Source organism: Plecotus auritus (genome assembly GCF_963455305.1).
Source record: "Plecotus auritus genome assembly, chromosome: 11".
Taxonomy (NCBI): Eukaryota; Metazoa; Chordata; class Mammalia; order Chiroptera; family Vespertilionidae; genus Plecotus; species Plecotus auritus.
The window spans coordinates 44,969,892-45,041,980 of NC_137777.1; the positions used below are offsets into that span (position 1 = coordinate 44,969,892).

The 72,089-nt window shown below is 43.3% G+C and overlaps 1 protein-coding gene across 4 annotated transcripts; it reads right to left on the minus strand.

The window, feature by feature from the left end:
• Positions 1-30,014: 30,014 nt before the first annotated feature.
• PEX2 (peroxisomal biogenesis factor 2) lies at positions 30,015-44,822 on the minus strand. 4 transcript variants are annotated; one of them, XM_080646767.1, is made up of 4 exons: positions 44,262-44,383; positions 40,038-40,123; positions 32,850-32,950; positions 30,015-31,291 (listed from the first exon to the last, which is right to left on the minus strand). In XM_080646767.1, exon 4 carries the CDS (start codon positions 31,272-31,274, stop codon positions 30,357-30,359), a length of 918 nt encoding a protein of 305 aa, XP_080502893.1. In that variant the 5' UTR covers positions 31,275-31,291; positions 32,850-32,950; positions 40,038-40,123; positions 44,262-44,383; the 3' UTR covers positions 30,015-30,356. The 4 variants fall into 4 exon arrangements, with proteins under 4 accessions (XP_080502893.1, XP_080502894.1, XP_080502891.1 ...); XM_080646768.1 differs by having other exon boundaries at positions 32,834-32,950; positions 44,262-44,370; XM_080646765.1 differs by lacking the exon at positions 40,038-40,123 and having other exon boundaries at positions 44,262-44,822.
• Between the last annotated feature and the right edge of the window lie 27,267 nt (positions 44,823-72,089).

The following is a 72,089-nucleotide window of genomic DNA, read 5'->3' on the forward strand; positions in this document are numbered from 1 at the left end:
TAAATCTTGTCATTATAATTTATATGTTTATAATTTTGCATCCATATATTAAATTCAATTCCCCCTTTGCTCTCTTTCTAACGTTCCAATGATAAGTATCCCAAGTTCAGGTATAAATAAAGCAAGATAGAGGGGCTTGATCATCTCACATGACGTGCAACCAGGTAGGCATCAGCAGGCAGGTAGCACCTCTTTGGGGGTACTGGGAGTCATTAGATTTATTTCAAACTAAGAGGAGATATATCTCTTAAGACTAAGCATTCTTTTACCTGGGTTCAGGGATCAGGTTGGACTCTATGTAGACCATTTTCTTACCATATTCTTAAAATGTTGTGTTTTGTGTTTTTTTTTAATTGATTTTTAGAGAGAGAGGAAGGAAAGGGAGAGGGGGAGAGGGAGAGAGGGAGAGAAACATAGATGTGAGAGTGAAACATCGATTGGCTGCCTCCTGCATGCCCAAGACCAGAGATCGAGCCTGCGACCTGGGCATGTGCCCTGACTGGGAATTGAACCAGCAACCTTTCAGTGTATGGGATGATGCTCAACCAACTGAGCCACACTGGCCAGGGCCTTACATTATTCTTAACTTGCTCAATATTTCTTATGCATATGCAATTCAGACTTGGGTTAATTTAACTATCTGCTTTTATACTATCACTATCCCAAAAAGAGATGTTATATATCCTCTCGCTTTCTCTTACCCCTCCACAGATTCTTACGGTCCAGCTACATTGAAATGCTGACTGTTCCATATTTTTGCCCAGAGCAGATGCACCTCCTTCCTCCTGGAAGTATGCTGGTCTCCAAGCCTGGATACATGCTCACCAGGTGTGTTCTTCCTAATTCGGTGCTTATTACATTGTCTAAGCACATATTTGCCTTTCCCTCTAACTGGACTGTAAGTTAATGTGGCCAGGATCCAAGTCTGTATTACTCATCTTTGTATCCCAGAACTGAATACCTCACTCATAATGAATACGCTATAAATACACATTGAGAAAAAGTGAACACTCATGAACTTAAATCTCCTCATATTCATGAATAAGTGAAAGGGCTAAGAATACAGCATCTTAGTAGAGATGAACAACTTGCATCCTGCTTAAGAGTTTTCTTAATCACTCTGGTCTGACCTATTTTTATCTGTGTACTAGTTAAGTACAAAGTTAAGTAAGGATCAAAGCCAGACGGAGAAGACAATATATTCTTGGGATTTCTTTTAACCTCCCACTAGGAAACTAATAAGCCGAGGCAGGGGCTGTGGTAGGTAGTAAGGAAAAAATAACATATCTTCTGAACAATAGTTCTGCTTAAATATTTCCTTAATAAATGCCACAGCATTTGGGGATTCATTAAAGGGAAGAACGGTTCTCCAAATGTTCACTGTGGCCTCAGCAACAGGAGAGATAATTAAGACATTCTTTGTACGGAACCTAACTTTCTCAGCGGCAGACTAATAGCTACGATTTTCCTAAAAAGGTCTTCCCTAATAAGGTGTAAGCTTTCCTAATCCCCGGTTCAGGCCTGTTTTCTGTCTACGAATAAAAGTAAAATAGTTCTAGAACCCAACCTTAAAGTGCTAAAAATTTAGAATCTTTTCTAAAAAGAGAAGACAGATTGGCTAATAAATATCTTCACTTGCTGCATATTTCCCCTCTACCCATTTCTCACCTCTGCAGGGCTTGACATTTCTAGCAATACGCCTGCATAATGCTTATCTTAAAATCAGGATGCATTTTAAAAAGTTAGATAATTTAGTTTTGGTTTTTTTTTTACATTTTTAAAAATAAATCTTTATTCAGAATATTACAGGTGTTCCTCTTTTTTTTTCCCCCCATAGCTCCCCTCCACCTGATTCCCCACCCCACCCCATGCCCTTACCCCCACCACTGTCTTCATCCATAGGTGTAAGATTTTTGTCCAATCTCTTCCCGCACCCCTCACACTCCCTACCCCCTGAGAATTGTCAGTCCACTCCCTTTCTATGTCCCTGATTCTATTATATTCATCAGTCCATTCTGTTCTTCAGATTTTTTATTCCCTTGATTTTTAGATTCACTTGTTGGTAGGTATGTATTTGATGTCGTTTTGTTATTCATAATTTTTATCTTTACCTTTTTCTTCTTCTTCCTCTTCTTAAAGAATACCCTTCAGCATTTCATGTAATTCTGGTTTGGTGGTGATGAACTCCTTTAGCTTTTTCTTGTCTGTGAAGCTCTTTATCTGACCTTCAACTCTGAATGATAGCTTTGCTGCGTAGAGTAATCTTGGTTGTAGGTTCTTGCTGTTCATCACTTTGAATTATCTCTTGCCACTCCCTTCTGGCCTGCATAGTTTCTGCCGAGAAATCAGCTGACAGTCGTATGGGTGCTCCCTTGTAGGTAACAACCGTTTTTCTCTTGCTGCTTTCAAGATTCTCTCTTTGTCTTTTGCCCTTAGCATTTTAATTATGATGTGTCTTGGTGTGGTCCTCTTTGGATTCCTCTTGTATGGGGTTCTGTGCACTTCCTGAACTTGTAAGTCTATTTCTTTCACCAGGTGGGGGAAGTTTTCTGTCATTATTTCTTCTAATAGGTTTTCAATATTTTGCTCTCTCTCTTCTTCTGGCACCCCAAAAATTCAGATGTTGGTACGCTTGAAGTTATCCCAAAGGCTCCTTACACTATCTTCATATTTTTGGATTCTTTTTTCTTTTTGTTTTTCTGGTTGGATGTTTTTTGTTTCCTCATATTTCAGATCTTTGGTTTGATTCTTGGGGTACGTTGATATACAGTTGAGTTTCTGTATATTCTTTATTTTAGACAGTGTATGCTTAATTTCTGACTGGTCCTTTTCCATTTTTTTAGCATTCTCATTAAGATCCTTAAAGGTCTCACTAAGTTCCTCAGCGGTTTTTAGAAGATTCTTGAGTAACCTTATAAATGTGGTTCTGAACTCTGTGTCGTCCAGTAGTTTGCTTTCCTCCATTTCTTTCATTCCTGACATGTTTCTTTGTCTCCGCATTTTGCTGCTTCCCTGTGTTGATGGAGTGGCTTTGTGTGGTAGGTGACCTATAGGGGCCAGTAGCTCAGCCTCCCCAATCACCTGAGGTGGACGCTCTTGGTACACCTCTTTGTGGGCTGAGTGCAAAATCTTGGTGTGGTTAAGCCTTGATTGCTGTTGGTACACTGGGAGGAATTGACCTCCAGGCCAATTGGCTGTGAGGACCCACTGTGTCTATAATGGAAGAACTGCTGCGCTGGAGACATGCTTATGGTGCAGGACTTGTTTCAGTGGGGCTTTGGTGCTGAGTCTGCCTCTTGAATGTGTCACTTAAGGATGTGAGGAGTTGAAATCTGGTGTCTCACACTGACCACTAGGTACACTGGCTTCTGGATCTCCAATGGGGTGCAGGTCAGCTACTGTCTGAGGCCACCCCAGGAGCTACAGCGAGAACTACAGTTTTCTCCTCTTTGCTTGGGGTTTGGAGGTTTTGGAGCTGTCTGACCCGGGCTGCAAGTTTGCTAGGTTAAACTGCGATAGGGCAGGCCATTCATATGCTAAAGCCACTGCTTGGAGCTTGGGTGGGTTTGTAGGTTGTGCGGGGTGGGGCCTCAGGGCATCACTAGGCTAGGGCGTGGCAAACAGCGATGGCTGCCAGTTAGCCGGCTCTGCATCTCCAACCGTGTCCAAGCATCCCATGCCCCAGTGCAGTAAACAATTATTCCTTCGTGCAGCCCTGCAAGCAAGCCACCCTCACTTTTAGACCCGATGGCAGACAGTCCAGCTTCTCCCCGTAGGAGTTTGGGTCCCCTGCATCTCCCCGGAAACTGGAGTTCAGAGTAATCGGAGCTTGTCTCCCTTTGGGTTGAAAAAAGCAGCGCTCCCAGTCGCCCGCTGCCATCCCAGTTCGCACACCTCTGTACCTCAGCTTTTCAGCGCACTTGTGCACATCTCAATGCTCTTTTCTCTTTCCTTCTAGTTGTAGAACTTCCACTCAGCCAGCTTTCCCGTGGTTCTGGGTGATAGACGTTTTGTCTTTTAGTTGTAGTTTTGAAATTGTTGTGCAAGGCAGCAGTTTAGGTGTTTACCTATGCCGCCATCTTGGATCCTCCAGATAATTTAGTTTTAAAAAATAATTTACCAACTAGTATTTGGGGGGAAAAAAAGGTTTCAGATCAATAGAGTAGATTTAAAAAGTACTAAATACATAACACCTAAAAAAAAAAAAAAATTAGACCCCAGACTTATATAAGGTTCTGTCAATATTGGGAAAATATTATGAATGTATTTGGTTACAACATTATAAGCATCACATGCCTCTATAGAATGTTCTAGGAAGAGAAAACAAAACACAGAGATGCTAAATAATTGGATATGAGAGGTGAAGCACTGCATGATCAATTCACATTTCTCATAGATAATTATCTTCAGATAAAATTTAAAAATGCTTATATACTAACTAGAGGCCCAATGCATGAAATTCCTGCCAGAGTAGGCCTTCCTTCCCCCAGCTGCCGGCACTGGCTTCCCGCTGGCACCCAGGACCCAGGCTTCCCTCGCAGCCCCAGCTTCACCTGGAAGGTCGTCCAGTCTAATTAGCATATTACGCTTTTATTATAGATTTTTAAAAAAGCAAAGTGAAGGAGAACTAATTATGTAAGTAAGTTATGAAATAATTATGTAAGTAAGTTAAGCTTTCATAGAATTTCCACCTATAACATCTAAATTATTGGGCAAAAGCATTTGTTAGGTTGCCTGAAAATTTCCTCAGGTCTTCATTTTGTGCAATTACACCTATATGTCCCCAAAACTATCATGACTAATGTACATTGGGTGTTAAAAATTTACATGACAGCATCAAGAAACCATAGACTATAGCATAGCAAGGTAAGAAGTTATAGATATATTGTTAATTTTGGGGAGATCACCATGTAAAACAAGAGCCTCCTCTCAAAGAATGAGAATTTTTTCTCAAACAAAAGTTTTAGGTGAATTGTACATTAAAATCAAATTTTAAACTTGTCACAAGCACCAAAATATATTGAAATGTTTTGATCAATTTTTAATTTTTAAAAGTATGCATTTGCTTGTGTATATGAATGTGTGAGTAGAAAGATTCACTCAACATTTTATTGTATACTCTGCACCACGCCTTAAGCTAAATGCTATGTTACCACATATACAAAGAACACTAGTAACCAAGAAACTACTGGAAAGATAAAGAATGCTTATTGGGCAGAATGCTTCCCTTTTTTCATCCTAGACCAGCCTTGGGCAAACTACGGCCCGCGGGCCGGATCCGGCTGTTCTATCTGGTTCTCTTGCTCTCCCCTCCGCTCCTTTACTTTGAATTTATATTAGTTCACACAAACACTCCATCCATGCTTTTGTTCCGGCCCTCCGGTCCAGTTTAAGAACCCATTGTGGCCCTCGAGTCAAAAAGTTTGCCCAACCCTGTCTAGACACTACTTTTCAACCTGTGACTTGCACACATATATAGAGAAAAGTACTGTTGATATTTTTTTAAAAAATTGATTCCAGAGAGGAAGGAAGAGGCAGAGAGAGATAGAAACATCAATGATGAGAAAGAATCAATTGATCGGCTGCCTCCTGCACACCCCACACTGAGATCAAGCCCGCAACCTGGGCATATGCCCTTGACTGGGAATCAAACTGTGACCACCTGGTTCATAGGTTGAAGCTCAACCACTGAGCAATACCAGCCAGGCAGAAAGTGCTGTTTTATTAGCATGTATGATTATCTTATGAGATATTTTGCTCAATATTTTTTGCTTTGCTCAAGTTTTCCTTTAATCTCTGTATTGAGATTCATCTCCTGAGGGCCTGCACTGATAGAGACAGTCAGAGAGTCTCAGAAAGGCTGGGCTGGTCCTTTCTAGTCTAGAGCAGCTTGGACTAATAACCTTGTTGTCAAGATGTTTACTGTTTCATGTAGAAAAAAAAAAACAGTGAGCCATTCAAGTCTTATAAAGTGAAATATAAGCAAAATATGAGTGGAAACCTCTAATTATTGTCTAATTTGAGAGCCAGTGATTTAAGGTCAACATTCATGAACTATTAAAATCTCTGTCTATTTTCTTCAGTAGATGTGCTACAGATAATGAAACTAGGATCATTTCTTGACTTTTCCCTTTTTAAAAAAATGTCTTGTAATGAAATAATATTCTAACACACAGTGAGTCCCTGGCCAAAACATTTATAATGCACATTGCATGAGGCCACTGGCCTGCATTTAGGGACCTGAACATATAAGAAGTGTACATCATTAGAGCAAAATACAAAGAAAACAGATTCTCAGAGATTGAATTTTTTAAATCCTCCTGTTTTTGCAAATAAGCACTTATTCACTAGACATAGGCGATTATCAATTTCTGCCAGGGATGTAGTACTAAAGGCTGACTTCATTTGTCAATGATCTGCTTTGGGAACAGAGAACCGTTAAACATGAATACACACAATTTGCATTCCTCCATAAATCTGATCAAGATTCACCAAGGAGAAGAAAAGTTTCAGCCCCACTCCAAAAACATATAATGTTACTCTCAATCTTTGGCATCAACAGAAGATCTTGCAAAGTATTACTCATGTCATTCTGCATTAGAGATTTCAAACATGCATCTCCTTTTGCACATAACTTTGCTACTGGAGGAGGAGTCGGAAAAAAATAAAACCTATATATATAAAAGCCTAAGCAACCATTCGACTATTCTACCATTTGCTATGACGTGCACTGACCATCAGGGGGCAGATGCTCAATGCAGGAGCTGCCCCCTGGTGGTCAGTGTGCTCCCACAGCAGGAGCGCTGCTCAGCTGACCGACGGGCGCCAGGCTCATGGCTGGCGAGCGCAGCTGTGGCGGCACAAGCCTCTCCCACGGACACTCCCCCTGCACGTCCCTCCCCCATCTGGACCAGGACCGGGATTGGGACCAGCATCTGGACTGACTGGGTGCGAGCCTGCAGCCGCTTCTCAGTCATGGGTGCATCGCTATGGCCCTAGGACGGGCACACAGAGATTGCAGTGGAGCGGCAGCGAGCCTACCCTCGGGGGCAGCAGGCGCAGTGGGGCCTGGATGAGTAGGAGCAGCATGGCACCCCGGCACAGGCTTGGGCTCCTCTCCAAGCACCTGCTGCACTACTACATCCCTCGGGGAAGGTTGGACTGCTGGGTTTGGCCCGATCCCCGCAGGCCACGCTGAGGGACCCCACCGGTGCACGAATCCATGCACCGGGCCTCTATTTAGAAATAAAGAAAACATATTAAGGTTAGCATTTGAAAATTGTAAAAGGACACTAAGGTGACAAGAGAATATTTTAATCGGACATTATTCATTTCAAATTATATTCTCCTAGATTTAGCTTGACATGCAGGTAGAGTTCCCATAGTTAGAAAATTTCTATTTATTTGAAAAAAAAAAAGACATAATGGATGTGCATAAACTGACTATTAAACTTAAAACTATTTTGTTATTAAAAATGTTAAAAATGATTACCTTTCAGAGTTATTTTGGAATGGAATTTACCTAAAATAAAGTTTATGACTTCTGGAATATTAATCTTATTAGTTTTTCTTTATGTTTTAGTTTATGATAGTTTCAAATTTTGGCAACAGACACATTAAAAATTGGAACAAAAGACAGTGCCCTTGGTGGTCCTGGATCTGTCTCTCATAATCAAAAGATATTCCAGCACTCACACAGTGAGTCCCTGTCTTGTTTGGATGGAACAAACCCAGGGACGCCCCTTCTTCCAGCCTCCAACCACTCTCCAGCGTCTTATCCAGTCACCACGTTCGGAAACACCTCTGAGACCAGCCAACACTGTTTTGTATTTCTACATTAACTCCTTACTGCTGAACAACCATGAGCTCCCAAGTTCCTCAGAATCATTCCACCAAGAAGGAGGCCCCATCAACTGCCTGGCCAACATGCATTTGTGGGCCTCCCACACCTACCTCTTTCTGGACTTCTATTTCCACGGTGACCATGTGGCCCTGTAGGACGGGGACCATTTCTTCTGAGAGTTGGCCCAGAAGAAGCGCAAGAACACCCAGCATCTCTTAAAGATACAAAGCCAGCACGGTGGCCACATTCTCTTCCAGAAGGTGCGGAAGCCTCCCCAAGATGAGTGGGCAAAACTCAGGACACCATGGAAGCCACCATGGCCTTGGAGGGGACCCTGACCCAGGCCCTTTGGAGCTGCAGGCCTGGGTTCTACCTGCGCAGACCCTCAGCTCCGTGACTTCCTGGAGAGCCACTTCCGGGGAGCAGGTGAAACTCATCAAGAAGATGGGCGACACCTGGCTCACCTCGGCAGGCGGGCCAGCTCCCAGGCTGGGCTGGGCGAGCAGCTCTTCAAAAGGTTCACGCTCAAGCACCACTAGGAGCCTTTGGAGCCCAGAGGCCTTTGAGGGGCCCCTCTGAATCCCATGGTGTCTGGCTTTTGCCTGAGCCTCTCCCCGAAATCCATAGCCATTCTTTTAACCATCCTGAAGTCCACTCCCATGCATTGAACCAAACGGAAACAATAAAGGTTTTTGCAGCAAAAAAAGTTTTTATAAAATTGGAACAGAATACTGCTTTTTTGCTCATGAACAAAACAAAGGGAAAGCTATTACTATGACCTTATCTCCATTCTCCTATGAAGAGAATAAGAAGCCTAGCTTTTCTTTTGGAATTTTTCTAAACAGGAATCCAAGAAGTTCTGAATTAAGCTGAAAAACATTAAAGGAATACAAATGATTCCAAATTTTAAAACCTTTTCCATAGGAAGAAAATAATGACTGTCAAAAAGTCTCCAACATTCAAGCCCCACATCATATCATAAACACAGTCCCCTAGATACTAAGGGATTATAAGTGTAAGTAAGATATGCTCTCTATATGCAAGGAACTTTCTGTGGGGAGACACACAGAACATAAATATGTATAAATGAAAGAATAAAAAATTCCCAGACTCCTTTACAGGTGCATCCCCTCCGTGCCAGCCCCTCCCCTGCCCACACAAACTCACACTGTAAAGATTTTTCTCTGTTGATGTCCTTCAAGGATGGGTCCTTGGCTTTTCTGCTGTATATTTTCTATGAACTCTTTAGGCCAAGCATGAGTCTTCCATTTACATCACACACAGATTTTCTCTTTGATCTTAAGGGAACCTTAAACACAAGTTTCCCCAAACCAAAAGGATCTTGTCTCCCAGATTTGATCTCCTTCCAGGGCTTAGTGTCTTGGTGGGATGGCACCAACGTTCATGCTCAGTCCTGGAACTGACACCTCCTCTTCTCAGCCTCTGTATCAAACCATCACTACATCTGGTAGACTTTATGATCTAAGTATTTCTCAATTCTCTACACTTCTCTTTGTCCCACTGACTCCACCATAACCCGATCCACCATTTACACCTGGACTACTGCAATGGTCTTAGAACTGGGTCATCTGCATCTACTTGTGTTATCTTCAGATAATTCCCCATGCTACAATCAGAAAGTTCTTTACAAACCTGTGTCACTTTGCCTGCTCAAAACTCATCAGAGGTTTTCCATTTCTCTTTGAATAAAGAAAAAATCTGGACACTCCTTATCACAACAGATATCCTCATATCATTTAGATCCTGCTTTTTGCCGAATTATTACTAGTATCTTTTTAAAAAAATTTGTTTACTTATTGATTTTAAAGAGAGAGGGGGAGGGACAGAGCGAGAAACATTGATTTGTTGTTCAACTTCATTACACATTCATTGGTTACTTCTTTATGTGCCCTGACTGGGATTGAACCTGCAACCTTAGCAATGCTCTAACCAACTCAGCTACCCAGCCAGGTGTAATAGTATCTTTTTATAGAAAGGTTAAACTACATGAGAACTGAGATGTGACCAATAGATTCTAAATGACCTTTTAAATAATTGTTGCAATGATATTTTACGAGCAGTGATAAGATTTTAAGGGATTAAGTATAAAATGAGATATAAGAAAGTAAAGTTTGTAAGTAATGAATGTTTTTCTGAAAAATGTAGTGGTGATGGAAGTAAAAGAAATGAACAGCAAAGTTTTTATTAGAATTATGAAACAATCAGACTTGTATCCAATGATGTAGAAAACATGAACGATGCAGGAGAGAGTAGGTAATTGATGGAGAAAGAAGCAGGATACTGGGGAAGTAGCAGGGTCTATCAACTGGGTTAAAAGCGTAGCAGAGTTTGCCAAAAATATAGGGACTGCCATTATAAGTGAGTCTGAAAGGGAGTAAGTGATGGAAATGGAAAGAGCTTGCACCTGGTGATCCTCATTTTTTTCTGTGCTAGGTAGGCATACCTCAGAGATATTGCGGGTTTGGTTTCAGATCATAGCAATAGAGCAAAGATCGCAATAGTGTGTCGCATGCATTTTTTTTGGTTTCCCAGTGCATATAAAAGTTATGTTTAAACTATACTGTAGTCTATTAAGTGTGCAATAGCATTATGCCTAAGTAATGTACATACCTTAATTAAAAATATTTTCTTGCTAAAAAATGCTAACCATCGTCTGAGCCTTCGGCAAGTAGGAATCGTTTTGCTGGTGGAGGGTCCTGCCTTGTTGACGTTGATGGCTGCTGACAGTGGCTGCTGCAGGTTGGGGTGGCTGTGGCACTTTCTCAAAATAAGACAACAGTGAAGTTTGCCACTGTTGACTCTTCCTTTCACAAAGGATTTCTCTGTAGCACGGGTGGTGCTGGTTGGTAACATAGTAACCACAGTAGAACCTCCTTTTTTGTTTTTAGAGAGAGTGGAAGGGAGGCGGAGAGACATAGAGAGAGAAACATCCATGTGAGAGAGACACTTCAATTGGTTGCCTCCCCCCTGTTCCCCGATCAGGACCAGGGATCAAGATTGCAACCGAGGTACATGCCCTTGACTAGAATCAATCCTGGGACCCTTCAGTCCACGGGCTGATGCTCTATCCACTGAGCCAACCGGCTAGGGCAGAACCTCCTTAAGAAGAGAAGCCAATCCTCTCAAACCTTGCCACTGCTTTATCAACTAAATTCATGTGATATTCTAAAGCCTGTACCGTCATTTTAACAGTTTTTCTCGCCATCTTCATCTGGAATCGATTCCATCTCAGGAAACCCCTTTCTTTGCTTGCCCATAAGAAGCAACTCCTCATTCCTTAAAGTTTTATCATGAGTTTGCAGCAATTCAGTCCCATCTTCAGGCTCCACTTATAATTCTAGTTCTCTCATTGTTTCCTCATCTGCAGTTACTTCCTCAAAGTTAGACCTGAGGGTTGGAGTCAAAGGCTTCCAAACTCCTATTAATGTTGATATTTTGACCTCTTCCCATGAATGATGAATGTTCTTAATAGTATCTAGAAAGGTGAATCCTTTCCAGAAGGCTTTCAAATGACTTTGCCCAGATCCATCAGAGGAATCACTAAAGTGGGATTCATCTCCATTGTCACAGGATATTGACAAATAAGAAATGACTGACCTCTTGGCTTCCACTACTTAAATCTAGAAAGGGTCTAGAAATTGCTTAGACTTAACCCTGGACTATAGTCCAGCTCAGACGATAGTCTTAAAAATTAATGAAGAAAAGGGAAGCGGGGGGTGGGGGAGACCCACAACACTGCCTCTGCATCTTTCTTGATGTCATGGCAAAGACGAGTTGCAATCCATCCTGTTTCCATTCTGGTCCTACATGCCCCACTGGTCTGGGAAAATTGCTCCTGACAGGGATGAAAACAAATGGGAACATGCCTGCGTTTTGCTTATAAGCTGGCCAGATCTTTCCCAGAATTTCCTTTTGGCAAAAGCAGCTCTTTCAATTTACATGAAAGTGACTGTGTTTTTCCTTTTCCTCGGACCCTTTTGATTTACATTCTTCCTCATTGACTCACTTCTTCCTGGCGTGTTAAAAATCACTCCTCAAATTCTAGGATGACTGAGAGTCCTTTTTGGCTCTTTGTCAGGCCATGCTTCTTCATGACCACAGTTTCTAATTCCATGCTGTTTCACCCCACAACTGGCCTGAAGAATGGGGCTCCCCCTGGGGTGGTCCCCATGGCCCTGGTCTCTCTGCATGTTGGGGAAGTAAAAGCATATTTATGGCACAAGATTTGGTATGGTCTTTTAGTGCCTAAAATGTTTTATAAGTGTTATTGCTGTTAGATAAATCAAATGTATCAAAGTTTTAGCATACTAGGTAGTAAAATATCATATCTAAGAATAACGAATAAGAATGGGTTGAGCCCTGGCTGGGTGGCTCAGTTGGTTAGAGCATCGTCAGCCTCGTGAGGGCATGTATCTTCTCATTTTGTGTTCTCATGCTAAACTCAGCAGCCATCTGGTAGATTCACGAAAGATATACATTGAATGACTGAACAAGGACAGTAATGTGAATAATCCAGAATAATGTCATGCAATGAATGTATTCTTACTGGGGGGCGGGGGGGGGGGGGGGGGCGGGGAGGAGTTTATATGTGACTTTCCATGAAATGAGATTTACATGAGTCATGAAGAGCCAATATTTACAATTAGATTGCATTTCTTGGGAACACACAGGTTGAGCAGAAAGCCACCCCAAAACCTTGCTGAGCAATTAAGGGGCAACTGGCCTGGGATTAACAACCCTTATCAAAATAATAATAAATTGAAGTCCGTAACAATGCTAGTCTCTTTATAGTCATTCCACTGGAATTAATGGATCTAAGCTGTCATCGTTTAATATTATACTGCCATTGGGAGCTTAGCTCACATCACTAAACTCTTCGTTTGGCGTGTCCAAATACAGTGTGTAGATTTGGTAGGACAGTTTGGCAATTTTAAGGCTTTGATTTTTTTCTTTGTGAAACTCCCGATTCCAGAGTCTGGAAAAAACTAAAAGCTAGAATTGAGCAAAGATTGATTGGAATGGTGGTTTCAGTTTACGCCATCTAATTCTGATGGTTCTTATAACAGGCTATTAATTTATTTGGAACCCTGTAAGGAGAAGATCTTTCAGCTAAAAGATGGAGATCTTTTAATAAATAAAGAAGGTAACACAAAGAGTAAGACAAACAATGTTACCAGTGATCTCGAAAAGACTTATCATGAAAATAATATTATATGTTATTACCAGTATTAGTTTTAATGTAATTTTTACAGCCAATACGGCTTGCTGTGGGTTGCATTCAACCAAAATGACTCATAAATATTTTAAAGACCCATGCTTTGATGACAATCAAATTTAAATAAAGCACTTGTTTTAAAATGGCACATTTAAGCCTTCAGCTACAAGCGTTTCTTTCAGCCAATTACACCAGGGAATACATATGAATTGCTCTTAATTTTATTAATTTATTTATAATGCATCTCATTGTCTGAATCAAAAAATATGATGATGATCAAGCTTTTAAGAAGCCTACTGCTTTGCTCTTTTTTGTTTTGTCATAGTTTAAGAAATTCATATCACACATGATGTGTGACTGCCTACTAAGAATCAGAAAGGTAATTAAAGACTTGTGATGGCAAACATCATGTGCTGGATAGCATAAACCCAATGGATTTAAGTGATTTAACAAAGAACTTCACTTGTTATTTTGTAACAATACATATGATGAAGAGAATCAGATCAGTTTTTCAAAAGAAAACACAACACGCTTATTTATAACTAATTCAATCTATTCATTAGCTGTGTTGTAACTAGCACACTAAGAAAAGTATTGTTAAATAATTAAATGTAGAGGCACTCAATATCACAATATTGTATTGTTTTAATCAAGCTGTCAGCTCCAATAATGGAGATGAAGGTTAAGGATCTGGGACAAAGGAAGCTGAAGGGATTGACAGGGCAGAGATGGTGGAAAAGCAGAGAAGTAAGTGTGCAGAGATGATTCAGTGGTGGAGGCTGAGCTAGTGTTTGGGAATCAAGTCCAAATGGTTGGCAAGAAGTGGGGAAGGGAAGAGAGGAAGTTTATAACTTGAGAGAAATGCCCTTTGGTGATCTACGGACATGGGTTCAAATCTTAGTTCCACTGATTTCTTACAGCATGACCTTAACGGCAGGGATTTTCAACCTTTTCATCTCCTGGCCACATAAACTAATTACTAAATTCTGTGGCACACTAAAAAAATTTTTTTAACGATCTGACAAAAAATAAGTATAATTTGGATTCATTCACACTGGACAGCTATTGCTGTGTTGGCTGCTGTCATTTTTTTATTTGACAATCTAAGGGAAAAGAGGTCAGTGCCCCTGACTGAATAGTCAGGTACTGCATGTTTTACAAATCCTTGTGGCACACCATTTGGCCATCGCTGCCTAGGGTCATAGAAGAGCCAGTTTTCTCGTTTGCAGAGTGGAGACAACAACGCCTGCCTCTTAGGGATGCTGCAGGTGTATCTGCCATCCGGCATCTCTCCAGGAGCTTACATTTTAGTAGATGAGAGAATCTGTGCAAATAGTGACAATCGCATGTGATATATGCAGTGTGTATACAAGGTCCTCTAGTGACAGGAGAATGGGAGTAATGAACTCTGTTTGGGTAGGTGAAGGGGGGGCTGTGCAGAGAAGGGGTCACTCAACACCTCTGTGCCGTTATTGATGATCCGAGGGAGGCACCTGTCTTACTCTTCTTGCGCTGCAATAGCAAATGCCATAGGCTAGGTGGCTCAGACGACATATTTATTTCCATACAGTTCTGGAGGCTACAAGCTGGAGATCAGGGTCCCAGCAGTGGTCAGGCTCTGGTGAGAGCTCTCGCCTGGCTTGCAGACAGCTGCAGCGCTGAGAGAGAACTCTCTGGTGTCTCTTTTCTTCCTTTTATAAGGCCACCGGTCCCATCAGATTAGGAGCCCACCCATAAGACCGCCTTTAGCCTTAATTGCTTCCTAATCTCCCTATCTCCAAATACAGTCATGTTGGGGAGGTGGGGAGGGGAGGGCTTCAACATATGAATTCAGGGGATTGGCACATATAGTTATATCAGCAACTAGTTAGGCAGGTGCCAAGCCGATAAGCCTGAGAGACAATGAGTACAGAATAATATAGAAGACTGCGCACAAGGAGCGAGAAGCTCAGACAAGTAGTCTAGTCCACCAAACCCTCCTAAAATTGAAATTCTTTACACTATGGTAACAATTTTTCTCAGACTAGGAAATATTGCATACTTCCAATATTTTAGCGCAAAGACACTCTCTAAGTGTGCCTACCCGAAGCCTAGTGATGGGGTTCCGTGGGAGAAGAAAGGATGTGGCTCAGTAGCTGAAGAAGTGATGCTGAATGGAAACAGACCACGGTGACACGGAGAGAGCTGCTATCGCATTCAACTCTGCTTCTTCCACGGAGTCTGATACCCTAGGGATGACCAGTCCATGCCAGTTATATTAACTTCCTAGGAAAATTCACATCCAGAAAAACAAGCTTGTGCTTTTGGTCCAATGGTGACAGAAAGTACCTTCTTTTCAAATAAAAAAGAACAGAACATTTCTGCTAAGATTCCAGGAAAGGCAAGGTATTTGTTGAAATATCTAAATGACATATTCTACCAGGTCACACCTGTTGAGCCCAGCGAAGTGTGAGCACAGAGGGCTGTGATGTGCATTTCATGTCCACTTCCTGTGTGTGCACAAGGGGATTTCCCTTCCCTAGATGGGGCCACCTGGCCACAGGCTGCCCAGGGGATGTGGCAGAGGGGATATAAGCCAGGCCCTTAAATGTGCCTCGAGTGGACCTCAAACTCTCTCTGCCCTGCTGCGGTGGCACCCAACTTGGAGCCCACATGGTGCAGTTTCTGAAGTAAGATAGAAGACAGTGACACGGAGAGAGCTGCTATCGCATTCAACTTGCTTACCCAGCCTGAATTGGCTTTGTGTGTGTGGGAAGGAATTTTTGTCTATAGTGTTAAAGCCACTTAGAATACAAGAATAGGTAAGCTCACCCTGACACCTTTCCATGGGAGAGGAAATTTGATTTCTGTTCTGCTTAAATCTATTTTATTTTAGTCTTCTAAAATGCTGGCCCTAACCTATTGAACTGATTTAATGATCCCCAGAGGGCTGTGATCTGTTATTTAGAAAAACCCTTTCAAACCCCAGGAGAGGTTGGATAAGGTAATGGGATGCTTGCCATTAAAACCCGGATTGAACCACATTCATAGACAAGCTATGGTGCAAACTGATCACAGTCAGAAGGTTCCATTGTCTTCCTAGGTGGCCACAATCCTACCCCAACCTTCCCATCGACCGGAACTACGGGAGCCAACTCTAGAGACTTGTCTCTTTCAAAATGAGACAAATCCTATTAAAACAACATAAATATTAATGACTCACTCCATAGGAAGGACAAAGGCAATGAGACAGACCAATTTTGAAATGATTGTGCTTCTTTCCTACTTGGGGGGTGGAGGGGGGTAGCTCAGACTGCCTTACTGGGTTTCATTTTCTTGCACCGTCTTCTTCAATCCCAACTGTCAGCTCACATTCACGGCTCCTGGAGTCGCCTGGCTGTGTTGCAGACCCAGAAGCTATGCCCTGCCCTCTGCTCCTCCATGAGGTTTCAATGATGCTGAATTTGAAGCCAGTTAGGTTGACTTTTTAATGAACTCAAATACTTAAGCTCTCTCTAAGAAAGGGTGTTCACTCCCTAGGTATGTGTCACCGTGTAGCAAAACCTTTCCTCTCTGCAGGCTCTATCCCCAGTGTGGGGCATGCAGGAGGCAGCTGATCAATCATTCTCCCTCATCATTGATGCTTCTATCTCTCCCTCCCTTTCCACTCCTTTCTGAAATCAATAAAAATATATTAAAAAAAAAAAAAACACAAAAAAATCCTTTCCTGCCTGGGTTCCTGATACCCCCAACCATGGAACTGTTTCCTGAAACTTTGAAACTTCTCAAAGAGAATATTGTTCCTCATCCCCTTTTGGTTGTTTTTGATTCTTTGATTTTATTTAAGTAATTAGAGACCTGGTGTATGAAACTCGTGCAGGGGGTGGATGTCCTTCAGCCCAGCCTGCACCCTCTCTAATCAGGGACCCCTCGAGGGATGTCTGACTGCCCGCCGTAAATGGGCAGTCGGACATCCCTCTCACAATCCAGGACTGCTGGCTCCCAACCGCTCACCGGCCTGCCTGCCTGATTGCCCCTAACTGCTTCTTCCTGCCAGCCTGATCACCCCCTAACCACTCATCTGCCAGCCTGATCGATGCCTAACTGCTCCCCTGCCAGCCCGATTGCCCCTAACCGCCCTCCCCTGCAGTCCTGGTCCCCCGCAACGGTCCTCCCCTGCTGACCTGATCACTCACAAGTGCCCTCCCCTGCAGGCCTGGTCCCTCCCAACTGCCCTCCCCTGCTGACCTGATCACCCACAACTGCCCTCCCCAGCTGGCCATCTTGTGGTGGCCATCTTGTGTCCACATGGGGGCGGCCATCTTTGACCACATGGGGGTGGCCATCTTGTGTGTTGGAGTGATGGTCAATTTGCATATTACCTCTTTATTAGATAGGATATGTTGGTCAAAAGAAGGTACTGGGCTTAGAGACAGCAGATCTCCTCCATCACTTCTGAAAACTGTAGGAAGTCGGGGTACCCTTGTGCTTTCTAGGCTTAGATCGACTGAGCACACCCTCCATTCAATGGGTTTCACGTTATTTTAAACCTGAGGGAGATTTGTTTTCTCGTCTCTACTTAACTGTCAGGAGGTGTGATGACAGGGAGTCACATAAGCTTTCCGCTGATAAGAACTCTTCTTGTTCGATTTTTTTCATTAAACCATTGTCATATTTCATAATATATTAGGAGCAAATTTAAAACAGATTCAGACATAACTTCTTCACAGGTGAAAACCCTCTGATGTTTCTTAGTTCGGGGGGAAAATGATTCGTAGATGTTTTTGCGAAGAGAGGTAAAAGCTCTTGTGTGAAGGATCCATATTCTGTGGACTTGCAGCCCAGGAGAGAAATGTTCATGCAGTAAGGAAACATGTAAACAGCACCAAGTGCTAGAGAACAGGAAGAGGAACAGAAAATCAAGGCTCAACTATGATGGTGCCATTTATAAGACAGGGTTTTTGGAGAGTGGAGTGATATCAGACATTTAAAGAAAAACAGACAGCAACCATGGTAAAATTTCAAGTGTCATCCCTACTCCTAGTATCCACCCACCCACCCACCACCCCCCATCTTTTTTTTTTTTTTTTTTTTTTTGCTAATTCTCAGTTGAGGATATTTTTCCCATTGATTTTTAGAGAGAGTGGAAGGGAGAGAGGGGAAGAGAGAGATATACATAGACAGAAACATGGATGTGAGACGGACACATTTATTGGTTGCCTCTGCACGTACCCTGACTGGGACTGGGGATCAAACCTGCAACCCAGGTACCTGCACTTGACAGGGAATTGAACCCAAGACCCTTCAGTCTGGGGGCTAATGCTCTACCACTGAACCAAATTGTCCAGAATTCTGAGTTCCCACTTTGATTGTGAAGTGTGATTACTGTTGAACACCACGAACGCCATGATCTAGACACAACGATAATTAGGTTACTATAGCCACGGTGGCTGCTGAAATTTGGGAAGAATTAGGAATCACGAGAGTTGGAAAGGCGTGTGAGTCATTTGACGTGCACAACCATGGAAGTCCATGAGCTGTGCCAATGAATTAAATATTTTTCCTTTGACACATAAATAGAAACCATTATAGAGGCTTTCCTGCACTGGAAAAGCCCACGGAATTTAAAGTTTAGATAGCAATCTTCATTGTAAAGGATGGATTGGATGGCTGGTCTGGAGGCAAGGAAGTCAGAGATGGCTGTCTAAACTTGGGCAGGGAAGGGGAAATGGAGAGCAGTGGGTAGAATGGGTGTGACACAAAGCCCGTGCCGGCCCCAGGGGTCGGAGTCCACCAGCTGGATGTGAGAGAGGGAGAAGCGGGAAGCAAGAAATGATCCCAAGTTGCTGTGTTGCAGAAGACCAAAGAAATACCAAGCACACTTCCTAGAGAAAGGGAGGGACCTTTTATTACACTAGTGGACTCCGGGAATCATTTCCAAATCAGAGTGAAGAAACATGCAGAGGGCTTCACTTTTTATAACCTTCTGGGGTCTTTGTCTTGCAGATATGGTTCTGCCCCCTTTCATGGGCTTACAGGAAGGCCCCCAGGTGTTGGGGGTCCCCAGGCCACATCTGATGATCTGTCCTGGGGCCAGTGATAATGACCCTTCCCCCACCCCCAGGGCAGTGCATTGTTCACAGTTTTTATGGCCTGACACACCTTGCAAGACCAGTTTCCTCCTCAGCTGTGTCATGGTGACTGCAAGAATCAAGTGAAGAAGTGGGCTGGGCAAAATGATAAGCAGTTCAGTTTTAAATCTGTTGAGTTAAATTTTCAATTTGAGACCCAATTTATGATGATCTTTGAAAACCTGGTGGAAGAGTTCAACTTTGATGCAGTAATTAGACAAGAACTTTAAAGAGCTAAATTGGAGTCATAAAGATGGTGTTAAAGTATAATTCATGGTATATCCATCCATGCATAACTTTTAAGAAGAAAAAATAGATTAAGAAAAATCCATCTTTGAGGAGCTAGTGATATAAGCACAGTGAGAGCAATAGAAAAATTCAGGAAAGGATCAGAGAGGGGAGATTTCACATCTTGTTGTATGAGGAACACAGATCCCAAAACCCACATTATATATATAACTAGAGACCTGGTGCACGACATTTGTGCACTGGAGGGGGGAGTCCCTCAGCCTGGCCTGCACCCTCTCGCAGTCTGGGACCCCTTGGGGGATATCTGCCTGCCCGCTTAGCTGGCAGGCAGACATCCCTCTCGCAGTCTGGGGCTCTCGTAGTCCCGGACCCCTTGCTTCTTACCACCTGCCTGCAGTGGGGGCAGAAGAGGCTCCCGCCACCACACAACCACTGCTGCATTCGCCAGCCGTGAACCGGCTGAGTGGCGCTCTTCCTGTGGGAGCGCACTGACCACTAGGAGGCAGCTCCTGCATTGAGTGTCTGCCCCTTGTGGTCAGTGCTCATCATAGCGACCAGTGGTTCCACCATTCAGTTGATTTGCATATTAACCTTTTATTATCCTATCTAATTAAGAGGGAATATGCTAATTGACCATCATGCCCTCACAAAGATGGCGGCACCCACAGCCAATAAGGAGGGAATATGCTAATTGACTGCCATGCCCTCAAAGATGGCGGCACCCACAGCCACAAGATGGCGGCACCCAGTCCCCTCAGCCCCACCGGGGCGGCAGGCGCACAGCATAGCCAGGCCCGGCCCCAGGCGGGTCCGGCTGCTCTGCACACCTTCCTCCAGAGTCCCCCAGTCACCTCAGCCCCCCAGCCGCCCAGGGCCAGCCCGAGGCACAGGCAAGCCTCGAATGTCAGCTGCCCAGCCACCCAGGACCACCCGAGGCTCAGGTAACCAGGGCCAGCGAGGCTTGTGCCGGCAGTGGCAGCAGCAGAGGTGTGATAGAGCGTCGCCTTCCCATGATCGCCGGGTAGCCTCCCGCCCCTGAGGGTTCCTGGACTATGGGGGACAGGCCGGGCTGAGAGACCACCCCCGACCCCGCTCCAGTGTATGAATTTTCATGCACCGGGCCTCTAGTATAGGATAAGAAGGTGACTTTTCCAGATAATCTAAGTCCTGCAGGTGGGAAGCTTGGTGAGCGAACCTAATGGGCAGTGCCTTTGTGACAATTACAGGACATCTCCTATGAATGGCTGTCCTAGCCCAGGGCCTGTGGCTGGTCCTGCTCCCATTCACCCCTCTGACCCAGCCTCCATCTGCAGTGTGGATGCCCCAGGGCGTGTAAACAGGCCTGGAGACCTTTGAGTAGATAAGAGAAAAGGAAGAAAGCCTTGTTTTGTTAGCACTTTAAGTAGATAAAGGACTCTCTTGAGGAAGGAAGCTAGGACTTTTTCTAAGGGGTTTACAGGGCAGGATTATGACCAGCAGTCAACCATTTCGAAATGGCAGGTAAATGTTTTAAGTAAATAAAACTGCTCAAAAGCATGACTGCCTTTCTTGGGAGACAGTGAATTCAGCCATTGGAAGTAATAAAATGCAGTCTGGACCTCTAATTGATAAGGATGATTCTTTCAAGCCTGTGATTTGATGGTAACTTGCCCAATGAGTGTTATGGCCAGTAAATCTATGACCACAGAGGAGAGTTGATGGTGGCTAGAATGGAGGAGGCAGAACCTGGTCTGTTTATTGGAAGAGCAATTTTTCCTTAAATACCAAGATTTGGGGGAAAATAGAACAGCCCCCCAAAATACTTTTAACTTTTAATTACATAGCTGTATAACATTTGCTACAGTTGACTATGATTTTACTGGAGGTACAAAACCAGCTTTGGCTTAGAAGTTGTACTTGAGTTGATGGATTATTCTAATATGAGTTGTGGATAAAATCATGATTTGTCTTGGGCTAAATTATGAGTCTGCATTCCCCAGATTTTCTAACAGATGTAATTGGATAGCTAGTGTTTGTTTATGTCTCTGAATTCAATGGCTTTGATGTAGAATACTTTAGTACGAGGATATCAATTTTATTTCAAAACGAAGGTCTTCAGTATGACCTGACTGTAAATACCTGTACAGGTTTGGTTATGTATATTTAACTGATATTTAAGAATAAATATCAAAGATCTTATTTTCATTTAATGTTAAATTCATCAGCCAACTAATTTAAGAAAAATAAACTTTTTATGGAAAAAAAGTACGTTGATTAAAATTCCAGTTTGTTTTCAAATTCTTCAGTAAGGGGGAATGTAGAACGGAAATGCAAACAGCGAACAGCTTACAGAAGGACAAAGAGGAACCTGAGCCAGCAGGTTAGTCACACAGGCAACCTTGCTTCTGTCTCTTCAAAGAACAAACAGAAGGCCAGAAAGATAAAATCTAGTTTCCTGGTTCAGAAGGCTGCTGAACATCTTGGAACACATTCTACCTTCCAATTCATGACCCTCCCTGGAGAGTAGAAACAGGTTCGAACAGATCAGAGTGTCTAAGAATTAATATTCTTAGCAAGGTAGAACATTGGCTCAAGCCTTCTCCTATAGCAAAACCCATTTCTAATGAGAACCTTGTCATCAGAATTATTAGAAATAGAGGAAAATAAACATTTGGAAGATCAGTAGTGCAGTAAACCCATAAACCCAGCGAAACTTAGACCTTATCAGTAAAAACAAATGGATTCTCATTTAACTCATGGGAGATCCATTCATAGAAGGCCTACTGTGGGGCAGGCACTTAAAATGAAAACAGGAGCAGCAATAACAACCACCCAATGCCGATTTTCCCATCAGTCACTGTTGGCTTGCTGCAACTAACTAATTAAAACCATATTTCAATACAAGTAGCTTTACTAAGTGACCAGAAATGGGCATTTTTCTGGTACACCAACTACTTATTAAATTTAGGACACTATACTTCATTAAAAGCACTTTAGGTCAACATGCAGAAGAAAACTCAAAATAGCATTTCCTCTGTCTCACGTGGCAATCTTTCGCTGTTAATTGTCATTTGGCATGTGTACAGGCCAAAACCAGGTTCACTACCATAAGGCATTGTGGTATGAGTTACCTACTGCTGCATAACAAATTGCCACCTGAAGATGGGGTCTTGCCTACCAGTTCCCAGAGCTGCAAGGCTTGAGGCATCAAACTGGTACTGACTCGTTAAGCACTTGTGCAACAACCATGGCTGTTTCCCTTAAAGATGAGAAGAAAGCCTCTTTCTCCACTCTGGCCAGCGTTAGTCCCTCAGGTCCCAGAACGATGTTGCATATACCAATGTCTAACAGGGATCTTCCTGAGACCATTTCCTTTGTCTTATTCTGGCAGCCCCTCCATCATAGGGTGTGTTGGTTAATTTTATGTGTCAACTTGACTGGCACCATGGGGTGACCAGATATTTGGTCAAATATTATTCTGGTGCTTCTATGAGAGTGTTTTTGATGACATTAACATTTAAATCAGTGGACTTTGAGTAGCAGTGGTCCTCATCTGATCAGTTGAAGGGCTGAATTGGACAAGAAGAGCAGGCTGCCCTGAGCACGAGAAAGTTCTCCAGCCTGCTGGCCCTCACATTGGAATGGCAGCATCAGCTCCCCTGGGTCTCCAGGAGACACAAGGCAGGACACTATGCCATTCTCTCCATCACCCCTGTTTTGGCTCCAGGGCATAAATCCTCTCCCTACTCTTTTGGCCTCAGGTGAGTCAACATACACATCTCTAAAGTTGATTCCATAAATTCCTCTAATATATACATATGTGAATCCTGGGACTACATATAACCTTGTGACGCACATACTTGCACAAAGTCATTGTCCCCATTTTGGACTGCTTTCCTAGGATAGATTCAGAGAAGTGAAATTCTTGGGTCAAAGCTATAAGTTATTTAAGGCTCTTCACTAATACTGGCTAATTCTTTACTGAAATATATCGTTATTAAGCCTCATCAATAATGAATATTCACATTGCCAATTTTTACTATAGTAAATATGGGTGAATATCCTGGTAAATAAATCTCTCCACACACCAGTAGTATTAAATTACAGAATTATACTTTCTTGTAAAAAATAAGTAATATTTAGGGTATTTGTATGGAAGGAGGCGGAGACAGGAGGAAGTGGAAAGCAGGGAAAAACTTAATATTTTAAAACTTCTGATACATATAACAAACTTGTTCTCCAAAACAGTTTATATTCCTACTGTCGTATCAGAAGGTGCTCATTTTCTTATACTCCCAATAATACTTGGTATGATTATTAAAAATAGCACCAGCAGAAAATAACTTAAACAACATGTAGGTTAAAATAGCATCTCTGATGTTTTACCTTTTTCTTGACGTTCAATCTTCCATTCATTCAACTAATAATTATTGAGTACCACCATGGACCAGGCATATTGTTCAGTTCTGAGAAAACAGTTATAACCCCTCCCCTTCCTGAATCATCTCCATTTCTTGGGTCAAAAGAAATTCTTGACATAGACTTTTCCTCTCAAGCATCCAAGTATCTGCAGAATATATTGTACCTCCCCTATTTCTTAATTATTGTACATACAGTTACTCAAATAGGACATTCTAACCACTGTCTGGTCTATTATGGCTAATACTCTACCTAGCATTTCCATCTGGGGTTTTTTTTGTTTGTTTTTTTCCTGATACCTTCTGATTTTTGTTGAGATCAACGCAGAGGGTATGGGCAAGCCAGATGAACAATGCACCTCTGGGAGAAATTGTGAAATAAAATTGAAAGGTTTTATGACATTGTAAAAAGGTGAATTTTGAGCCAGAAAGATCTTAGTTCTTACACTTGCAATGTAACCTTAGGCAGATTACTCCGTTGACTTTTTTATGAATTATGGTTTATATAATGTTTCTTTCTCACTGAATAAAATATTCCAGGAGAGGACTAGCCACCGAGCAGAGCTAAGGATTTGGGGTTTGTTTCCACCATGCTTTGTTACTCGTCTGTCACCTTTCACCAGTCTTATTGCTGGTTTTGCTGCCCCAGTTCTTGCCAGGAGCCCCTCCCTGTTGGCTCTGCAAAGTGTGGATCTCCACGAGAGACGACCAACCACACTTTCTTCTCTAAATGCGCTTTATGTTCTCACCTGTCTTTGCCTTGCTTATGCACAAACCCTGTTCGGACTGGACCCTGTTTTCCGTAGTGACAACTAGTTTTCAGGAAAACTGTGAGCTCTGTACGGGCAGAAAACACATCCTCTGGGTTATGTTTTTTCACACTCGGTGCTTGCCCAGCACAGTGTCTGACACTCTATAAATCCTTAACGATCATCTGTTGAATGACTATTCACCTGAACTTGGGTGTTGAGGGCTCATGTGTGAAATCTTAAGGGTATTTTTTCCCCCTCATTTTAATGTCCTTTTGTTTCACCTGAAGATTTCCTACAGAGCTATCAAGACTGAACTCAAATGCCACCTTCCCAGGCAGGGTTTCCACAGATCCCCGATGGAATACACTACTCACTTCTCGATGTTCTCCGGGCATTTGTCGATTTGCTCTCACCACCTTCTCCTCTGGTAGAGTCTGCTCTCTTATTTGTCTTTGGATTCCTAGGCATCCACATTCTGAAGGAAGTGTTCGATAGCTGTCTGAAATGAACGGACAGGGAGGCTGTGTTGACTCGTTCCTAGGACTTTACATTTCAGTTTGCATAAAGGAGAAGCCAGTTTAAAATGTACTTGAAGGAAAGTGAGTACCAGGCCATGTGCAGTAACTGGGGAGTGCAGAGGATGGGGGCATGGAATAGGTTTTAACTGGCGGCTCCATAGTTCAGAGGTGTATCTCCAGGGGCCAACTCTCCCCTTTCTTTGGCTGCTGCCAGTCTCTCTCTGCCTGTTGCCAGCAGGAAACCCACCAGAGGTGACCCCATATCCCATGCGATTTCACGGGGTAGAGACAATACTGTGTCCTTAGGCACAGACTACTCTCCACTGAGGATGGAATTCCAGGCACCATCGCCGACGCAGGGGCAGATATTCATATTTCTCAAAACACCCTCGGGGCCTCTGCAGAGACAAGTCCACAGACCCTCCTTATGTAACTCATTAGAGGAAATATGTGGGTAACCAGAGCAGTGGCCGGCGGAGGGGTGAATAAGGACCAGCTTTATGTTCAAATGATCTTGAGAGTCTGTCACTTCACCCTTGCAATACCTCATAACTTTGTTAGTAAATTCAATTATCATACTTTTGATTCAACCTCTCAATCCAAATATGGAGGTGTTTTAAAAAAGACTGGACTTTAACTTCCTAAGGCTTTTAGATGTTTAACCTTTTCCTTGTTGGCATTTCTGAGAAATTTTCGTTTATCGTAGATGGACTTAGACCAGTGGTTCTCAGCCTTTCTAATGCCGCGACCCTTTAATACAGTTCCCCATGTTGCGGTGACCCCCAACCATAAAATTATTTTCGTTGCTACTTCATAACTGTAATTTTGCTGCTGTTATGAATCGTAATGTTTTCCGATGGTCTTAGGCGACCCTGCTAGTGGTTCTCAACCTGTGTGTTGTGAACCGCTGCTGTAGAGCAACGAAAATAATTTTATGGTTGGGGGTCACCACAACATGAGGAACTGTATTAAAGGGTTGTGGCATTAGAAAGGTTGAGAACCACTGCCTTAGACCATCACTGTATCTGCAGGCATTTCTTCCCTCTTTCTAGTAATTTCGTATTTTTTAAAAAATATCTTTTATTGATTTCAGAGAGGGAGAGGGATAGAAACATCAATGATGAGGGAGAATCACTGATTGGCTGCCTCCTGCATGCCCTCTTCACTGGGGATCAAGCCTGCAAACCAGGCATATGCCCTTGACTGGAATCGAACCTGGGACCCTTCAGTCCGCAGGCCGACGCTCTATCCACCGGGCCAAACCAGCCAGGGCTCAACTCCGTATTTTTTTTTTTTTAATATGTTTTTATTGATTTCAGAGAGAGAAAGGGAGACAGAGAGAAGGACAGAAACATCAATGATGAGAAAGAATCATTGATCGGCTGCCTTCTGCACGCCCCCTACTGGGGATTGTGAGTGAAACCTGGGTATGTGTCCTGATTAGGAATCCAACCCTGACCTCCTGGTTCATAGGTTGATGCTCAACCACTGAGCCACACCAGCAGGATTTAACTCCGTATTTTATACTGGAATGCCCATTTTCCATCAGTCAACTTTGAAACACTGGACAAAACTAAGTTCAAGTGCTGGTGGAGTAATTTCCCCAGGGATCACTCCCAGGAGGTCGTGGTGATAGAAGGTGAACAGTTCCTGATTTCCACAGCCCCCTACACTCCTCCTTCACCGTGGGGATGAAAAGATTGAAAGTAAACAGTAAAAAGGAAGGATTTTGTCTTGGGGAAAAATTTCTTTCTTAATATTTCTAGTTTGACTGGGAGAAAGGAGTGAATGTTGTTTTTAGACATCAAGTCGCATGGTGTTTGGTGTTTTCTACCAGCTATCCATCCACTTGTGGAAACAACAGATGCAGGTAAGAAAAAGAGACTGATCACTTAATTTTTTAAAATAAAATTGATGAGACAGCAAATGATATTCAATCCTATTAAGGAGACAAAGCACAGACCTTAAAAAGAAAAGAAATCCTTTCCTTCCTTGCATTGGGATTGTGTGTTATGGTTCCACAATTCAGGGAGATTGGAAATTATAGAACATCTGCAATGAAATTGGTTTTCTGTGGAAAACTGATGAATCACTTACCGCCAATGACTAGAAAGAAAAGCACTTGTTTATACCCTTATGTAATGAATTTTTATGAGGTGAAGTTCGCTGTTTATAAAAAATACACTTTAAGCTGCTCGAGATGTAAAATAATAGAATTCAGAATTCAGAGCCATGCATTACTGCAAAGACAGTCACTAGCAGAATATTATCTGCTTACAAAACACCAAAACAGGGCTATTACTTCTATAATGGAATTAAAAAAAAATCTCATCTACCCAGTTGGATTCTAGAGGAAAAAGTATTTAAAGGGACATAGCTGAAATTGACAGCTCCAAAATTGCATGTATTTTCAAAGAAAAGTTATTAATTCTCTTATTGTGCTCCTGAATTCCAACTGTGTTTTCCCTCAAAGCAAGAACGCCACAGAACGTTTTAAATTAAAAACGGCACTCTAAGATACACTGCAAACTGGGGCTGCTGGCCTCGCTACACTGTTACAGAAATGCATGGGGACGTGTTCCCACAATTCCACTGGCTGCTCTGCTCATTTATTTGGGAGGCCTTCCTAATCAAACCCCAAACCCTCTTGTCTTTTTTTTTTTAAGGTAATCACCCTTCTTTAAAAAAAAAAAAAAAAAAATGGAGATAGACCCAGCTGGCATGGCTCAGTGGTTGAGCGTCAACCTATGAACCAGGTCATGGTTCGATTCCAGGTCAGGGCACATGCCTGGGTTGTGGGCTTGATCCCCAGTAGGGGTCGTGCAGAAGGCAGCCAATCAATGATTCTCTCTCATCATTGATGTTTCTATCTCTTGTTCCCTCTCACTTCCCCTCTGAAATCAATAAAAATATATATTTAAAAAAAGTGGAGATAGAAACATTGAGGAGAGCGAAACATCAACATCGATCAGCTACCTCCTGCATGCCCCCTACTGGGGACCCAGCCCACAACCCAGGCATGTGCCCTGACCAGGAATCGAACTGGTGACCTCTTGGTGCATGGGTCGATGCTCAACCACTGAGCAACACTGGCAGGGCCCTCTTGTCATCTTCAAACATTGTGGCAGTTACTGTTTTTGGCTGTAGGGACCCACACACACACACACAGCTTCAGTCTATTTTGCAAGACAGTCGTCTAGTTGAGACTAAGGCATATTCTAGTAGGTTTGAGATGTGGCATTAAGAAATAATGCATGCAATATTGGATAGGGGTTTTCGCTCTAAAAGAATTTATTTGCCCTTTGCATTTGGTCTGGAACTAAGCCTTTTTAAAGCAATTAAGCATAGTGTGTTATTTTATAATTTTTGTTGACTACAAGGGAATTCTTACAGATTGGTGTGGAATTTAAAGAATAGAGGCTTTCAGGAGAGGATGCTCACCATTTCTGAACATGAAGTGAGATGTGTTTAGCAGGAACCCCTCCTGGACACCTCTCAGAACAGTAAAGCCTCTGGCTCCACAAATGCAGATTTATGACTATTTAGATAAAGTCTCAGCTGAAGTTCAAGTTTGCATTATGTCTTATTGGCAACTGAACCATAAAAATACTCAGAAATGTCAGCATTTTTGTGTCCACATCTGGAAGGCATACAAAATCCCGGTTAGGCCCTGTGTCTTGACTCTTAGTTGAGGAAATATTGTCATCTTATAGGCTTAGGCAAATTGATAATATAACGTATTCATGTCGATTGTTTTGCTCTGGTGTACCAGTTCTAGATATTTTAAGGTAACCAAACCACATTTACAAACACTGTACATTTACTTACGCATACAAGTACTTCTGGAAGAGGGAGTGGGGACTTTCTACCTTTTTGTTGCCTAAACACTTCTAAGTGGTTAAAAAAAGTTCTATACTATATGGAGTCAGACTTAGTATCTAACTTAAAATGTATGAAATAATTCAGACTTTTTCAACAGCTGTGGGTGGCCATAAAGGCAGGCTCTATTTATGATAGCACACAAATAGGAACACTGGGGTTTACAGGGCCTCCTATGTCCTAAATTCACATTTGTAAGAGACGGCTTCCTAGCTATGCAGATGTTTTCTCCTTGGATTTAACTGAAATAACATTGGCCATCAGATTTTAAAGAAATAACTTGTTTTGATGTAATTAAAAAGTATGACATGCTTATTGTAGAAAATTGGGAAATACAGGAGGGACTTATATTTTGTCTACCTGCCCATCACCCATCATTCCTGAACCAGCACCTCAGTGCCCGTGGTGACCTGCCTCCCCTCCTACTTCAGGATCACGTGGTTTACGTGAGGGCTGTCACCCCCGTTGCATAATGGGAGGGATTTTCCATCCTGGGGTCGGAGTACGAACACAATCCCATGCTGGCCCATTGCAGTGATCTCCCTGCTTTGCTGAGTGGCCAGGCAAGGAGCTCTCATTCCAGTGGGGCCAGGGAGTTCGCAGGACATAAGTCTTCAGCTTTTGGGGGCCTCCACTCTGCCTGAGAACAGAGCCCACTGAACCCCTTAAAAACTGGCTTCAGAGAAAAGCTTACAGTTACAAGTGGGCTACCAGATCAGAAGGTTTAAAACAACAGGGTCTGGCCGGCTGGCATGCCTCAGGTGGTTGAACGTCACCCTATGAGCCAGGAGGCCATGGTTCAATTCCTGGTCAGGGCACATACCCAGGCTGAATCCCCAGGTGGGGACGTGCAGGAGGCAGCCCATCAGTGATTCTCTCTCATCACTGATGTTTCTATCTCTCTCTCTCCCTTCCTCTCTAAAATCAATAAAAATATATTAAACAAACAAACAAAAAACCCCAAACACCACGGTCTTATCACTGTCAGATTATGTTATAACACCATCTCTGGAAATAAAGGCACACTCATCCCAGTCTCCAAAACTTTTTATTTTTAGAGTCTAACCGTGTTCTAGGAAGTACAAAGTGAAGGAGCATTGTTCGTAGGCATCGGCCAAAAACTGCCCATTACTCCTGACATTAAACACTGAATGCAATCATTAAAGAAAATAACACATTAGCATTTACAGAATATACTTAGAAACCCATGGATCCCAGTGATTCGATTTTAGTCAGGTCTGGCAAGGAACAGAACACAGTGGCTGAGAAGCACATGTTCTCATAAAAGACACCTAAATGGTATGCTCAGGGTGACTAATCCTAAGCATTTCAACACAATACAGTTTTCTGCAGCGACAACGATTTTTAGTTTCTAAAGAGCATTCACTTCCGACACCTCGATTCCTGACTTCAGTGGCTGCACACTGTGTACCTCTGTGCCACACTTAGGGCAGGTGAAGAACATGTCAAACAGGAAGCTGCTCTTCACGCAGTAATAACAGAAGACGTGCTCACAGCCGATCGTGTGGGGCATGGTGGGCCACTCCCCGCACAGAGAACACTGCTTGCCGCTGCTGGCCAAGGAGCTGTCACTGTTAGGAGCACCGGTGAGAGGGATGCACCACGAAGATAACTTGGCCTTCAGCTTTTGGGTGTTGATGAGCGGTAAGAGAAAAATGAGAAACTCGGCAAAGCCGTGCCAGAGGAGCTCCCTGTTCATGTACTCGAAGCCAACCTCACGCACGTGCTGGGGCTTGCAGAACACTGAGCGAATGCCTAGCAGGCGTTCTGTCAAAGTTGCAAATTTGCCCTTTTGGAGGAAAATCAAGAAGTTAATCAGGCCCCCTAATTGCACAAGGCCCACCACAAAGTTCAGACACTGTTTGGCTTTCCCAAATGAGGCTAAGTGATGGTTTCGAAAAAGATCGTAGCAGCGTTCTTCTAACCACTTCCCGCCGATCGTGCAGGCAGCGTACCAGAGCTTCTGGTTCTTACTCGGGGGCTGGTATCTCAGGGTCGTGGAGAAATCGTTTTTGTACTGAATATTTAAAACTGACTGGCCCACAGTGGCGTTTTTGGAGTAAACGGTGAATCGCCACAAGAAGAGCCACAGGAGGGCTTTCAGCTCAGGCTCAAAGCGGGCCAGCAGCCCCGGCTGAAACCCATGGAAGCACTGAGTGACCTGGGACCAAACCAGCTGCTCCAGGGCCTTGTTCAGTTCAAGTGCATCCAACTGACTGATTCTCAGCACCCTGTGTGTGCTCTGTGCTTTCTCTTCTCTGGAAGCCATGCCTTCTCCAAGGAGCTCTAGGAGAAAGTACGATTAGGAAACATCATCAGACACAGACAACCTGGTACCATCTCCGCAACCAATGCTCGGGAGACCGGGATACACAGGAAGGACACACCGGGGCATCGTGTCCAAACAGCACACTGAGCCGTCACCTCTTCCTGAGAACTCGTTTCTCCTGCTCCTCGCATGTCCTCCTCCCTCCTTTCTTTCCTGTTTGTTTTTTCTTTTCGTTTTTGGCCCTCCACACCAAGGGAACAACAGGTTTTAGCAATAATAGCTAAATAATAGGCCGCATAATAGCATGGCTAGTGGAGAAATATACGCACTTAATAAATACAATGAATTATGTGGAACACTGTAATGAATAGTTAAGTCATGGCCTCAGTTTAATGCCCAGCACTTCTACTGGTTTATTTTTATTTTTAAAATATCTTTATTCTTGAACGTATTACATACGTCCCCCTTTTCCACCTCATTGACCCCATCTAACCCGTCCCACCCTTTACCACCCTATTGTCTGTGTCCATAGGTTATGCATATATGCATACAAGTTCATTGGTTCATCTTCTCGTCCCCTCTCCCCACCCCTTCCCTCTGAGGTTCAACAGTCTGTTCCGTGCTTCTATGTCTCTGGATCTATTTTGTTCAACAGTTTATTTTGTTCATTAGCTTCCACATATGAGTGAGATCATGTGATACTTGTCTTTCTCTGACTTATTTCACTTAGCACAATACTCTCCTGGTCCCTCCATGCTGCCTCAAAGGGTAAGAGATTCTTCTTTTTTACTGCTGCATAGTATTCTGTGGTATAAATGTACCACAGCTTCTTAATTCACTCAATTACTGATGGGCACTTGGGCTGTTTCCATATTTTAGCTATTGTAAATTGAGCTGCTATGAACCTAGGGATGCATACATTCTTTCTGATTGGTATTTCTGGTTTCTTAGGACATATTCCTAGAAGTGGGATCCCTGGGTCAAATGGCAGTTCCATATTTAATTTTTTGAGGAAACTCCATACTGTTTTCCATAATGGCTGCACCAGTCTACATTCCCACCAGCAGTGTACTAGGGTTCCCTTTTCTCCACATCCTTACCAGCACTTGTCATTTGTTGATTTGTAGTAAGTTTTCATTATTCTATCACACGATTGCAGAAAATAAATACTAGCACAAAGCAACATGAATGCAGAAATCTCATTATTAAGATGCATCATACACTTTTGGGGAAAAGAGAACTATTATGCAAAAAGTTATTCTAAGATCAGTTCACAAATTCCATTACTTTATGACTTTTACTAAAAGATGTTAAATATAATTTGTTAGAAGTCAAAAGGACTGCAAAATACATCCCAAAATAAAGTTGTATGTCTTAAAACTGGAATATCTTTACAAACAGAGAATTTTTCAGGAGGAAGACTTTGCGTTACCCATGAATCCCAGATAACTGAGGGGCAGGAAGCCCAATACAGGAAACAAACGTGACTACTAAATAACAGGTTGTTTAGTGCTCTTTTCCTCTGAACCCAGATATAATATGACAGGAATGCTTCTCACATGCCGGGTGCCTCACCGGTTCCCCCTTCCTGGAGCTCCGTTAAGACTTCTAAACTGATAGCAGTGGGGATTTTGGCTGCAAGTTCTGTGAAATCCTTGCCTCATGCTGGTCAGGAGCTGCAGCAGAGAAAGGAGGAGGTTAGAACAGTTTTCTCTGCTCCCTATACAAATCTAATTAATCCCCAAGGCCTATTCTTTGTCCAAAACATTTTTCAGGTCCATCCCTTACTCTATCCCTAAATTGCGCTGCTCTTGTCTCCCCTGGATTACATCCAATGCATGTATCTCCCTTCTGACTCCTTTGGTGCATTCCCACACCATGATCCTCCAAACAAGCCTCCTTCAGCTTCTTGCCTTCCTAATGCTTTGACCTCTAGTATAAATGCCCCCTCTCTGCTCACGTGGGGACATTTTATTACCTGTTCCCTTCACTGGGATCAGTACGTTCCCATTCTTTAACTCATCCGAAGTTCTCAAGTACTGAGTGAGGCATCACTTCCTCCCGACTGGCCCAGCTTGGGTGGGCTGCCCCCTCTCGCTCTCCTTCCTCTGTCTGTACTGGACATACACTACTTTGGAAGGTTGATTTCCTCCACTAGAAGAGAAGGCCCATGGCAAAGATCATCCGAGTCTTATCACAGTTGAATCTTAGCAACTAGTTCAGTGCCTGGCATGCAGGATGCATCCTATAAAACTAGATAAATGGATCAATGGGCAGAAAAATGTCTGGGATGGTGAAGGGTAGAAAATACAAATTTCCAACCCTTAAAACTGTTTCAAATGCCCATATCCAGATTGCTGCTGATTACTTATTTCAACATGGGTTTGTTGTGCACCTTCTACTTAGCAGTTAATGTGTGGGAGCTAGTGAAAGAAGGGCAGACAGACTCAAACAGACAATTACAAGAAGCCATGGTAAGTGATGTGCGATGGGAATTATGCTCATGAGCAGAAAAGGCTTCATGGAGGGACAACACCTCTGCACCTGAAGGGGAGCGATGTCAGGCTGGTAAAGGAAGGTAAGCGCACGAGTCCAGGCTGAGGGAAGAGCAGGTGACAAGGACTAAAGGTCCAAGTACAAAAAATAAGGTTGGGAAGAAAAGCATGAGACTCATGCTTAAGGCCCTCGTTTATCGAGATGGTAATGGGGAGCCATGGAATGGTTGTAAGAAAAGAATAAAATTTGCGTTTACACAGCTTGTTCTGGCTACACTGAGAATGGCGTTGGGGCCGAAAGACCAGTTGACTGTTAAAACGATCTGGTGAGAAACTAATGGTCTAAATTGGAAAGGTATCAGTGGGGATGGAGAGAGACAGGTGCCTCTGAAAGCTCGGAAGTGGTAGAATTGACAAGATTTCGTGAGAAATAAGCCAAGAATCACTGACTTGAGTAACTGAGTGGATCAAACCAATTCTCTGAAATGGGAGACACACACAGAGATGTTGGTTAAAGGGAAAGATAATACACACATGTAGTCTTGGAGATCTGAGGCCACTATGAGACAGCCAAGTGGAAAAGGTCAGGAGGCAATCATAAGGACTGGAAGAAAAAACCTGGGCGGGGACATTGAGCATGGGGACACTCTAATTGGATTAATCCTATCTAATAAAAGAGTAATATGCAAACTGACCGTCACTTCAACACACAAGATGGCCACCCCATGTGGTCAAAGATGGTTGCCCCCATGTGGACACAAGGCCGCCATAAGATGGCCGGCAGGGAAGGGCAGTTGGGGGCGATCAGGCCAGCAGGGGAGGGCAGTTAGGGGTGACCGGGCCCTCAGGGGAGGGCAGTTGCGGGGAACCAGGCTAACAGGGGAGGGCAGTTGGGGGCAACCAGGCCAGCAGGGAGGGCAGTTGGGAGGGATCAGGCCTGCAAAGGAAGGCAGTTGGGGGTGATCAGGCCTGCAGATGAGGGCAGTTAGGGGTGACCGGGCCGGCAGAGGAGGGCAGTTGGGGGGAACCAGGTCTGCAGGGAAGGATAGTTGGGGGGGGAGGGGGGGACTCAGGCCTGCAGTGGAGGGCAGTTGGGGGGGGTACCAGGCCTGCAGGGGAGGGCAGTTGGGGGGAACCAGGCCTGCAGGGGAGGGCAGTTGGGGGGGACCAGGCCAGCAGGGGAGGGCAGTTGGGAGGGACCAGGCCTGCAAGGGAGGGCAGTTAGGGGTGACCAGGCCGGCAGAGGAGGGCAGTTGGGGGGAACCAGGTCTGCAGGGAAGGACAGTTGCGGGGGGGGGGGGGGCAGGCCTGCAGGGGAGGGCAGTTGGGGGGGACCAGGCCGGCAGGGGAGGGCAGTTAGGGGCAAATGGGCCGGCAGGGGAGCAGTTAGGCATTGATCAGGCCGGCAGGGGAGTGGTTAGGGGCAATCAGGCAGGCAGGCAGGCAGGCAGGCGAGTGGTTGGGAGCCAGCCGTCCTGGATTGTGAGAGGGATATCTGACTGCCCGTTTAGGCCTGATCCCACCTAAACAGGCAGTCGGACATCCATTGAGGGGTCCCAGATTGGAGAGGGTGAAAGTTGGGCTGAGGGACACAGCCCCCCTCCCCCCCACCATGCACGAATCTCGTGCACCAGGCCTCTAGTCTATTATAATTCTAGTTAAATGCTCAAACCAGGAAGGCGGTGATTTATACAAGACAAATAGAGCTTGACCATTTATAACACATTTAATGTTCTCTGTAACAATGTAATATGTTCATAGTTTTCCTATTTCAGCGACTGTGGCAGCTCACTGGTTATGTTCATTGATACCACGTATCTTTGGGCTTTCCATCTTCCTATGCCGTGCTCTTCCACATCGCAGCCCTGGAGGCTCTGTTCTAGTCTAGTGGTTCTCAAATTTGAGGGCTTGTGAGAATCACTAGGAGGACTTGTTAGATTGTGGCACCTCAGTTATTTGCATTTCTAACAAGTTCCCTGGAGATGCTGAGAATTATGGGCTAGTCCATTTCAAAGCACAATTCATAACCCTTTGGTATATCTATCACCCACACAGCTCAATGCTGCGTGCCAGCTGCCCACGCATTCCTGGTTCATCCTGGGTTCCTTCTCCTCCCTGTATCCAGAGAAGCTGTTCAATTGCACTGACTCAGGCGCTCCCTTCCTTCTATTGTGTCAGGGATGGCACAAATCCACGAGCATCAATGCATCCTCGCCCTCCCTGCAAGGTGCATGGGGTGCAGAGATAAAGACTTGCCCTGGCTCACCGAAGGACCCCAACCAATTTCTGCCCGGACACAGCGAGTGAATGGACAACTAGGCAACAACAGAGGGAGATAGTACCACAGGCAAAACACAGAATTTCAAAGACAGGAAAGTAACTTTAAAGTTCACACACAAAAATTACCAATGAGTAAGATTATTTTTCTCACTTTTTTATAGTTTAAAAATTTTCTGGAATCAACTTATATCATTTATGTAACTAAAAACACACACACAAAAACATTATTTTAAAAACCTCATAAGCAAACCCAAATCTACAAAACTATTTCCCCACACTAATCCTATCACCTCTTTTTTTAGCTCATATCACCCCTGGGATAAAGTACAAACTTCTCAGACCCAACCTGGCCCAATTCTGTCTCCACCCCTGCAATCGTGTGACCATCATCCCCAGTGGAGCCGCGAAGGAGCACCATCCTGCAGTCCCACCTCTGTCGTTTCTCAAGCACCTAACACTTTCCTTCCCTATCAACTGCCCCAATGCCCTCAACTATCTCCCTTCACATTCCAGCTCTATTTCAAAATTCTCTAAAAAATTCATAACTATCCCCAACTCCCATTGTCACCATTTCTTAACTGTGACAGCCGCTGTCTGTGACACCCACTGGAGCCCTCAACCACTTGTACTGTGATTTCAGTCATGTGAACACACCTTCTGCTAACTTGACTATAAACTAGTTAAGGGAAGAGCCTTATTTTATACTTATTTCCCCAAGCTCCTACCACTTACACAGTGACTTGATACGTAGCTCAGTTTCTGTCATGTAAAACTCTGCAATCATTGGTGGTACGTGGGGGTATGGTATGTGTAACACAGTGTCTACAATACAGCTTCCACACCCTGTGGTCAGCAAGATAAGGGAAGCTCTCTGATTGTCAAAGTGCTCTTGAAACGCTCTGACCTTACTGCACATCAACATTAGGTCCAACACTACCAGTTCCCTCCCTTCATCCCACCCCCATGTTTAACTGGAAGGATTGCTTTTTCCCCCCAGATGAGTATCAGATGAAATATGTAGCTAGCGTTGGAGGCCAGCTGTGCCCATTTATGCATTTTTAAATACTGGAATCACAATCAGTTTCGACTGGAATCACAATCAGTTTCGGATTGTGGCTGATGACTATCTTATTATCTTACAGAATTTAACACAAAGATGGGCTCATAGTAGCTGCTCAATAAACGTGTTGAACGAATGCATAGTGGAAGGAGTGAACTGAAGAGGAGGGAAGTGATCGTTTCCTCGGGTTCCTTGTGTTTAGTGAAAAACTGGACAGAGGGAGTGGCTTCTCAGGAGTCTTTTATTTCAAACCCCTTCTTCTGGAGGAATCATACTTAAGAACATTTCGTAAAAACAGAAAAATTTGACAGCTGCCAGAAAAGGAGACTTATCACACTACCCAACATTTAACAGTTCTTATTATCAAAAACTTCTTTCTTATTCCTCCTGTTACAGTCTAACATTGTTTTCCCTTTTTCTCCCCAGGCCTGGCCTCAGTGAAGATTAAGAACAGCTGGGCCCAATCTCCTCTCTCCATCCAACTCGACTTGCCATGGACCAGCAGACTAATATTAAACTGCTCTTCACATTTTTGAGTCAAAAGTCCCCAACTCTTCTGGTAAACCATACTTTCCTGTCCCTGGTCCATGGATGGCTACTGGCCTGTCCAGGTCTATTTACGTTCAAGAATTTAAGTAAGCATTAACAATACCCAGATTATTGGTTCTTGCAGGTTACTATCCAGGGGTGGGCAAACTTTTTGACTCGAGGGCCACAATGGGTTCTTAAACTGGACCGGAGGGCCGGAACAAAAGCATGGATGGAGTGTTTGTGTGAACTAATATAAATTCAAAGTAAAGGAGCGGAGGGGAGAGCAAGAGAACCGGATAGAACAGCTGGATTCGGCCCAGCCGTAGTTTGCCCACGGCTGATAGTCTCTCACAAGTAGGCTCAAACTTGAATAGTTAAAAGAACAAACAAAAACAAGCTAATTGTTATTTTCAAAGTTGGGGTCATTTTGAATGGAAACAAACACCATAGTATTTCATTCAAAGTTATTTTTCCAGAATTCCCCCAAACAGGCAATGCTTTTCCTTATTTTGCCATGGAATCTCATTCCTTTAATGCATAATCCTATCACCTCCTTCCTCCCCACTCCCCAAATTATACTAACTTAAGAATATAAAATGCTAATGCAGGGGAAAACATTTATGACCAAGCAAAAAGACTTATAAAAAAATTAAAAGTATAATTGGCACTAAGTAATATTAGTGTTTAGTGAAGGATAGGGTATGTGAAAACGATGCTTAAGGCAAAATCAAGACCAGATAAAAAGTACAGCAACTACTAGGGTTAGGCGTGATTAACTTGTCACATAAATATGTTTAAGACAAAATAATCTAGCACTAAAAACTATCAAGAAGGTCTCCTGCTGACATTTTATCACTAGACATGTCACACTGATTTTCTTTCACAGAAAAAAACCCTGAAATTCATTTACTAAGAGCAGCGATATATAACCTTATCCCTTAAATAACTCAGGCTTTCCTTTTACGCTTTTCATTCTCTAAAATAAAACTCTGCCATCTATATCACATTCTAAAACCAACACAAACGATTCTATCTCACTAAAGAGGGAAGAATGTTTCAGGATGTATTTCAGAGCTTTTATTGAGTTGAGTACAAATTATGAATGAATATATTTTATTTAAAACCATGTTATTGACAGAAATCTATCAATAATAATGTGGGTATTGTCAAGGGCCTGTCAATATTAATGTAATTATGATTAAGGGGATGACATGGATTTTTAGCTATAATACCTAGTAACATCTCCTACATTGCTGCTATCAATACACACACACTATTATTGACCTGCTCCAAGACTCAGTGCTAGATGTATTACCATTAGGCATATTTGTCAATGCATGCTGCCTACAAAACTACACTGAAATTTACAGTCCTGTAAACTCTGTCAGCAGAAACACGTGACTCCCAAGAAATCTCTCAGGTATCAAACCCATCCATTGCCCTCCCCGCCCCAGGCTAACCTTTTCCGGATCCACAATAGTCACCTAATGTTCAATCTAATGCTCAAGATGATAATGTTGCTGCCACACTCTCCTAAGGGTTCTAGCAATCAAAATGAATGAATGCGAATATTCATTTTTTTTCCTTTTTGGGTTTAAAAAAATTTTAAACTAACATTTTGCATTATGAGTTTACGTGAATGAAGTTCTTAAATGGAGATTTTTAAGCTTTGAACTTCCTCCCTAGTATTTCCTTTGTGTGGTCAGATAGATTTACTGTACATTGCATTGAAATCAATACTAATAAATGGGACGTGCATCAAAGAGGGATTTAACAGGACACCGATTCCCAGAACACATTTCAAACACGAGCAGGAGAGAAAAAGCTATGGCCGAGGCCATTAGAACACCGTGACCCCTGACACTGTGAACAGGCCTAGAAGTCACCGTCAGAAAGTTCAAATCCCACTGTGGCCACAGACTTGCTAAGTGACTTGTCACTACTCTTTTGTGGCTCTTTCATCAAGTACAAGCCACGTTTCAGTAGTTTACAGATATCCCAACTGTGCTGCTTTGGATGCAGACAACACGTGAAGGATTGGAAACATTCTGTTATGGACACCAGTCCTCCAGATCACTTTTAACTGAAAGGCAATCCTCAACGAAATCCAAATAAGAAAAACTTTTGGGGGGTGGTAATGGGTACACAACAAAATGTTTTTAGAATACATTTGAAGGAAAACTTCAAAGTATTATAAATTTCTCAAACAAATGGACATTGATAAGTGCTTCTTTCTTTATTTGGAGAGAAGGTATTCAACGCAAATACTACAGTCTTCAAGACGATCATCAGTGTTACAGAGCTGAGCACCTTACCTATTTCATTTATGGTATATTTACGCAAGTATCTAAAACTAACACAAAATACTTTTTTAAACCTTAAAACAATCCCCAATACCTTGAGGCCAGCTTCACAAAGATATTTTTTAAGAGAAGAGCATGGCACTCATAATCTTTTCTTCAGAACGTTGATGCTTCTGAGTCCTGAAGAGAGAAAGCACAGTATGAAAACAGAGGACAGATGTTTGAGTGAATAAGGGGGATTCTAACCAGCTCTACCGTCAAGCCCAGGTCCACCCTCAGGCTGTGTGACCCTGGACAAGTCATTATACCACACGACACTTTTCAGCAGTTAAAAAGGTCAGCAACTATAGAAATTTCACCTACCTAGAATCCTTATGGGAACTAAACCGTGGGAGAGGAAGAAAAAGAATAAAAGAACAGTCCTTTCCAACTGCAGAAATGGTAATGTTGAACACGAGTCTGGAAAAGGCTAGCGTGAGTGGAGAAATCAGAACAGAAGACGCGAGACAGAGAAACAATTCTCCCTCGTGGAAGAAAGAGCAAAACAAAATTCCACCGGCTCATGAGTTTACAGCTGCAGCAAACATGCACCACGGACCAGTGACTGAGGCTGGTAATGACTACAGTAGCTAAGTGCGCTTTGCAAAATTAAGTAGCAAGTCATTTAATCTTTACACTGCGATGAAAGAGCTTCTTTCAGTATTTCGGTTTTAAAACAAGGAAACGGGGGCACAGAGGTATTAGGTGACCAGTGTGAAATCACACAGCTAGAAATAACTCAGCCACATTCTGAACCAACGTACGACACTGACAAGTGGTGATGGGCTTGGAAAACATTAACAGCCAAAAAGGTGAACATGGGCACTTCAGGATGGCGCCACTAGGCATGCAGATGGGGCTGTTTGAAGAGGCTGAGGGCTCAGAGATCAAGAACACAGGCACCAACTATAGGGGAAACGCCAACCCACGGATGAGCCCGCGTGCCTCGTGGAACACGAAGCAACCAGGTGTTGACGCATCTGTGCGTGCAGAACAGGGCTCTAGGACCTAACGGCCTAAGGAGAGATTTCGAAACGACATAAAATTTTTGGAATACACATTCCATTGCACATTTTACGGCACTGGAGAGAATGTGAGACTATCCACGCGGGAACAGAGATATTTGCAATGTAACAGGAGCACATAGGTTTTTCTTTACATGCTTTATCTCACTGAATTTTCATAAAAGTAAAGATCATCATTCCATTTTACAAAGACCAGAATTAAGCCTTGAGGAGATTAACTCACCTGTACAAGGCCAAGCTGGCAATTAGTAAATTTCTGGTAAAACTAGAGAAAGTACGGAACACACAAAAGGAAGTGAGTGGTAGGGATAGTGGGTAAGCTTGGGTCAAATTCAACACCACAGAACTCAAAGCACAATTTCTTCTCTCAAGACCAGACTGCCAGTCACTCTCAGGTCTGTGGATGGGGAGAGAAACGACAGAACCTGGTCGAGTTACCCATGTTGCCTGGGGTGCGTGCCATCCACAATCCCTCTCTCTACTCCTACACACATGGTCCGAGAACTTCAAAGAGACTCACTGTACATCTGCACAAAAATGAGGCGTGAACATTCACTCAGTGACTGTGAACACACACTATATACCCAAAGCAGAGGCAAGGCCAACTCACCTAACACTGGGAGGGAATGGTTATGCATAACCAAAACAGACTGACTCTAGAGCTCTTGGTTTTTATGTTTTAACAGTAAGAAGAAAAAAGAGACACATGGATGAAATTTATCTCACCTTACTGACAGGCAGGTAAGAAGGGGGCGCTCTGATAAAAAGAAAACCTACTAAATAGAATAAAAACATAGAAACGGGCAGCTGGCTGTGTAGATGGGAAAGGCTGGAAGAAGTGGTCAACAGCCCACAATGGGAAGGACAGGATGCCATTGGCTCCTCTCCTGGCCTCCAGCTCCTGTAGAAATCAGGGCTCTGGCATTTGAGCACCAAGATTACATGCCCAGGGCAAAAGGAGCAGTCAGGGCTTCCCTCCCGAGCTTTCTTCCAGTCTGAGGGAACCGAAGAGGAACGTGGGATGTTTGGAAACTGCTGTCCCTTCACAGGAAAGCGATAAAGGGAACATCCAATTTGCTTCTAGGCTGCCCAGCCCAGATAATCAAAAGGGAGCCAGTGATTCAGAGCAGAACTTCTGTCCAGAAACAAAGATTGTGCATATGGCATACATGTCCCTATGCTACAGTAACCTGCACACTGTGGGGTACACGAAGGAAAGAAACTTTAAAATCATGTGATGCTGTGAGAAAAAGGTGAAGCTAGGACTAAGAACTTTACTAGCAATGTGAGGCTTTGTGAGACTGCTAACATCTGTATGCTGGATAAGGCTGCTAACATCTGTAAGGTTCAGCCACCAAGCACGTCAAATGGAAAGTACCTGCTTTCCTGCTGCAAAGATGATTACAAGCTTCGAATATAAGTAAAAATTTTATGGCTAACATAAAAGGGTAGGGGGAAGAAAGAAAAATAAAGAATTGTGATTCTGATCATAAAGAAAGAATTAAACTTGTAATCTGTATTTATGAAACAAATGAGATTGAATATGGACATGTTGATGCTTTTAGTAATGAATTAACTGTGAACATGTATCTTTTATTAAAAAAAACCTAATATATAAATGCACATTGAATACAAATGAATACTATCCTGAGAAACAGAATTTAAATGCTAGAAGGGAACACAGGTCTTCTAGGCTAAGATATGAATTTTATTTTCTTAACAGAAACCCTGTTTTTCGAGCAAAATATATAAAATAGCTGGAGGGTCTGCTTGCTTTGTCTCTCCCCAGAAAGCTCCAAGCAATTTCTACAGTTCTCCTGTGAAAGTTATAAAACCACAGGTGGAGTGTTACCCCTAATTCCTAAAAATGGGGAGAATAAGGCCAAGAGGTAGAGCAGGTCATAAGAAAATCAGTCAGGTCTGGAACTCAATTTTCTTGACTTAGTGTAGCATTCTCTTTACTACCTCGTGTTACTTCTATCCACCCCCCCAGAAAAATAAACAGTAGAAATTATTTTTTTTGACTCTTCTTTCAAATCTGCTTCTGTCTCAAGCACATACAACTTCAATTTTTCTAGATACAGTAATTGATAATATGGGTGAGATCAGAGAGAATATAAAGTGAAAAGAGAAAAATGCAAAGTCGGCCATCCCAAGTTTATTCTGTTCAGGTTTAACTAAAGGTAAACACATTAGGGGAAGGTGACTAGACTACAAACAGTGGTGTGGATGGAGCCTCAGTCTCCCCATAATTGCTTTTATTTTTATTTATTGTTTAAAAAATATTTGTATTGATTTCAGAGAGGAAGGGAGAGAGAGAGAGAGAGACAAACATCAATGATGAGAGAGAATCAATGATCAGCTGCCTCCTGCATGCCCCACACTGGGGATGGAGGCCATAACCCGGGCATGTGCCCTGACCTGGAATCGAACCCGGAAGGCCTAGTTCATAGGTCGATGCTCAACCACTGAGCCACGCTTTCCGGGCTGGTTTTAAATTATGGTAAAAAACATATTTCCAAGGCCATCATGGAATACTAGCTAGGGCATGTTAGACCTGAACGTTCAATAATTAGTCTTATTCTGCAAAAAAACCCACACCACTTTCATTCACAAAACGTTGTATTTTTGGAAAATGGAACCTAAAAAACTGAACAAACAATAACTTTTAACTTCAGGCTCTAGACGAAAAATGCTAACGATGCTCATATTTCTTAATCAGAAGTCAATATTAAATATAACAAACTCATCGCAAGTAATTCTATTGGAAAATTCTCAGTAACTCTTCCTCCACAAGAAAATTAAAACGGCTTTACAGGCTTTAAAAAATGTTGGAAACTTCAGCCCAGTCTTTTTTCTTTTTCGGTAGCAAATGCAACACTTTGCAGGAACCATCTGAGAAGTGAAGTGTGGACGCCCTAACCCATAGCCCGTTCTCAGGGGACGGCACCTCGCAGCTCCGCCGGGTGCGGGGCAGAGGTTCAGAAGGCGGTCTGAAGTCACTGCGCGGAGTGCACGCTCCGCGCTCAGGCTGGCTGTCTTTCTCCCTCCTAATGGTGCGATCCTAAGCCTGATTTTCGGAGTTCAGGTTTGCTTCTTGTCTTTCCCCAAATCACACTCTGATGTGCCTCCTCCAGGAAGCCAGTGACCTGGGCACTCAAGCCAAGGGCGACAAGGACAAGGCGGGGAAACTGACGCCCTCGGGCTGCCCCGCTGACCTCGGGCTACACTGCGGCTCCTCGGCGGACACTGACCTTAGGAGTCGGCGACACGCCCCGCTCCACCGAACTTTCTCTGAAACATTTTCTCGGAAGCTTGGCTTTTCCTAGCAGAACCTGGGCTACCCAGGCTTCCGGAACTCGCGGGCTTCCGGGGCGACGCAGGACCCGGAAGTGTCTGGAAGGAAGAAAAAAAAAGGGAACTTAAACCAACGAGAATTACGCTTTGGCGCAGGCGGAAGGCCCGAGAAGGCCCCGCAACGACGAACTCCGACGAGTCGAAGGGCCGAAGGGGCGAAGGGCGACGAGCCGAAGGGCCGAAAAGCCGAAGGACGATGAGCCGAAGAGCCGAAGAGTGCACTGCGCGCGGTGATTGGCCGGCTGGCCGTTCGGAGGAAATCCGTATTTGATTGGCAGGAGAGTCGCGAACGGGTCAGCCCTGGGTCGGGACCGCGCGTCGAGAGGTCCCGAGGTCACGGGGCGGAGGCGGAGAGGGTTTCTCCCCGGCGGCGACGGGGCAAGCGCCGCGGGATGGCGGCGGGGCGCCTGTGCACCCCCGGGCTCCTTGCTGGCTCGCCCTGCGTGAAGGGCCACTGCGGGATAGCCTGGTGGGGTGGGGCGGTAGGGTGGGGCGGTGGGGTGGGGAGGCCGCCTGCGGGCGGGGTGCGCTTGGCTTAGGCTGGGGGCTTGCCTACCCGTGCGGGCTCAGGCAAAAGGTGGCCGATGCCTCGCGGGGTGGGCTGGGTGCGCTTGCGGCATCTGGGTACTGAGACAGCCTGCCGGGTGGGTCTCAGTCGCCCCTGAACAGCCCACCCCTGGGAAACAGGCAGGATTTCCAGGCCTGGGCCCCAGGGAGGGTTAGAGAGGTTATCCTGTACAACCCGTGTCACAATAAATATTTTTGGTTTTTTCAATTGTGGAACCGAGTCGTTTACTCGATGTGAAACGTGGGCAAGATGAACGAACACGTGTTATTGAACTCTAATACTCTTCAAGTTCTTTTTTTTACTGTGTACAATTTAACATCACGCATGCCCGGGGTTTTGTTGTCTTTCACACATTAAGGAGATCTTGGGAAAACCAGGCCCAGAGGAGGAGGAAGGTTTCTTGAATTAGTAAAAGGCCTTCGCACCAGGTGAACCGAGGGTACAAATGAGGTCCGGTAGGAGGGACAGGTGGACAGTCGTGCAGGTCACTTAGGCACAGGGCGAGGTTTTCTCTGGAGGTGGCCGGTGGCCGCCTGAAATGTGGCCAGTCCAGGTTCAGGTCTGATCTAAGTGCAAAATGTGCATTGGGTTTCTAAGACATCGTATGAAAAGAAAAGAGTGTACACTATTTCACTTCATATTGATTGCACGTTGAAATGAGAATGTTATGGAAAGTTTAAAATCCCATTATATTTCTGTGGGATAGGGCTGTTCTACAGGGGCGGGAAATCTACTCAGAGCTTCTGGGTTGCCTTCTGGTACAGTCATGCACCGCTTAAATATGGGGACACATTCTGAGAAATGCATTGTTAGACGATTTCATCATCGTATGAACACCATAGAGTGCATGTACGCAAACCTAGATGGATCAGCCTACTACACACCCAGGCTCCACAGTGTAGCCTACGGCTTCTAGGCTACAAGCCTGCACAGCAAGTGACTGTACAAAACTACACACGTTAAATGAGCCACAAGAGGCAAGGATGCAATGGAGGCGGAGCAACAAATTGATGTCTCTCTCTCACACACACAATCAATCAATGAATCAACTTTTTAAAAGCACAGATGTATGGGGCTGCTGCTGCCAGCATAAAACCGCTACCGTTTTACAGCAAATATTTTCTAAGAAGTAGAAAGAGCCCACTCTGAAGTAATGATAAGAAAGTATAGCCCTGACCTGTTTGGCTCAGTGGATAGAGCGTCGGCCTGCGGACGGAAGGGTCCCAGGTTCGATTCCGGTCAAGGGCATGTACCTTGGTTGCGGGCACATCCCCAGTAGGGAGTATGCAGGAGGCAGCTGATCAGTGTTTCTCTCATCGATGTTTCTAACTCTATCCCTCTCCCTTCCTCTCTGTAAAAAATCAATAAAGTATATTTTTAAAAAAAGAAAGTATAGTATTGTAAAGATATAAACCAGTATCAGAGTTGCTTGTCATTATCTAGCATTATGCACCGTATATGATTGTGTGTGCTATGCTTTTATACCACTGGCAGCACCGTAGGTTTGTTGACCGCAGCATCACCACAAACACGTGGGTAATGTGTTGCACTGCCCCATCACTAGGCCAAAGGAAAGTGTAGCTCATCATCTTATGGGACCACTGTCTTATATTTGGTCTGTCGTTGACCAGAACATCCTTATGCAGCTCATGACTAATCTCTCACCTTCTAGGCTAAGAAGACCAAGTCTCACTTAACAGTCATGAAGGAAGGCAGCCAATTCACACTTCTCTGGTGGGCCTATAGGTGCACTGTGCTTCACTTAATTTTTTAGGAAAGGGGGAAAAGGCCTCCAAAAGATGGTGATTTTCAGAAAGCAAGTTCTAGTTCATGGAGCCTTATAAATGTCACATGAACATGACAATATTGATAAAAGTAGCGATACCAAGCTATCCCAAAATTTGAATTATGTATGATGAATCTGGTTAAGAATATAATGAAACAGCCCTGCAGGATAGCTCAGCTGGTTAGAGTGTCATCCCCATATGCCATGGTTGAGGGTTCGATCCCCTGTCTGGGTACATACAAGAATCAACCAATGAATTCATAATTAAGGGGAACAATAACTTGATGTCTCTCTCTCTCTCTCTCTCTCTCTCTCTCTCTCTCTCTCTCTCTTCCCCTCCTCTCTCTATAAAATCTATATATCTCTATACTACTAGAGCATGGGATTTGTGCACTGGTGGGGGGCGTGGCCTGCGGGGATCGGCCTGCTGTGGGAGTCCCGCTCATCCTGGTCAGCCGAGTGGCTGTGGACCCACCCTCTGAGTGGCTCCTCTCTGGTCCAGCATCTTCTGTGGAGCTGGAGCACTCGCCTCTCCAGGCGACCCAGTCGAGGCCAGGCTCAGTGACAACAGCACTGAGAGATGGTGGGATAGGCCTCAGTCCCACCGCAGCCACAAACCTGCCTACCAGCCTCCGGGGTCAACTCTGCAAGCCCGGGGCGGCACTGCACAGCCTGCAGGCATCTGGAGGAGGTGGCAGGGAGCAAGGAGGAGGAGCCTGGGGCGAGGAGGCAACAATTGCAGCCCGGGTTCCTGTCTGTCAGCCCAGGGTTCACAGCGGGAGCAGCCGCTCATCCTGGTCAGCTGAGTGGCACTCCCACTGTGGGAGCACACTGACCACCAGGGGGCAGCTCCTGCGTTGAGCGTCTGCCCCCTGGTGGTCAGTGCGCATCATAGCAACTGGTTGACCGATCGTTCTGGTCATTCTGCTGTTCGGTTGCTGGGCTTTTATTATATAGGACTAGAGGCCCGGTGCACGAATTCGTGCACGGGTGGGGTCCGGCTGGCCTGCTCTGATGGTGGCCCATCTGGCCAGGCCCTCAGGGGGGAGGGGCTGCAGGCAGTTGGCGGCCAGCCCTGCCCAATTAGGGTGTTGGTGGCCAATCAGGGGGCCGGGTTGGTCGGGGGGTGCAATTGGGGCCCAGATCAGGCTGGTTGGCTGCCACAGTGCACGTCATAGCCACCAGTCATTCTGGTTGTTCTGCCTTTCTGGTTGCTGGGCTTTTATATATATAGATACCAGGGGCCCAGTGCATGAATTCGTGCACCTTGAAAGGAACTGTGGGCCGCGAGGCTGCGGTGGGCACAGGGGCCGGTTTTGGCCCATCCTCCACGCCCCCGCCCTTCCCCTTCCACTGTGGCCCTTGGTCCCCTGTCTGCCGGCAGCCCCACTCCTGCTGCCACCGCTCCCACCCACTGATGGCACAGAGCGATTGGGGCTGGTGCCAGCAGTGGGTGCAAGTGGTGACTGCTGCCCTGATCGCCCCTTAGGAACAGGGGGAGGTGGAGAAGCCCTCAGGGGTGATCAGGACCAGCAGCCGCCGCTTGCATCCGCTGACGGCACCAAGCAATTGGGATTGGTGCCAGGCACTGGCAGTGGGTGCGAGCAGCAGTACCGGTGCCGGCTGAGGGTGCGAGCACCGGGCGGGACTGCGGCGCGTGGGAGCAAAGAATTTTCAGTAACCACCAGACACTTGCCCTGATGACAGCGACCAGCGCCCCGCCTTCGTCTGGCGCCCCTGCTCACCTGCTCCACCATCCCGCCATGGCCGGTGCCCACCATGTTCTGCGCTCTGCCGTCTACTGCCAGCGCTCACCATGTTCTACATGCACCCCTTGGTTGTCAGGACTTATCATAGCGACTGGCTGTTCCGTTGTTCCGCCGTTTGGTCTATTTGCCTATTAGGGTTTTATATAGCGAGATAAAAGCCTAAGCGACTGAACAACCGGTCAATTGGTTGCTGACGCGCACTGGCCACCGGGGCAGACACTCAACGCAGGAGCTGCCCCCAGTGGTCAGTGTGCTCCCACAGCCAACCTCCCACAGCCGGCAGGCCAACCTCCTGCGGTCCCTCCCCCTGGCCGGCCAACCTCTCGCGGTTACTCCCTCTGACCAGCCGGCCAACCTCCCACAGCCTCTCACCCCAGCCGGCCAGCCCCCACAATTGGCCCCGATCGCCGGCCAGGCTGAGGGACCCCAACCCATGCATGAATTCACGCACCAGGCCTCTAGTCAACAATAATAATAATAAAAGAAACATGTAGAACATTACAATTTTTGTTGAAAATGTTTCAAATAAATTCTGTTTTTTTATCATTTAATCTCTAAATACATTATATCTTTTTAGATTTCAGTGACCTAGTAAGGCAAGGTTTCAGGGAAGATTTGTTTCCTGTCTTTTTGTACTTACTTTATATTTATTTTTCACTCATTTATTTAACAAAAGCAGTGAGGGGCCAGGAGTATTGCTAGACAGTGTTGCAATAAAGGTGAACTATACAGACATAGATGGCCCTTGCTCAGAGCTAATGAGTATCAATTTGGAGACAGAGAAAAAGTAGATAATGACCAAGGCATAGTATATTTTGCCTTTGATTAAGTGCTGTACCTCTGTAAATTCAACATGTTAATTGTTTTAAACCTAGAATTTATATATTCCTGCCGACATGTTAAGAAAGAGTCATTAGAATTTGGCTCTGGGCTTAAAAAACATTAGTAAAAAAATCAAAGTCTATTTAATTCATGCATTAATTATGAAAACCTAAAGAATAAAATCTTTAAATTAGAATATTTCTGTACCTTTGTAAAAAAGATGAAAAAATTATAATAGCATCTTACTTATAATAGCCCTTCAGCGACTTTTAGGCTCTCAGGAATTTAATAATAGATATGTAAAGGAGACATTGATTTATGCCCCTAACATCATTTAAAATTGCTGACTTTAAAAAGTTATTTTAGCATATTACATAGTTCTTTTTGAAAAAATACTTTTATTGACTTCAGAGAGGAAGTGAGAGGGAGAGAGAGATAGAAACATCAATGATGAGAGAGAATCATTGATTGGCTGCCTCCTGCACGCCCCACACTGGGGATTGAGCCTGCAACCCCGGGCATGTGCCCTGACCAGAAATCAAACTTTGACCTCCTGGTTCATAGGTCGACATTCAACCACTGCCACATGGGTCAGGCAGCATATTACATAGTTCTTAAATCAATGTGTGCATCAGGAATAAAGGGAAAGATTCCAAGAGTTCACAGGCAGGTGAGATTGACCCTGATAAGAGGTACAAGGAAGGCGTGCCAGGAGGGTGCCAGGAAGGAGTCCAATCTGACTCCTGAAGGCTGGGCAGGATTAGATATTTGGCTATTAGAGGACAGCTGTGCCAGCTGAGCAAAAGGGAGGAGAAGCATGAGACTGGTGAGAAGACACCTCCGCACAGTGGCTGGAGCTGGGGCAGGATGAGGAATCGTGGAAGATAATACTGGAAAAGTAGTTTGGAGCCTGGTTTTATAGTATGTAAAAAATCAGTAATATTTATTTTATTAAAAAATTGATTCTTGAGTTTTTTGGACTAATCATTTAAATCAACTACATCTTAGTTTAAATTCTACAATGGAACTATTATAGAGATAATATTCTAGTGAACTTGAAACATGGGGTCTGATTATATGGAAATCAGAAATTTAGTTCCAGTGAATTTTAAAAGAAAAATAGAGAGGCGCACAGAACACTTTGTGTGGCTCAGTTTCTTTTTTCAAAAAAAAATATTTTTATTGATTTCAGAGTGGAAGGGAAAGGGAGAGATAGAAAGTTAGAAACATAATGATGAGAGAGAACCATTGATTGGCTGCCTCCTGCAATGCCCCACACTGGGGATTGAGCCAGCAACCTGGGCATATGCCCTTGACTGGAGTCGAACCTGGGACCCTTTAGTCTGCAGGCCAACACTCTATCCACTGAGCCAAACCAGGTAGGGCATGGATCAGTTTCTTAACACATTCAAAATGTGTTCAAGACTGTCAAATCTCACCCTAACCGGTTTGGCTCAGTGGATAGAGCGTCGGCCTGTGGACTGAAGGGTCCCAGGTTCGATTCCGGTCAAGGGCATGTACCTTGGTTGCGGGCACATCCCCAGTAGGAGGTGTGCAAGAGGCAGCTGATCAATGTTTCTCTCCCATCAATGTTTCTAACTCTCTATCCCTCTTCCTTCCTCTCTGTAACAAATCAATAAAATATATTAAAAAAAAAAAAAGACTGTCAAATCTCAGTGGGAAGCTGGGGGTGGGTGGATGGGTGGGGAGAAATCTCCCAAAAACTTGTATGCATATATGCATAACTCATGGACACAGACAATAGGGTAGTGAAGGCCTAGGGTGGGCGGGGAGTAGGCTAGAAGAGGTCAATGGGGAGAAAAAGGGCGACATAGGTAATGCTTTCAACAATAAAAATTTTAAAAATGTGTTCAGTTTATATTTAATTTCAGTAAAAGTACACGAATATCAAAATTTGCAGGCCTTTCTATTTCCTTCTAAAAACAACACTAGTAGTGATTACAGTCAAGGCACAGTTAGTATTTCACTAAAAACAGAGCATGTAGAAATAAAGAAAAAATCATTAGGATTGTGTTTTTCGTTACCTGGGAGTGGGCCTGCAAAACAGTATGGAAAGGAGTCCTATGAAGCAGGGCTTAAAATATTATTCTTTTTCTCAAACCATCATTCAAAATCACTAGATGAAAATTTAATTTTGTAAGACGTCTGCACCATTCAAATTTGTTTATGGCGTGAGCTTTCAAGTTAGACAATTTATCATGACTTGGAGAAGAATTTTTTCTTTTAAGCCAGATCAGGTTTCCTTCCCAGGGAACAGATGAGTCCAGGAAAAATGTTTCTTCCACAGCTCACGCCTGGCCAGAAGCAGTGGCCGTGGAGGAATGGCGGGCTCATTGAATAATGACAAAGGAGAATACCGAACCTCCTTTCCCGCGGTACCTCTGTGTCCTTGACATGTCTCCACTCCCCCCTACCCCCCCACCCCGAAGTCCACAGAGCCAAGGAGTTTACCTTTTGATGCTTAAATGTAGGGACTGAACCTTTGTTTCTCAACTGTATCAAGCAAGCGACTGCAACCACGACCTACATGCAGAGGCCTGACTGCTTTGCCGCTGAGGGTGGGTATGCTTGGGAAGGTCTCTTTAACTGTCACGAGCCTCAGTTTCTTAATCGCTCATCTGTTTGCCATTCCTCTAAGATCCCTTTTTGTTTCAGTGGGTTGGGATTCTAAAGGCCAGTTTTGTAAGATCAGTTTTAATCCAGTTCTACTTAAATGCTGTCTCCATGTATTTTATGAATCCCTCTTTTCTATGTGATTAGGTTTTCTGCAGTAACATCATTATATGTGTAAGAGAAGCTCAGTCCTAAATTCTTTTTGTTGTTTGCTATTGTTAACCCTCATCCACTGATTTTTAGAGAGAGAGTGGAAGGGAAGGGGAGAGGCAGAGAGAGAGAGAGAAACATCCATGTGAGAGAGACACATCAATTGGTTGCCTCCTGCACATGCCCCAACCAGGGCCAGGGATCGAGCCTGCAACCGAGGTACATGCCCTTGACCGGAATTGAACTTGGGACTCTTCATCCCATGGGCCGATGCTCTATCCACTGAGCCAAACCAGCTAGGGTGCTAAGTCCTAAATTCTTAGTCTAGTCCCAATTTGACTCGTCTTCTTGCTGTTTTTGATCTCATAATTTAGGACAGGATAATCCCTGCACCTCTCAGGCAGCCAGATGCTGTGACAGCCCTGGAGGAATCAGCTCCAAGTCATTTCTTTATAAAATATCTCCCTTTTCTGCGTGGATTTAAGTATTTGCCGTACGTGTAACTTCCATAACAGGAAGTCAGTGAGGAAAAGAGGAACAATATACGGCAATAATTTAACCTGATACCGTTAACCTTAGCAACCTCAGCATCCAGTGCCTCCCTTCCTCCCAAGCCCACAACGTCCATCCCTGCAGGACCGCAGTGATTCTCCGAGGGAGGAACTCTCTTCAGAAAGAAGCCTTTGGGATGCTGGAACCATGATAAGGTGTTGCAGACAAGAGCTGTTCAGTCATTGCATCGGAGGTCCGGACTGGTCTGCAGTAACGCTGATGCATCCCTCAGACCGTGGGAAGTGGAGTAAAGGTTTATATGTAAGTGCACCGGCCTTTCACGTGATTACCAAGCAGTCTGGAAAGCATCGGTGAGCTCCGATTCTTCTCGAGTTTCTGAGTCAGTGCATCGTCCCTCCTGTGGCTCATTTTCAAAGGCTCTCACAGCTCCCCATAGCTCCTGATTGTCTCTGGGTCATAGAAACCCTGAGAGCTGAATAAAGGCGATGCTGTGGAGTTACAAGACCCGGGCTCTGAGTTAAGGAGACCCGGTTGCTTGTGTCCACCATATGCATTGAGGGCCCTTTGGGCGAGTGGAAACTCCCGAGGACCTCAGCACCTCATGTGAAAACGAAGCGGCTGGGCTCGATGAACGTGGAGTACGTTCTCATTCTAAAGCGACACCGTCCTAAGAGTAAGCTGCCACACGCCCACCGTACTTTGGATTAGGCCCAGACAGCCAGGTGAAGAAATGCCCGGGGATGCTGCTGAGCTAGGCTCAGGCACTGGCCAGACCTAGAGGGCACAGGGGTAGTCCACTCCGAGTCCAAAATTTCCCAGGGCAAAAAACAGCCCTGAGGAAGGTCAGGTTTGCTATTGTTAGCCCATCTCTAAGTGCTTTGTTTTACTGTAGTAGAGATCACGTTAGCGATTTCATCACTTCAAGGTGTTCCTTTTAGTCATTACTACAGAAAGACATTATAAAATCTATGATTTCTATGTTTACTCCTTTCAAATGCTGTCATTTAAAAATGATCCTTGTTAGAAGAACACACTAATCCGATGACAATCGAGGCGAGGAGTTTTCACTGCTCCCCTGACACTATATTGTCGCTTTGGAAGGATTTAAACCTTATGAGAAAGTGCTCTCCCTTTACCAGCTGGTGTGCTAGGAGAGGAGCGGAGTCCAGAGAAATAAACAGAACAGTGGCGACAGAATCAAAATGCCCAGGACATTTTGCAGGAGAATGGATTAACCTAAAAGGGAAAACGTGTTTTGGTTTGCTAATAAAATAATCATGTGAGTACTTGGTGAAATGAAAGGTTATTCCACGTAGAAGGTTGAAATCTTTCTTTTCCCAGCGTGCAAAGCTCTCTTTAAAGACAAACGTTGCAGGGGTATTTTTTTTTTTTTAATTACCTTCTTATATTCATGATCTTCCAAAGGGATCTGGGACATGGAAGTGTTTCATAGCTGTTTAGAGAAATGAGAACTTAGGCCTTTCTAGTTCCAAAGGTTACTTCCCAGTTCTAAGTTCAGGCTATTCTCTGTAGTATTGAAGCTTCCAAGTTGTGTTACATCAATAGGATGTAGATCTCTGTGTGCTGAATGTCAAAACATCCGTGAGTCACTAGGATACATTGAGGCAAGATTGTTTTAGCTAGTTCTGTTCTGGTTAGTGAACTACCACGTAGAACAACATATGATTTAGGAAATAAAGTTTTATAAATTTCTCCTTCTTCCCAAGTAATTGTAGTTCAAACACAGTGTAATGATCTTGACGTCTGGCTCTCTACAGACTGGTGACCTGAAACAGTGTTTGGCACGTTAACCAGAGGCTTCACAGGACCAGAAAATGCTCCTTTTGGGGTAATCATGATGGAGTCCTACTCACCCACCAAAATCTTAAACCATATCCATGTATGTTATGTAGTGTTTATTTAAGGCTAGTATTTCTAAGTGTTGTCACATATAATTTTAAAAATAGTGCTAATTTATAAAGTATAGGTGGGCCATATTTCTGATTAAGGCTAGACTATTTCCCTTTCTTTTTTAAAAAAATATGTTTTTATTGATTTTAGAGAGAGAGGAAGGGAGAGGGAGAGAGAGAGAGAAACACCCATAATGAGAGAGAATCATAGATCGGATGCCTCCTGCATGCCCCCTACTGGGGATGGAACCTGCAACCTGGGCATGTGCCCTTGACTGGAATTGAACCTGAGACCTTTCAGTCCACAGACTGACACTCTATCCACTGAGCCAAACCAGCTAGGGCTATTTCCCTCTCTTTTGTCAACAAGTAGTAATGGCTAATATGTATATGGTACCAACTACATATCAGATACAAGTCTCGGTGTTTTACAGGTAGTAGCTCACTTAATATTCACAACAACTCCACTGTGACGATTACCATCCCATTTTACAGATGAAGAAAATGAGGTCCAGAGAAATTAAGTAAACCGCCCCAGATCACAAAGGTCAGAATTTGCACTCAGCCACCCTGGCCGCGGTACCTGTGCTCTTAGTTCCCATAATATGCTTCCTCCTACACCTCAGCTCCCCTCCCTTTGAGGCCTGGAATCCAAACCTGTTTTTCCCTCAATCACTCAACAATAAGTGAGTGAGGTGGGAAGAAGTCACATAGCTAGCTTCAGGCGTGAGTTGGTCATATAACTTGCAGAGCTCAGTCCAAAATGAAGACGTGGGGCTTCTTGTTAAAAAAAAAGGGCGGGGGGGAATTGCTAGGAAAGGTACTGAACCATAAAGCTGATTCCTTTTCTTCATTGTCTCTTTGGTCATGGTGTTTTCAATTTGTCATTTAATGCTCTAAGTAAAGAAACATTAAAAGTTTAAATTATTGGCATGAGTTTCACCATTCATCTTTGTTTTGTGCAATGTACTTTAAATGCAAATATGAGGGCATTTAACTTGTATGTGTAATCACTCCAATTGCATGATACTTTTCGTGTAGCTTGTCCCTAAACAGAAATATTCTTCCAGAAGCAATGGAAACGCTGCGCAACATGAACTCAACTGTATTTATTTCACTCCTTGACACACATGTATTCTACCAGCACCTCTAGCTCTGGCTTGCTACTGAGTAAGGAAGGAAAGGAAAAGGGAAGGTGGTTGTCCTGTTTCTTTCTTCTCTGTCACCATTGTCCACTTATGTAGTTCACTTATGTGAGTTCAAGCAGAAAGCACAGCTCTGAGGGCTCTGGATGTCTTCGTTTACTTGGTTGTAGACGTGACACCCTGACTATGTCTTTGAGGTTCTCTAGATTTCCACGTATTGTGGGTCCCCTGCGCTTGTGGACATCACAGATACTGAATGTGAATTGCATGCACTTCGCTTGCATCTCCTCTGATTCTTGTGATTTCACTTACAAGTTCAATTTTGAAGTTATAGAGCATTTTATCATGGCCATAGCAGAGCCCTTTTGGATTCAAGGCCCTGCACACGTTACGTGTCTGTGAAGCAGGCCCTGCTTTGGGCCATTAGATGAGATGGAAACTGAACTGGATGGAAATTGCTTTTTCAGTCAACCCCAAACATCTACAGCATTGCACTAAAGACACAGGGTTTGGCCTGCGAGGTTGGTGTGGTCACAGGTGATGACCACAGGACAGACACACATACTTGTCAGTTGACTGGCTACTGGGCGTGGAGAGGAAGCCCTGCAGAAGAATATGAGCCATTGCCTGCCACTCACAAGTGGTTAATGCCTACGCGTGGAGCCAGAGAGCTGGGGTGGCTGTGGCGCATTCAAAGGGCAGGCAAAGTCAAACGGCAGAGAGAAGAACTCACTGTGAGAGCTGCTGCCGAGGCAGATGCTATGAGAAGCTTGGAGTCCTAGTTGGGACAACCAGGGATCTGGAGAAGTGGGACAGGGCTCCCTGCTGTCCTTGAGGATGTGGACCCTACAGCCCCTCTGGATCCTCCAGGTGTGCAGAGGGGGCCACCCTCCCTTCCGGAGAAGGAGCCAGCCCTTGGGCTGTGCTGGAAGATGCTGCAGAAGCAGCCGGGGCCCCTGTTCAGATTCTGCCCTCATTGCCTCTCCTGGCTGCCAGGCCAGGATCTAGGGACTGGCTTTTTATCCTATCTAATAAAAGGCTAATATGCAAATCGACTGAACAGAGGAATGACGGTATGACATGCACTGACCACCAGGGGGCAGATGCTCAAGGCAGGAGCTGCCCCCTGATGGTCAGTGCGCTCCCACAGGGGGAGCACAGCTCAGTCAGAAGCCTTGAGCTTGGCTGACAGCTGGCGAGCGCAGTGGCAGTGGCCAGAGCCTCTCCCACCTCTGCGGCAGCACTAAGGATGTCCAACTGCTGGCTTAGGCCCACTCCGCGGGGAGCAGGCCTAAGCTGGCAGTTGGACATCCCTTGAGGGCTCCCAGACCGGGCTGAGGGATGCCCCCCTCCAGTGCACGAATCTTGTGCACCGGGCCTCTAGTATATATATATATATATTATTGGTTTCAGAGAGGAAGGGAGAGGGAGAGAGAGATAGAAACATCAGTGACAAGAAAGAATCATTGATTGGCTGCCTCCTGCATCCCCCCTTACTGGGGATTGAGCCTTCAACCCGGGCATGTGCCCAAATCGAACTCAGAACCCTTCAGTTCGCAGGTCAATGCTCTACCCACTGGGCCAAACCAGTTAGGGCTAGGGACTGGCTTTTTAAGTGTGGTGGGTCAGGTGCCAGGATGTAAGTCTGAATAAGCAATAATTTATGAACTGGGGGGCACTTTCTTTGGAAATGAAGATCACCACCCTGGTCAAGACCCGAGGCGTAGGGCACAGGTGCCACCATGGTGCCTCCTGAATAGCCCAGGAGAACAATGGCCGCCTCGCAGAAGTGAGAAAGCCCGAGTGGGCCTAGCAGGTGGTAGGTGAAGGGGAAAAACGCTTGAGAGAAGTGGGCATGTATGAGTGGCTCTATTCTGTAAGGGCAGGAAACCCACCGTGAGATTGTGTCCTGCCAGAGGGGGAGAGGATGGACCAGTGCAGGCTAATAAGAGAGAGAACAGTTGCAAGCCAGAGAGTCAGGCGGCCCTTGTCTGAATCACGGCTCTAACTTCCCAGCTGTGTGACCTTGGACAATGACTTAGGTCCTGAGACTCAGTTATTTTATTTTTTAAAATATATTTTATTATTTTTTACAGAGAGGAAGGGAGAGGTATAGAGAGTTAGAAACATCGATCAACTGCCTCCTGCACACTCCCTGCTGGGATGTGCTGGCAACCAAGGTACATGCCCTTGATCGGAATCGAACCTGGGACCCTTGTGTCCGCAGGCCGACGCTCTATCCACTGAGCCAAACCGGTTAGGGCAAGAGTTAGTTATTTTAATTGCACAAGGAGGCTAAGGCCAATATTTGAATTCTGTATTGTTGGGGACATGGCCTGTGATTACTCAGGTAAGATGGGTAGCGTTCCTCAGCATGTCGTATGCATCCAATAAGTTTTAATTCAGGATAAAATGCACGTGTTTTCATTACCTTTAGGATAGGGCTTGCCAGTGGCATCGCAGCATATACCGATTGCCTTTCAGACCCCACTTTCGTTTTAGAATTCTAGTTACCGGAAGATCTGACAGACTATAACTATTGTTTAAGGAACAAATTAGTATAAAAGTAAGAGGAATTGTGTCATTTTCTATGAATTTCCAATATCAAAATTGACAAATCAAGGCCACGCCAATTTGAAAATGTGCACAGAGGAAGAGCACCACTGAGTCACCTCATTTATCTTCTCTTTCAAACATGTATTTTCTAAAACAGCAGGATAAAAAAGGAAAATTGTGTTAGAAAAAGGGTTGTTCCCCCACTGCCTTTCCTCGGTGATTGATTGTATTTTCTCCCAGGAATTGAAGAAAGGAGAAGAGAACATGAGGGTTGATTGCATCAAAAGTGTGACACGAATAAAAGAATCAAGAAATCACATATGTCTGCACAGAAGTCAACTAATAAATCAAAAGCATGTTCTTAGCTAAGTCAGATGTTTCTTTGAAACAGCATATGGTGCAATTCTAGCGTATTCTCTATTCAGCCACCTAACAGGCTGTCTTACTGCTTTCAACTAGGGGAAAATCAAGCAGCACCAATGTTTATAAGGCTGGTAAAACATTTTGACTTTATTTTATGCCCTGATTAGCTATGACTGGCTTAATGATTACACTGTAAAAGGTAAAATCATAAATGGAGAGAACAACCTGTTGGCAGGATTGAACACTAATTGTTACAGTGTCCTACATTAAATGTGTTCATCGTTTCTTTTTAGCAGTGATTTTGATGTAAAATTTAACAAGTTTTCTTTCATCCCATTTTAAGTCTGTATTTTTTTTTTGAATTGTGGATTTAAGATATCGGCATCATTTTTAGAGGTGAGTCATAAAATTAATACACATCATAATAATTTTAACCAAACCAAGTCCTCGCGACAATGTCATATCCTAATCAGCCAAGAATGAAGATTTTAACTCTTAGAATTGTTATGATGATCGTATTTTACTCTAAAGAATAAGCCAACCCCAGTATAATTGAAGAAAATTAGTTCACATGGATTTGTAATCCTTCCAATAGAAGTCCGTGACTATGTGAAGGTTGCTGTGGGTGAATAGAACTTTGTACCAAAGGAGACACTTGTGAGACTATAGTTAATTGACAAGGGTAGGAGGAATTTGTTTCAGTAAATCATTATTCTCACTGTTTCTCTTTTGGAAATATACTTAAATGCCATTGTATTGTAATGCCCGTGTTAGTTAGCGTCAAATCTGAAAACTACATCCCACCCACCCTCATCCATCCCTTGACCAGAATATGCCACCACTCATGTTCGTTGGTTCCTGACTCCAGGTAAGGACAATCCTCTGGAGGAAATGAGTGAGGCCTGCATCATATCAGATCCCCAAAGGAAGACGGCTAGGAGGATATTAGTGAAAGAGTAATTTTGGAATAAAGTGATAAAAGGAACATTGTCATGCATTTCTGCCCAGTTCTTTTGCTTCCTTTGCATCTGGGACATCAGGTTATTCACAATGAAGACCAAAGCTCCTCGTCTCCAGTGAGTCCACTCAGCAGCATCCCGGGGCTCATGAGAAGGAACAGTGGACTGCGCCCAACCCGCGGCGCTTCGCCAGGGTTCTGAGAGGGCCCCAGAGCCACTTTGCCAGGATTTGGAAATCCAGGTTCTCTTGCTTCGTTCTTTCTTTCATTAACTCTCCTCTTTATTTCCCAATGCCACTGATTCTGTATTTATTGTCTACTCACAGCACATCATGTTTCATAAGAGCACAGTGCTATTGGTAACAGCAAAACAAATAAATAGAAGTGCTCTCTAAAAATCTGTGTATTGCAGAAGGTATAGTGGGTGTTTTATTTAGGGGTGTGTGTGAGTTTCTCTTCTTCCCCTCTTGGCCCCAATAAAATAATTGAAGAACATAAAAGAGGGAGTGGCGCTAGTTGACTGTTCCTCTCTTTTACATTATGTCTGTCATTTTCCTATGGGCCCAGGCCCAAGACCAGTTGTGTTCAAACTTAAGAAATATGGACGTCAGGTGCTGACTCAGCACCACGCCATTCATGTGTGAGGACTCTCCCCTTGCTGGTGCCCCCGATGCAGTAAGTGGTGCGGTCAAGCCTTCGATAGAAACTGCGGCCTTTCCCTTTCTCCTGCTTAAATTTTCCATTTCTTCTTTTCCCTGAATTCACCCAATTTTACCTAATTCCAGGCTCCTGGATGCCTTTGCCTCCTTTCTTGTTTGCTTACTCAGACTTCTTACTGTCTGTTGCTGCTTCCCAATTAGAATTATGTCCCACCTGCAGCAGCTGCTGTCCAGACTGGGATCTTCCTTTTAAAAAAAAAAAAATAAAAATAAATATATATATATATTTCATTGCTTTCAGAGAGAAAGGGAGAGGGAGAGAGAGATAGAAACATCAATGATGAGACAGAATCACTGATCAACTGCCTCCTGTACGCCCCCTACTGGGGATCAAACCCACAACACAGGCGTGTGCCCTGAAACACAACCTCCTTGTTCATAGGTCAAAGCTCAACCACTGAGCCACGCCGGCTGGGCAGGCTGGGATCTTCCTGCCATCCATCCTCTGACTGCTTCAACTTCTCTATTTGCCACAATTCCTTCACATGCCACATGTGGATTCAGAATTACCCCCTTTCCCTACTTTGAGACCCAACCCTACTTGCCTCCTCTTTCCATTCAGGTCAGCCTGATTTGACTGTCCAACCTTCCCTGTGAGTTCTGGTGTTCTGATTATGGGAAAGAAGAAAAAATATGGGCAGAGGGTTGAGAAACAGGTAGGGCGAGAACCCTGAACTTTGGGGTTGTCTCTGCTCTGGACCTGTCCTGGGCAGACTCCATTCCTTGGTTCCTTCCTAATGTGTGGAGAAGGGACCAGTGAAATCTTGATTAATGCAAAGCTCGGGTATCTCCCAGCTCCCAGGTAGTGACCGTGGCCATTGTTCTGACTTTATGCACATGTTAGGAGCTCTACTGCAAGCTTCTCTCTTGTTAACGCCTGGATTTGCCTTTCTTCTTCCCCTGCTATAAACATTTGTTCCTCTCCAAAATAGAGCAATATATTTTTTTCCTGATGAGCAAAGCACACTCAATAATTTCTCACTTAGTGATGATTCATTAATCATGGAAGGGCATGTGAGCAGCAGTAAAAGCAACTCCTTTAATGTAGTTTAATTTAACAAACATTTATGGAGTGTTTAATGTGCAGAGCAAAGTGCTAAGCACAAGACCCCAAGAGACCCGGTTTTGATGATATGCAAATTATTTTTTTTTCATTGGGCTAAGTGTTTAATAAACTTTTCTGAATCAAATATAATTGGTGTAGGCTTTGTTATGGTTTAAAGTCTAGGATAATAAGTTCTATCATACTATTTAGTAATAAACATAAAGACACATACTTGGGTTGTTTCCATAGGGAATGAATAACTTTTATTTAGGTAATGTATCTACAGTTCATTTTCTCAAGAAAAGAGTGCCAAATCAAGAACTAACCTCTGCAAAATACCCATACCCCTGGTTATGTCTTCCTTCTGTACTCTGTGTCTTTGTTCTAACACAAGGTTAGAATCAGGGAAATGCTTACAGTAGGGGTAATGTTTGTGCAAAACTAGACTATGGTGTGAAATAGTCATTTGAATTTAATTATATCATAGGTCATAGAATCATGGAACATTAGAACAGACAATGACCTAGGGTAGGGATCAAATTCATTTCAATCACTTTATACGTAAGGAGGCTCCAATTCAGAGAGATGTGATTTGTCAAAGATTGCTCAACTAGCTGTAATTAAGAAACTAGTCTTTGATTTAAGCTGGAAATGTGGGTCATGTCTCTTTGAATAATAAAAAACAGAACATTTGTTGTCATGCCATAGAGAAGCGGGTAGATTGCAAGCATGGCTTGATATGAGGATACCAATAGTTTTAGTTTTCTCTCTCAAAACTCATACAGGTATAACCCAATTTTACACTTTTGGAATGGGGTAAGGGGTTGGAGATATTAATCAGGATATTGTTTGCTATATTAGATCTTATTACAAACATTGAATAGTTTTTAATCAGCAGAGTATACTCCCTTGTCCGCAAACCATCCCCCTGACATAATGCAGACATCCCTTCTAATAATTAGTAAATCCAACTTTTTACATTGTCTATTCATCCCTGTTGTTGTCACTGTACAACTCCAGGCAAACAAACAGCAGAAAAAATTCTAATAAAAAATGTTCAGGAGCCCCTTTTGTTCATATTCATTCAATTATTTGATAAAGTTAATGTTTATTATATTACAACAAATATTAATGAATAGTGAAGTAATGGGTAACTTGCTTAGACCATTCCTACATACATAGAAAGTGCTATATTCTTTTGAATAAACAAAACTAAAAGTTTTTGAATGTTTATTCTTTCGCATGTAATTATTTTTGTGTCTATGAATTATCAAAAATAGTCATTACGGTTCAATGCACTGCACTACATACTCATGAAGTTCTTTTTAGAATGAGTTAGCAAATAAATGACTACAGATATACATAAGTGCATACACACATCATAAACAAACAGACCTCTGACCCAAGTTAACACCACTCAGCCACTTCTAGTCTTTACTGTTCATATTTCATTCTACTTCCCTGAGGTAGATATTATTATTTAAATGATTAAGTAATTAGCCCAATCCTATATAATAAAAGGCTAATATGCAAATAGACCAAGTGGCGGATTAACCAAACAACCGGTCATTATGACGTGTGCAGACCACCAGGAGGCCTGTGTGGAACATGGTGGGCGTGGGCAGCAGGCAACAGAGCACAGAACATGGTGGGCATCGGCCATAGCAGGATGGTGGAGCAGGTGAGCAGGGGCACCAGACCAAGGAGGGGCACTGGTCACTGTCATCGGGCGAGCCTCTGGTGGTTACTGACAATTCTTTGCTCCCATGCGCCATGGTCCTGTCTGGTGCTCGCACCTGCTGCCAGCGCCGGCCCCACTCGCACCTGCTGCCAGCGCCTGGCACCGGTCCCCATTGCTCAGTGCCATCAGTGGATACGAGTGGCAGATGCTGGCCCCAATCTCTCCTGAGGGCTTCTCCACCTTTCCCTGCTCCTGAGGGGCGACCGGGGCAGCAGCTGCCGCTCACACCCACTGCTGGCGCTGTCCTCAATCACTCTGAACCATCAGCAGGTGCAAGTGGGGCTGGTGCCATCAGTGTGTGGGTGTGGTGGCGGTGGGAGGGGCCGGGCGGGGCCGCAGAGGATGGGCTGAGACCCGCCCCTGTGCCCACCGTAGCCTCGCAGCCCACAGTTCCTTTCAAGGTGCACGAATTCATGCACTGGGCCCCTAGTATAATATAAAAGTGGAAGCTTTGTCAGAGAGTATGGGTTTTAGTCCCAGCTCTGCTTCTTACTGATTTATTAAACCTAGGATCTAAACACATGCCTGGTGAGTAACAAACTCTTGCAGTTGTCTGATTTGCAGATACCAAGCTGCTTCTTTCCATTCGGACCTCATATATTTCAGGCTGGAACACGTTGACACTTGCTAACACACACACATACACACACACTCACACACACATACACACACACACACACATACTCTCTCTCACACACACACACACTCTCACATACACACTCACACACACATACTCTCTCTCTCACACACACACACTCTTGCACACACACTCACTCACACATACTTACACACACTCACATTCTCACACATACACACACACTCACACACACACACATACTCTCTCTCTCACACACACACATACTCTCACACACACACTCACTCACACATACACACACTCACATTCTCACAGATACACACACAATCACACAGACTTACACACACACACACACCCCAAAAGATAAATAAGGCACACTGTCCTCTAGCACCAATTTCACTTAAAAGTTTCTGAGAAAAAGTTAAAGAATTTTACTAGTAAAAAAATTTGCAGTATTTTAAAAATCAAAAGAAGCATCAGTAAGTTATGGCTTTTACCCTGTTGGGGGTTCCCTACCAGATCAGAGACTGTCAGTTCCTTGAGCTCCTTATTTCCGGTTACCTTCGTTCCTCTTTTATCATGGTCATCACCACACCATAGAAATTGTTTAAGTTGGAAAGCATTTTGAATTCTTCTACCTCTGAGAGACTATGTTATACTATCTCATTTTCACTGCTGTCTCTTAGTTCCCTAACTCACTCATTGAGAACTCCAGGTCTGGAAATCTCTTCTTTTACCTATTAGCCTCCTTTCTCTGCTGCCTATGATTTAGGTGTATTTTCTTTCCCAGTAGACACTGTCAATAAACCAATTCTGTCCTATTATCTGTGACTCTCTGTGGGCCGTGACCTTCACTATCTCTCCATCGCCCCAGACTCGACACTCCACCAGCACTGAAAGTCCTGGGTGTTCCCTGAATGTGCCTGCTGTTACGGGTCTTTGTTCCTTTGTTTGTGCCTCTTTCTACCTGAAGCACCTGTCGTACAAAGATACATTGAATTTTAAAGTTTTTCTGGGAGAGTCTCTATAAAAACTTCCATGATCACCCCCTAGATTAAATGTTCTTCACTCACTGGGTGTCCCACCGTGTTCCGTGTCCATTAAGCAGAGCACACACCATAGCTGCTTCCCCGTGTTTGGCTTTTATATTAGCCTTCCTTCCCTGGCTGCTTAGCGTGCTTAGCATTGGTGTAGTGCCTCACGTGTAGTAGGCGGTCAATAAATATTTATTGGATGAAATTGAAATTTTTATTTCCCCAAAAGTAAGGCATATGCAGCTGTCATCCGCTTCCCCTGCCTCTTCATCTGGCTGCTCAGAAATACCGGGTCAAGTGTGAGAACCAAGTTATTAGCTGTCTGAACCCTCACTGTTGGTGTATTTGAATTCTAGAGTTTTACATTATTAACTTTAGATTATGTGATTTTAAAAAATAAGTTTGTGTGTGCGTGTGTGAATAGAAAGAGATGGGTATATAGGTATTTTCAACAAATACTACTTAAGAAAATAACAATATCTCTATTGGCACTTTTTGGTGCTTATAAATGCTCCAGATGATCAAATTTTTCAACTTGCTGTAAAAAATGAGATTACCATTTTATATGAAAGAAAATTGTCACATGAAGAAAAGAATATTCCAGAACCAAGAGAACAAATTTTCCACTTTCTGAAATTTATGCTTAATATCAGTGCACAGAAATGTGAATATCTTGAATAAATTTAACATTTCATTTTATAAACTTTAAATAATATTCTCAACACAAACATTACCTATGACCCCTCTCCTGCAAATATATAGTCAAGCATTTAGCCCAAATACATAAATAGAACTTAGCTAAACACTAACGCCTAAGGTCTGTGAAAATTGTAGAGGAAAACATGGAGCTATACAAATTCATGATCATATAGAAAAAGAATAACTAGGAAAACACATACCAAACCACTCACAGAAGTCCTACAGTTTGGTAAATGTTTATGTTATCCTTTTCATATCCATAAAGCATACTTTTGGGAATATTCCCTTTTAAATTTACTTGAAAAATAAAAACCACGGAATTTCTACTTTTCAGACTAATATTATTCACTACATAGGAAACTTAAAAATTCAATGTAAATATTTTAAGAAACAGAAAGTAGCCAAAATTGACTCAAAAGATATAGATATACTAAATAAAACAATGATCATGGAAGGAATTTATTATGTTAAATGAGAGCCTTGCCTGTAAAAGCACCAAATAATTTCATGGATAAATGTTTTTAAACCTTCAAAGAACAGATAATTCCAATTCAATTTAATTGTTTCACGCACAGAAAATAAAGAAAGCATTTCAATTCTTTATAAAAACCCAAGTCTGACAAAGACACCACAAAAAAGAAAATAATAAATCATCTCACTGATGAATATTAATGCAAAACAGTAATAAAATCCAGAAAATAAAATCCAGCGTTATATTCAAAGAATGTCACGACCAAGTGGGTTTATTTCAGGAATGTGAGAATGTTTAACAATATGAAGTCTCCTGGTTCAATTGACTACAGGTCAAACAAGAGAAGTTCTTTATAAAATAGGAAGAGAATACTTCTTTCAATAAAATTATATACATTTCTCAAACCAGTTGTTAGCATTATTCTTTTTAAAAAAATATATTTAATTTATTTTTTACAGAGAAAAAGGGAGAAGGATAGAGAGTTAGAAACATCAATGAGAGAGAAACATCAATCAGCTGCCTCCTGCACGCCCCCTACTGGGGATTGAGCCCACAACCAATGTACATGCCCTTGACCAGCATCGAACCCAGGACCTTTTAGTTCGCAGGCTGACACTCTATACACTGAGCCAAACTGTGTAGGGCTGTTAGCATTATTCTTGGTAATGAAATACTCCAGGCATCTCCACTGAAATCAGGAATAAGGCAGGTATCCTCGTTGTCCCATTATCCTTTAATAGTTTTTTGGAAATGTTATATGTAGTTAAATTACACAAAGGATTGAATAATAATTATAAACATTGGGGAGAAGCGGCAATTTTGTTACTATTTACAGATGATATGATTATATATTTTAAAAATCCAAGACAATCAATAGGAAAAAGTGCTTTTAGAAAGAATAGAAATATCTAATAATATGACTTGTCAAAAAATATGTAAAATGGCTTTGATAAAACTATAAGCAAGAAAATGGTTTGGTAAAACTATTCCAAATAAAATTGCAAATAATAAAAAACTAGTAATAAGCCAAATACTCAGAATAAAGGTAGCAAGAAATATATAGTTCCTAAATTAAAAATGAGATTGGAATAAATGAGTGCATATACCTTATTCTGGATAACACATACAGTATTATAACTATGATAAATTATTCTAATTAACTTATACATTCATTGTAATTCCAATTTCAGTCCAACAAAATAATTCTGAAGTTCACCTAGAATAATAAATGTGGGAATAGACAATATAGTTTTGTATACTTCAAATTTCCACCTTTAATAATATGATGGGAAATAATGTTAACTGAGTAACAGAATATGCCTAAGATTTCACTGGCTTACTATGATAGAAATTTATATGTTATTTACATTGCAGTCAGGGGAGGGCTTGTTGGATGTTCCCCTTTGTGGCCATTCATGGATCAGGCTCCTGACTTCTATTTGCCCATAAACATGCATCACCCCAGGGCAGATCTCAAAGATATAGTCTCACCTGTTTGTGGAGCTAAAAAATAAAATCTAGCTGTGCACACTGGAAGAAAAAGAAATATACTTTGATAAAAGAGAGCAATCTGGTAACACTCATAGTTGAAAACAAACAAAAAAAGCTGCAAATTCAAAAGTATAGGGTGTCCCCCCAAAATGTATACACACACTTAGAATAATTATAATGGCAGTGTTTATTAAAATACATTTCATTTTCAAAATTGAGCTATCAGCTGTTACAGTGTGTGCACATTTTGGGACACACCCTGTATATAATGTGTATCACTGTATCTGTCTTAAAAAAATAATAATAATACAAATTAACTAAGGGGTTAAAAAAATCAATGCTTTTTCAAGTGTAGATGTTCCCCTTGTAGACTGACTAATACTGTCTTGCAGAGAGAAACGGATTGTTTTTAGCCCGAGGGTGTGCAGGAACAAGCCTTAGCTCCGTTCCCAGCTGAGCTAACCAGAGGAGCTCAGTGGTGGATTTCTAGTAGTTCTCAGTGCTTCCTACTGTTTAGGAAACAAAACTTCACTGAAGCTATCTGGGCTCGGTGCTTGCTCCTACATCTGGAACGTCGAGTGAACACAGCAGATGGAGCTCAATCTGGCAAGTATCTGGCACTGAAGACACTTCAGAACATGGGCGGGTGTCTTTCAACAATTGTTCCAGTCTGTGAACACTGATGTTATGTTGTCTAAACTTTCAGCTTGGGGGCACAGGAGGATGTTTTCTAAACATATATTCTAAGCATAGTCACTTCATAGCATTTTTTTCTTAGAATCAGTTGCAACGACACATGCAAAATTACTATTTTGTACAACATATTATGCAAAAGTTGGGAGATCTTTATTCTTTCCTCAAATATAAATTGAGCCCTTACTGCACCCAGATACTGTTCGAGGCACTGGGGATGGTGGCATTGATGAAAATGGACACACTCCCTGCTTTCCAAGAGCTTCTGGTTGGGGTGGATGACAAGCAGAGCACAGAAAATCCTATATAATAAAAGCTCAGTGACTGAACGGTGGAAAGTCCAGAATGACTGATCGACCAGTCACTATGACACGCACTGACCACCAGGGGGCACATGCTCAACACAGGAGCTGCCGCCTGGTGGTCAGTGCACTCCCGCAGTGGGAGCATCGCTCGGCTGACCAGGATGAGGGGCGCTCCCACAGCGGGGAGCAGCTGCTCAGAGGGTGGGTCCACACCTGCTCGGCTGACCTAGGTGAGCACAGTGGGCCAATCCCCGCAGGCCATACCCCCCACCATTGCATGAACCCCATGCACCAGGCCTCTAGTAAACATATAAGCAAGTAGATAAAATGATTTCAGATATCTGTGAATGACATTAAACAGGCTAATGAGCTAGGGATGGAAGGGGGCAGGTGTGACTCTATTAGCTAGGCATCAATGTATCCTTGAGAAGGCAACACCTGGGTGACTCCTGTATGATGAGAGGAAGTCAAAGAACACTCAATAAATGCTTGCCCGATGAGCGTGTTTACTTACTTTTTTTGGTTCATCTTGAAATGCATTTTGCAGCATGAAGTCAAAAGCAAAATGTTTTCAACAGCTAAAATAAGTCCAAATTCATATACAAAGGATTTCTGTGCTCTAAATCAAGTTACATATTTGGCCATCATGCTGAATGACAGCTCAGTCTGTCAGCTTTTTAACAGAACCAGACATTTTAACACGAAGTAGACCTTCAGTATAAACATAGTACTCAAAATTAGCCACAGATCTTAATGTGTGGCCTCTCGTTCTGGCCACTGTCCCCAAATCTCTGATGGCTTCAGTACCTGCCCTGCTTTCTTCCTTTCCAACACTGTCATTGTCATCATTCTTGGTGACTTCATCCATGTAGCTCACCCCTCCATAATAACATTTAAACAACCATTCCTATTTCCTCCTCTATAAATTTGGACTAACAATTCCTTCCTAGTCACTCAGAACTGATTGTCATGATTTATGTGAAAATATGATGCCATCAGAAAGCAGTGCTTTATTATTTTTCTAGGTTTGTAGAAACTTTTCATGCACTTGTGCTGTAATTTATTAAACGGGTGTGTTGTTGACATTCCTCACTGTTTCCTTCATTGAAAAAAATAGCACTTTGGGTTAATGACATGCATATCAAAGCATTAAGTGAAAATCCATTTCTTAGTATTCCTTAAGATGTAGTGTGTGAGTGATTAGGAATGGTAATTCTTAGAAGAGTTTTGTCTCCTCAGTTGATGTCATCACTTTGGCTAGCTGTGTCTTCCATGGAAGTGTTTTAGAAAATTTTGATGATTATCATCCTTTTCAGGAATATGAATTCGTGGGGTTGAAAGATCACAGAACAAAGAATTAAAAAGAGCCAGTTTTTGTGTTAAGATTTCTCTGCTAGGGCTCTGGTCAGGTAGCTCAGCTTGTTAGAGCATTGTCCCCATATGTCAAGGTTGCAGGTTTGATCCCAGGTCAGGGCACAGACAAGAATAAATCAATGGTGATAGATGGAGACTTGACTTGGCTTGGTGAACACACAACACGGTGTACAGATGATGTGTTGTCTAACGATGCATCTGAAACCTGTATAATTTTGTTAACCAGTGTCACCTCAATAAATTTAATAAAAAGAGAATCAACCAATGAATGCATAAATAAGTTGGGCAACAAATCAATGCTTTTTTTTCCCTCTCTCTCTCCTCCTTATTTTCTCTTTCTAAAACCAATCACTAAAAAAGAATTCTCTGATAGGAGGAATTAAGCTGATCAAAGGGTGCCCCAAGATTTTGTCCCATAAATAGCATACACAGCTTGACAGCTTGATTTTAGAGATGGGACGCTGCACTAGTTGAGTGGTAAGGATTTTGGCTACCCTCCGTGGGCTTTGTAAAGATGTTACCGGTTTAGTGTTTAATTTCCTGTACAGTGTACTTTGGTCAGGTTACTTTTGGTAAAAGTCTTTGTCTGAGTTAATGACAACTTTGTTAGGCAAAACTAGTGAATTTCTCCATTCTACTCTCAATTATACCAGAAATCGATGTGCTTTTCTATCCAAAGCTATTTTAAGAACCATTGGTGAAAGATTTTAGCACAGAGAGGGTACACTCACCCCAAATTAAGGCCTGTATCAAACATTGTTATGGATTTTTGTTTTTTTTACTAAGACTCCTTATTTGCTAGGAGATGGGGCTGTGCTCATTTTCATTCTTTCCAAGTGGGTGTCAGTTTGGGGCCCATAAGCATAAATGCAGGCCAGTTTCTAGATGTGCTCTCGGTAAAGTATCTGTGTGTCAACAACCTTCTAGAAGAGTGGTTCAGTTTCCCCAGAAGAAGCATTCTTTTTAGGGAGAAATTTATGTTGATGATTTTCAAATTATTGGAACTCCTCAGGCAGTTTTCCAGCTGGCCCATCCCTGTACACTGACTTAAGAAGTGCCAATTTTGGAATTTTGGCAGACGCGAGCATGACCTGGTCAACTTCAAGAGGCAGCTCAGGGAGAGATTTCAGCATGCACATTTTAACACAATTACCAGTTTGCTTCTGGATGGAATCCAGCACTTTCTTTTTAATACACGAGGCTCAATATCTTTTTAAAATCACTTTCCCTTTATGCTGTATTCGTGAGAAACTGAGAGCCTTCTAAGTTAGGAAAAATCCGAAGCAAAGTGTTCTTTGATTTATAAATCCTAAAAGTAATTTCTTTGATAGTCTGACATGCTTATTTACTCTTAGATGTTTGAATATATTTATTGCACGTGGATTTAGAATGTTAATAGTCAATTTTAGAATATTGAAGATAGGGATTATTCTTGCAATAGTTATAGCACATGTGGAGTAAAGGTTAAATATCTATTAATTGTAAAAATTGAAAATTCATATTAAATGTTTCTATTTGTTAGGTGATCATTTTGTATTCTTAGTGGAATTAATTTATAGGCTCAGAGTAATGATAGTGGTTCTCTTGAAACTCTTGAGCAATGTATAAATACTGTTAGACAGTAATGAGGCATAGTCACATGTGCACACCCACACGCGTGCTCACACACATGCATGACCGAATTTTCACAATGCACATCCAACCACTGGGGATAACACGTGTTTGTTACTAACCATGACAGAATGCAGGTGAGCTTGAAAAATTAAAAATTGCTGGGGAATAGCTTATTGGTGTCAAAGAAAAGGGAGACATAAATTACTTTAGAAAGTGTGACCATGAGTAGGTTATCTAACTTATCTAAGTCTTAGTTTCCACACCTGCAAAAGGAGGATAATAATATTTAACTTACAGGATAATTGTGAGTGTTAATTAAGCACAATGCCTCATACCTAGTAGACATTTAACAAATGGAAACACTGGTGAAAATCAGTATGGACTTTGGCATCCAATTGTCCTGGTTGAATTCTGGCTCTGTTGTTTACTAATTGTATGGCCGCTGGGCAAATTAATGAACTTGACCTCATTTTCCATCAAGCATTGGATGAAGAAATGAAATAAGGTATATAAAGTGTGCAGCCCAGATGTCAATAAATGTTGCTATTATGATTAATAAAAAAATTACCAGTGTAAGGATTCCCCGACGGTAGGATGAGGTGGCACCAGCTGGTTCAGTGCCTTTCAATTTGCCTCCTATGGTGCTTGATTATTGAATGGACACTCTCTCTGTTTTATTTGTTTGTGGGCATGTAAAATATATTGCTTTCCCACATGAATTTTCATTTGAAGAATGAGTTGTGTTGCTAAGAGAGACTTGAAAAACATC

Bases quoted from the DNA above. Each gene is read 5' to 3' on its own strand.
- PEX2 (XM_080646765.1), bottom strand. From the start codon at position 31,274: ATGGCTTCCAGAGAAGAGAAAGCACAGAGCACACACAGGGTGCTGAGA.